General features: G+C 40.8%; 1 protein-coding gene across 1 annotated transcript; it reads left to right on the top strand.

Annotated features, from left to right (window-relative positions):
- Positions 1–31,616: 31,616 nt before the first annotated feature.
- Positions 31,617–32,204, top strand: LOC126417108 (putative gustatory receptor 2a). Its single transcript, XM_050085002.1, has one exon. It carries the CDS (start codon positions 31,617–31,619, stop codon positions 32,202–32,204), a length of 588 nt encoding a protein of 195 aa, XP_049940959.1.
- The last annotated feature ends 39,885 nt before the right edge of the window (positions 32,205–72,089 follow it).

Below are 72,089 nucleotides of genomic sequence, written 5' to 3'. Positions count from 1 at the left end.
CACTTAAATCTATACTCGATGTTAACAAATTTCTCTTCTTCAGAAACGATTTCCTTGCCATTGCCAGTCTACATTTTATATCCTCTCTACTTCGACCATCATCAGTTATTTTACTCCCTAAATAGCAAAACTCCTTTACTACTTTAAGTGTCTCATTTCCTAATCTAATTCCCTCAGCATCACCCGATTTAATTTGACTACATTCCATTATCCTCGTTTTGCTTTTGTTGATGTTCATCTTATATCCTCCTTTCAAGACACTGTCCATTCCGTTCAACTGTTCTTCCAAGTCCTTTGCTGCCTCTGACAGAATTACAATGTCATCGGCGAACCTCAAAGTTTTTACTTCTTCTCCATGAATTTTAATACCTACTACGAACTTTTCTTCTGTTTCCTTTATTGCTTGCTCAATATACAGATTGAATAACATCGGGGAGAGGCTACAACCCTGTCTCACTCCCTTCCCAACCACTGCTTCCCTTTCATGCCCCTCGACTCTTATAACTGCCATCTGATTTCTGTACAAATTGTAAATAGCCTTTCGCTCCCTGTATTTTATACCTGCCACCTTCAGAATTTGAAAGAGAGTATTCCAGTTAACATTGTCACAAGCTTTCTCTAAGTCTACAAATGCTAGAAACGTAGGTTTGCCTTTCCTTAATCTTTCTTCTAAGATAAGTCGTAAGGTTAGTATTGCCTCACGTGTTCCAACATTTCTACGGAATCCAAACTGATCTTCCCCGAGGTCCGCTTCTACCAGTTTTTCCATTCGTCTGTAAAGAATTCGCGTTAGTATTTTGCAGCTGTGACTTATTAAACTGATAGTTCGGTAATTTTCACATCTGTCAACACCTGCTTTCTTTGGGATTGGAATTATTATATTCTTCTTGAAGTCCGAGGGTATTTCGCCTGTCTCATACATCTTGCTCACCAGATGGTAGAGTTCTGTCATGACTGGCTCTCCCAAGGCCATCAATAGTTCTAATGGAATGTTGTCTACTCCCGGGGCCTTGTTTCGACTCAGGTCTTTCAGTGCTCTGTCAAACTCTTCACGCAGTATCGTTTCTCCCATTTCGTCTTCATCTACATCCTCTTCCATTTCCATAATATTGTCCTCAAGTACATCGCCCTTGTATAAACCCTCTACGTACTCCTTCCACCTTTCTGCCTTTCCTTCTTTGCTTAGAACTGGGTTTCCATCTGAGCTCTTGATATTCATACAAGTGGTTCTCTTCTCTCCAAAGGTCTCTTTAATTTTCCTGTAGGTAGTATCTATCTTACCCCTAGTGAGGCAAGCCTCTACATCCTTACATTTGTCCTTTAGCCATCCCTGCTTAGCCATTTTGCACTTCCTGTCGATCTCATTTTTGAGACGTTTGTATTCCTTTTTGCCTGCTTCATTTACTGCATTTTTATATTTTCTCCTTTCATCAATTAAATTCAATATTTCTTCTGTTACCCACGGATTTCTATTAGCCCTCGCCTTTTTACCTACTTGATCGTCTGCTGCCTTCACTACTTCATGTCTCAGAGCTACCCATTCTTCTTCTACTGTATTTCTTTCCCCCATTCCTGTCAATTGTTCCCTTATGCTCTCCCTGAAACTCTCTACAACCTCTGGTTCTTTCAGTTTATCCAGGTCCCATCTCCTTAGATTCCCACCTTTTTGCAGTTTCTTCAGTTTCAATCTGCAGTTCATAACCAATAGATTGTGGTCAGAATCCACATCTGCCCCTGGAAATGTCTTACAATTTAAAACCTGGTTCCTAAATCTCTGTCTTACCGTTATATAATCTATCTGATACCTTTCAGTATCTCCAGGATTCTTCCAGGTATACAACCTTCTTTTATGATTCTTGAACCAAGTGTTAGCTATGATTAAGTTATGCTCTGTGCAAAATTCTACAAGGCGGCTTCCTCTTTCATTTCTTCCCCCCAACCCATATTCACCTACTATGTTTCCTTCTCTCCCTTTTCCTACTGACGAATTCCAGTCACCCATGACTATAAAATTTTCGTCTCCCTTCACTACCTGAATAATTTCTTTTATCTCGTCATACATTTCATCTATTTCTTCATCATCTGCAGAGCTAGTTGGCATATAAACTTGTACTACTGTAGTAGGCATGGGCTTCCTGTCTATCTTGGCCACAATAATGCGTTCACTATGCTGTTTGTAGTAGCTAGCCCGCACTCCTATTTTTTATTCATTATTAAACCTACTCCTGCATTACCCCTATTTGATTTTTATGCGGTGCATTATTTCCAATGCTAGCCTCAGGGCTTTCTACTAGTTTCAGGCCTTGTTGCACAACAGGTCAGCACCCTGGAAATAGTTCTCTGTCAGGAGAGAACTTATTTGGAATCTGTAAGTATTTGCAGGCCCGCTTTCAGGGGGGCTTTTTTGAGAGAATCGTATGTCCTAGGATTGTAAAACGTTTCTCGAAGGAATCTAACATGCCCCGTGCTGGTGGTTGCCCGACAGTTTGTAGCCAGCGTAGCTGGTGTATTTTTTTGAGCTGTTTGGTTTCCAACGTGCACTGTAAATACGTGTCATGATAGGGAATCAGACGGTGACGTCAGAGTACGTACCGGAGGCGTCACTCTGTTGGAGTAGCGATTTTTGCCCGTCTCATGGAAGGAGACTGCGCCGAAATGTAACTATACGATTGGCACGGAGAAATCCTGCTTCGTGTGAATAGGAGTAAGTTTCAGGAGAACATCTGGGAGTTTACCCGGGGACGGCGTGGTGTGAAGATCGGGGAGATCATCTGGGTACTGCATAGAGTGAAAATCGAAGTGCACGCCCAGGGTTGGCGATCGAGACGGATTCCCGCGTTCGAATCCATGCAAGGGTGCACTGATGACAAACTTGTAAATTTAGGAGCGGCGAGCACGGGTTTTACTTAAAATGGGCCCTCGTGTGTGGTATCTATGCAGCTCTGGCCCGCTAGGGATTTTCCTAGGTGCTTTATCACCCTCCGCGGCGCTTTCCTTCGAAATGCAGCAGCAGTTATTCAAATAATGCTTATAGCACAGATTTACAGTTTAGTGGTTCACAGGCACTGTCGCTTGAAATAGTAACAGACAGACAGCGTTTATGTTGATACTCAGAAAGAGAGGTGTCATGTGGAGAATTCCACCCTTTGCTACCAACTTTGCCAACCACCGATGAGTACTTATATGATTGTGGTTTGTAGGTGTTTGAATTGTGTATGTGTTTTTATTCCTGTGTTTGGACGACATACAGCCACCTACGCTTTTTGCAGTGAATCCACCGTCACAATGAATAACCTTTATCATCTAGAATGAACGGCCGTGAGTCGTGCTTCTGTAGCTCAGATGGTAGAGCACTTGCCCGCGAAAGGCAAAGGTCCTGAGTTCGAGTCTCGGTCGGGCACACAGTTTTAATCTGCCAGGAAGTTTCATATCAGCGCACACTCCGCTGAGAGTGAAAATCTCATTCTGGAAACATCTCCCAGGCTGTGGCTAAGCCATGTCTCCGCTATATCCTTTCTTTCAGGAGTGCTAGTTCTGCAAGGTTCGCAGGAGAGCTTCTGGAAAGTTTGGAAGGTAGGAGACGCTATACTGGCAGAAGTAAAGCTGTGAGTACCGGGCGTGAGTCGTGCTTCGGTAGCTCAGATGGTAGAGCACTGGCCCGCGAAAGGCAAAGGTCCCGAGTTCGAGTCTCGGTCGGGCACACAGTTTTAATCTGCCAGGAAGTTTCAACCTTTATCATGTCAGTAGATGATATACGTTGCCCAACTGATAATTTTTGATTTTTTCCTTGAGATACTTGAAGTAGTTTATTATTTTATTACGAGTTTGCTAAATTAGAATTCACTACTTAGGGTTACCTATTATTAATACGCGTTTGGCTAGTCCATAGAGTACAGATTACATTACGATGCAGAAATCAATCACAATTAATTCCCACATTCCCATACAACTGTGGCATTTTGTAACAACCGGGTGTTACAAAATGGCACAGTTGTGTGTGTGTGTGTGTGTGTGTGTGTGTCGAAGTTATAGGTGCCAGCAGCTGCCACTAGCACACCTCTTCGGCAGAGAATGTGACATTGTACTCTGACGGACCACAGGCGCAATGTTTTGCAATAGACTTGACTGCAGCATTCTGGACGTCAGATGGTGCTGAACGCGTCGACATCTGTCACAACAACACTGAAATGTCCACTGACAGCAGTGGCGGTAGAGGGGAAAGACAAACATTCGTGGTAGAAATACAGTATTCTTTTGTAAGTCGTCTCGTGCTGTTGTGCCGCATCATGGAGAACTTCCCTTGGTCCAAACAGCGCAATATTAATTTCGTTTATGGTGAAGAGAGAGGAAATGGGCTCACGGATTCACGCACCAACGGGCAAAGATATCCAAATACGCGTTAGCCACATAATTCTACGTTTGTGGCTATTCATTAGCGTCTGCATGAAACAGGTGGTTTCGAAGGACGTCAAAATGCTGGAGGCCGGTGAGAATCGTACGCACACTACGATCTGAAGACGGTGTACTACAGACACTCCTCGCAGACCCAGCGACAAGCACTAATGCTGTGGCGCAATCATTGCGAAGCAATCACGTATCAGTTTAGAGGATGATGCACAGAGAGGGAAGGCATCCATTCCATTTTCAGAAGGCTGTGCCTCCACGTGTGGAGTTCGGGCAGTGGTTTTTGCAGCATTGCTCAATACAGCTGTATTGTGCTGCGTATGCTTTGTTCACGGACGAGGCGTCCTTCAACAGTGGGGGTGTGTTGAACGCTCACAATTGTCATGTTTGGGCAGAAGAGAATCTCAACATGAGATGTCCTCTTAGAATAATTTATGAATCACTGTGCTGGAGAACCCCTTACGTTATTTGATTTTCAAACAGCTGAGCAGAACTGAACGTACTCAGACATTTCTCTCTTTACTTATTCTGATCATCACTAAACTGACACACAATATTTTTGGCGCAAAGCAGTCTGCCTTTCAAAAATCCCTACAAAAGAATGGCCCTGACTAACAATAACCTACACCTTTCATGAATCACTAACGTCACAAAAATCTTCGTTACTCGAACTACTGCAATACAGCAAACGCCAATATTGCCAGCTAAATAAAAGATTCTAACTACTGAAGGCACTAACTACTGATAGACATAGTTAGCAAATGAAAGATTTTGATAGAGAACAAACAATGTATTTATCTTAATAATATTCAAAACTCATCATATATATATATCAGTTCATGATATACAGTATTACAAATTTACTCTTTCTGATGGACACACGTTTAGATCGTCCGCTCTCTAAATTCTGCCGTCTCTCTCCTCACATCCATCACTGCTGGCGGCTCACTTCCAACTGCACATCGCTACGCGCTGTTCACATCCAACTGCCCACCACTACAATAGCAAATTCCAACAATGCAAACCAGCCACAGACTTCACACACCACAGTCAGTGATTTTCATATAGAGCGCTACGTGGCGTTACCAACATAAAAACGTAAACAGCCTACTTACATAGCCCCCACGCTTCCCACAAAAAATTTTACAAATTGTTTTGGGCAGTGGCCAATAATGATTTGATAAAATTTTTCATAATTACAATAACAAAGATATCAAATGCACACATTTATTGAAGCAATGTTGGTCAAAAGCAAAACTTTTTCTCATAAAGACAGTCCTGATCATTTATCACAATAGTAATTACAGTTTGCTTTTTTTTCTCAAACTCTGAGCAGTAAAACAAAATGCATACGGAAGTAGTGGATTTCCATGCAGTATTGAAGAAGTAGTGTTGTCCTTCCAACGGAAATACAGTGCTGTCTCTTGACATGCAGACAGGTAATGGGCCACATCAGAGCAAACCCACAGCAGAGCCAGTCAAAGGTTTGAAGAATATTGGTAGGTAGCGCTACGCGCTGTTGACATCCAACTACCCAAAACTACAATAGCAAATATTCCAACAATGCAAACCAGCCACAGACTTCACACAGCACAGTCAGTGATTTTCATATAGAGCGCTACGTGGCATTACCAACATAAAAACCTAAACAGAGTACTTACAAACACTACCCATGAACGAGATCATCAAGTTGATTGGCTCCTAAATGCGTCCTCCTCGACTGACTGGCGATAACCATGCAACGTTCGTTCGAGACGTGTTGCCGGAATAAGTGGAGGACGTGCCACTTGCACTCTATCGACGCTCGTATATGGTTTCAGCACGATGCGTCACCCACACATTTCAGGCTAGCTCCCAGAAGAGACAGATCTTTGGAGATCACTATATTGGTCGAGGTGGCGCTGTAACTTGACCGCCTCGGTAGTTGACCTCAATCTTCTGGACTTTTTCTCGTGGGGAGGGGGATAATCTGAAAAAAATAGTATTTGAAACCACAGTGGATACAGTGGAAGACTTCGTTACAAGAATACATGCAGCATGTAAAGATGTTCGCACAATGCCTGGTATCTCTGAATGAGCGTATCAGTTAATGCTACATAGATATCAGGCATGCAGCAATGATGGAGGCAGGAATTTTGAACACTTTCTCTAATTTTAATTTCTTGTGACAGTAGAATAAACAGCAAGGTCCACTCCTTGTAACCTGTTTTATGTTGTCTCCGCCGGCCGCTGGTGGCCGAGCGGTTCTGGCGCTACAGTCTGGAACCGCGCGACCGCTACGGTCGCAGGTTCGAATCCTGCCTCGGGCATGGATGTGTGTGTTGTCCTTAGGTTAGTTAGGTTTAAGTAGTTCTAAGTTCTAGGGGACTTATGACCTCAGCAGTTGAGACCCATAGTGCTAAGAGCCATTTGAACCATTTTTGTTGTCTCCCGCAGTGAATATTCTTACGTTTTCCTCCTCGTTTCTTTCTTTTCGTATTTCCTTTCCTTTAACTTAAATAAAAATGCCAAATTATCAAAAACTCTCTTGTTGTTCATTAAACACAAGTGATGGCTGCAAACTCCTGCAGAGTACACGGCGATAGCTGCTGTGTAGTCTGAAGTTAGCCCCTGCAGTTTCGAAACTGTTGGTATCCTTCTCTCTCATCCAGCAGGCCGATAAACATAGGAGATTTTAGACATTGCCAGAAGAAAAATAAACTTTCTATGGAAACCAGTCATTCGCCACGGCAACAGAGCACCGCATTCACGGGAGATTAGGCCTGTCTACACAGCACTAGCTCTATCTTCACCCTTGGCGGTCATGGCAATCAGTCACGGTAACTGAGTAACAAAGAACACAAGTCCGTTGTGAGACATTCTGCCTGAGTCCGTGAATGTGCGAAGTCACGTTTGCTGCTGAAGGGGTGGCCCAGTTGCAGGGGCTGGCGCCTATAACTTTGACACTCTGTAGCGTCGTTGAATCATGTTTCAGGACACAGCTTCCTATCCTCAGTTTGTTACTTACAAGGGGAGGCCGCCAATTGTGAAATTCAGATTCGATTCAAACTGCGCATAATAAAAGCTCATGGCCAGAGGTGTAATGTGGAAAAGCACCAATATGCACTTCTCAGCCGTTGTCGAGAAAATCGACAGTTAAAAGAAACCGTTGCGGTGAAATACTCTCTACGATTAATAATTTTCTACAGCGTCGTGGTGCAGCGGTAAGCGCTCGGGTTCGTAATCCGAAAGTCACCGGATCGAATCTCGCGCTATGCAACCTTTTTTTTTTTTAGTTTTTGTTTTTTGTAATTCAAATATATATATATGTATAACAACATATATATATATATATATATATATATATATATATATATATATATATATTCCCGGCAATCAGTTGCAACAATTATGCATATAATAAGTTGTTGAAAGTCGTTTGTCGTGGAAAAACTGGCGACTTCGAACATCATTATGTTTTCCGCAAACAAAATTGTATTTCACAAATGTTATTAATTGTCTTCACAATGTTAACCACGTATAGTTAACGGAAGACGTAGAAACGATATTCCGAAACGAATACGTATAGCGTAAGTCAAACGTTCGAATTAGAATAGAGACCCCACGAATACAAATTTGCTGTGGCAGGTATGAAATATAAACTCCGTTACTCGCTCGTTACACTTGAAGGACAGATGTTGAATGGGCCGAAACGAGCCGCCGCATAACAGCGTAGCTGCCTGCTAATTGCGAAAGAAGGTAGATGCGGTCCCTAGCGCAACTTATAACATCGTCGAAAATCAGTGCGGGCGGGAGAGCTTTGGTACACCCTGTTAAACAAACGGAAAAATGGAGGCGGTACAATTGGAGAGCGATCCGCCTTCACCAACATGCATAAGCAATTCATTAATAGTTTATATATATATATATATATATATATATATATATATAAACTAATAATAAAAAAAATTGCATGGCGCGAGATTCGATCCGGCGACCTTCGGATTACGAACCCGAGCGTTTACCACTGCGCCACGACGCTGTAGAAATTAATAAATCGTAGAGAGTATTTCATCGCAACGGTTTCTTTTAACTGTCGATTTTCTCGACAACGGCTGAGAAGTGCATCTTGGTGCTTTTCCACATTACACCTCTGGCCATGAGCTTTTATTATGCGCAGTATGAATCGAATCTGAATTTCACAATTGGCGGCCTCCCCTTGTTAGAACACCCTTTGTGACCCACAGAAATTTGTTCGCATCGTTGTGTAACACCCTGTATATACAGGGTGAGCCACATAACATTTAACACTTCTTTTATTTCGTGAATGGTTCCAGATATTGAAACGAGGTTTTCGGCAAATGATAATACGCTAAGCGGCACGTAATTTTGCTATCTGATAAAGAGTCAATCGCTTGAAAACAACGAGGACAGTGATATAGTTCTTAATAATTTGAGTTTGAAACTCTTCACAAAAAAATTCGAGGAACATTCTAAATTTGAAAGGACAGTTGACTGGAATCGGCTATTGGGCTGTTATTACGTTCAGGTCAGAATTATTTAAAGCCTTTAGACTGTTTACTTATCTACACTGCAGAGCTAGCAGGAACTGCGTCATATGGGCAGGTCATTTCTGCTTCAACAGTCCTTGGATGAAGACATACACCCTAATGACAAGAAGTTAAACATGCAATTTGTATAGGGCGAACGTCAAGGAAATGCTGCAGAAACTGTACAGCAGTATAGGGATGTCTATTCTGATCATAGTTGTGAACTGTACCATGCACTTGCACAAATGATTGGGTCATTAATGTGAACAGGTAACTTCAAAGTCAGAGGATGAGGACGAAGACTGCAATTAACAAAGTAAATTAACAAGCTGTTGTGGCTTCGACACTTATCAATCCGCACTGTGGCTCGAGATACATTGCCGAGGAATGTCGGATCAGGCAGACTAGTGTCATTCCCATCTTTCATTAACATAAATTTCACCCTTATCATCTGTCACTTCGTGAGGCAATCTGAAGACGCAATTTCGAATGTCGTATAGAAATTTGTCGGTTTCTCTGCACCATCTGGCAGACGACACTACGTTTTTCCGACGTGTGCCCTTTATCGACGAGGCATCATTTACGAACCATGATATTGTAAATTTACGTAACATGCGCCAGGTGCAGCGGAAAGTCCACACAGGCTTTGTTAGGTTCAACATCAACGGTCGAGGAGTGTGAATGCGTGGTGCAGCTTCATAGTGAATTCCATTGTAGTATTTTTTTTAAAGTTCTGGACACGGCTGCGTGGTCAGCGACCGTTTAAAAGGTAAAATTAAAGCAATAGCAGCCCTCAGTCGCAAAAAATGAGTCTTTTGACCTAGGTTTCGCCACGTCTGCGAGTGCCTTCATCTGAAGTAAGACGCTAAAACTGGCATGTCATAAAACTAAATATCAAGCGAGAAAGCTTTACTCACAAAATTTTTCAACAGAATACATAGAAGGCAAGCCACTATGGTATGCTCACAACCGTCGAGCTACGGTAGCAGCAGAACTCAACTCGTCCCAGGGATGTTAAACTGAAATACGCAAGCACACATTCTTACGTACATTCTGCCTGTTCTTCTCTTCCCCTGTTGCAATGCAAATATTGAATGAAAAGTTTCCTGACCATTGGGCAGGACGAAAGGCAGCAGTATAACAGCTGGCTACGTCTCCTTTTGATGTATTTCTGTGGGGAGCACTGGAAGATGCAGACTCATGAAGCCTCAGATACGCCAGACGATATTCACTGTCGAATCGCCATGGCATGCAATGGCATATCATCCAGTGTAATTGCATCTGGTCACATATCTCTCAAGTGGCGATTGGATATGTAACATGCAGTCGATGTTAAACACATGCTTAACTAAAATGTAAAGCAATGTTTGGTCAAGAAAAGTGTTTACGGTAAAATATTTAAGGTTGTGGGTGACGTATCGTCAGTTATTCTGAATATTCAGTTTCTAGAAAGTGTATTTCATATAATTACAGTTTTGGACAGTATCTAGAGAAGTTGTTGTGTTGGTCATTATGGTTCGTACTGTTGTTGTTGTTGTGGTCTTCAGTCCTGAGACTGGTTTGATGCAGCTCTCTATGCTACTCTATCCTGTGCAAGCTTCTTCATCTCCCAGTACCTACTGCAACCTACATCCTTCTGAATCTGCTTGGCCTATTCTTCACTTAGTCTACCTCTACGATTTTTACCCTCCACGCTGTCCTAAAAAACTAAATTGGTGATCCCTTGATGCCTCAGAACATGTCCTACCAACCGATTCCTTCTTCTAGTCAAGTTGTGCCACAAACTCCTCCCAAATCCTTTCAATACCTCCTCATTAGTTATGTGATCTACCCATCTAATCTTCAGCATTCTTCTGTAGCACCACATTTCGAAAGCTTCTATTCTCTTCTTGTCTAAACTATTTATCGACCATGTTTCACTTCCATACATGGCTACACTCCATACAAATACTTTCAGAAACGACTTCCTGACACTTAAATCTATGCTCGATGTTAACAAATTTCTCTTCAGAAACGCTTAACTTCCCATTGCCAGTCTACATTTTATATCCACCCGACTTAATTCGACTACATTCCATTATCCCCGTTTTGCTTTTGTTAATGTTCATCTTATATCCTCCCTTCAAGACACTATCCATTCTGTTCAACTGCTATTCCAAGTCCTTTGCTGTCTCTGACAGAATTACAGCCGGCCGCGGTGGTCTAGCGGTTCTAGGCGCGCAGTCCGGAACCGCGCGACTGCTACGGTCGCAGGTTCGAATCCTGCCTCGGGCATGGATGTTTGTGATGTCCTTAGGTTAGTTAGGTCTAATTAGTTCTAAGTTCTAGGCGACTGATGACCACAGAAGTTTAGTCGCATAGTGCTCAGAGCCATTAGAACCATTTTTGAACAGAATTACAATGTCACCGGCGACCCTCAAAGTTTTTATTTCTTCTCCATGGAATTTAATACCTGCTCCGAACTTTTCTTTTGTTTCCTTCACTGCTTGCTCAATATACAGATTGAATAACATCGGGGAGAGGCTACAACCCTGTCTTACTCCCTTCCCAACCACTGCTTCCCTTTCGTGCCCCTCGACTCTTATAACTGCCTTCTGGTTTCTGTACAAATTGTAAACAGCCTTTCGCTCCCTGTATTTTACCCCTGCCACCTTCAGAATTTGAAAGAGAGTATTCCAGTCAACATTGTCAAAAGCTTTCTGTAAGTCTTCAAATGCTAGAAACGTAGGTTTGCCTTTCCTTAATCTAGCTTCTAAGATAAGTCGTAGGGTCAGTATTGTCTCGCGTGTTCCAATATTTCTACGGAATCCACTAGTTTTTCCATTCGTTGGTAAAGAATTCGCGTTAGTATTTTGCAACCGTGGGTTATTAAACTGATAGTTCGGTAATTTTCACATATGTCAACACCTGCTTTCTTTGGGATTGGAATTATTACATTCTTCTTGACATATGAGGGTATTTCGCCTGTCTCATACATGTTGCTCATCAGATGGTAAAGTTTTGTCAGGACTGGCTCTCCTAAAGCTGTCAGTAGTTGTAATGGAATGTTGTCTACACCCGGGGCCTTGTTTCTACTCAGGTCTTTCAGTGCTCTGTCAAACTCTTCACGCAGTATCGAATCTCCCATTTCATCTTCATCTACATCCTCTTCCGTTTCCATAATATTGTCCTCAAGTACAGACCCTCTATATACTCCTTCCACCTTTCTGCTTTCCCTTCTTTGCTTAGAGCTGGGTTTCCATCTGAGTTCTTGATATTCATACAAGTGGTTATCTTTTCTCCAAAGGTCTCTTTAATTTTCCTGTAGGAAGTATCTATCTTACCCCGCGTGAGATAAGTCTCTACATCCTTACATTTGTCCTCTAGCCATCCCTGCTTAGCCATTTTGCACTTCCTGTCGATCTCATTTTTGAGACGTTTGTATTCCTTTTTGCCTGCTTCATTTACTGCATTTTTATATTTTCTCCTTTCATCAATTAAATTCAATGGTTCTTGTGCTACGCAATGATTTCTACTAGCCCTCCTGTTTTTACCTACTTGATCCTCTGCTGCCTTCACTACTTCATCCCTCAGAGCTACCCATTCCTCTTCTACTGTATTTCATTCCCCTATTCCTGTCGATATTTCCTTTATGCTCTCCTTGAAACTCTGTACAACCTCTGGTTTAGTCAGTTTATATAGGTTCCATCTTCTTAAAATCCCACTTTTTTGCAGTTTCTTCAGTTTTAATCTACAGCTCATAGCCAATAGATTGTGGTCAGAGTCCACATCTGCCCCTGGAAACGTCTTACAATTTAAAACCTGGTTCCTAAATCTCTGTCTTACCATTAGATAATCTATCTGAAACTTGTCAGTATCTCCAGTCTTTTTCCATGTATACAACTTTCTTTTATGATTCTTGAACCAAGTGTTAGCCAAGATTAAGTTGTGCTCTTTGCAGAATTCTACCAGACGGCTTCCTCTTTCATTTCATACCCCCAATCCATATTCACGTACTACGTTTCCTTCTCTTTCTTTTCCTACTGTCGAATTCCAGTGAACCATGACTATTAATTTTTCCCCTTACTCACTATCTGAATAATTTCTTTTATCTCATCATGTATTTCTTCAATTTCTTCGTCATCTGCAGAGCTAGTTGGCATATAAACTTGTACTACTGTGGTAGGCGTGGGCTTCGTGTCTATCTTGGCCACAATAATGCTTTCACTATGCTGTTTGTCTTAGCTTACCCGCACTCCTATTTTTCTATTCATTATTAAACGTACTCGTGCATTACCCCTATTTGATTTTGTATTATAACCCTGTATTCGCCTGACCAAAAGTTTTGTTCCTCCTGCCACCGAACTTCACTAATTCCTACTATATCTAACTTTAACCTCTCCATTTCCCTTTTTAAATTTTCTAACCTACTTGCCCGATTAAGGGACCTGACATTCCACGCTCCGATCCGCAGAACGCCACTTTTCCTTCTCCTGTAGTTCGTACTACACTACGGTTTTTGGGTGTTTCGCTGCCTCTTACTTCATGTTCGTGTTGTTCATTGGGTTGTGTTAGTGTTGCCTGCCGCTCATGACTTGTGTTTCTGTTAATCTGTGTATGTCAGTTCATTAGTGTCTCGTATTAGTGAAAAGGCTTGTGCCATATGAAGCTTCGCTCTTATTCGCTCCTGTTTTTTAAGATTAATGTTAAACGTGGGTTGTCGTCTGTTTACCATAGTCTCCATGTGTTTTAAGTGCTGTAAAGAACTATCATGCTTTATTGAGATATTTAGTTGTGAAGCTTCCCGCTATTCCATTGCCTTCAAATACTTATTGCGATAATAACTCTGCGGGTGTCTACGAGATGCTTCGGTATATGCCGTTGATGTCAGTGTACCACCATTTGATTCTGTTAAGTTTAGTACGTCAGATGCGCTAACGTATGTAAAGGTTTCGATGTGTCTCAGGTCAGTTGAAAGACATATCATGTATACTCTTTGTGAAGAGCTTTTTTTAATGTTAATTTTAAAGAATTTGCTGATTGCTTCTAAATACCTCTCACGATTTGTAATGAAAAGGTACCACTGACTGCGAAGTATTCATCATAATATTTTGGGCTTTAATATTGGTCATTGTCACTCAGTTCGTTAGCACCTTGTGTGTATCGTTGTGTTTCAATAATGTATGTACGCCTGAATTTGTTACTTTTCAATTAATATAAAGTGTTACCAGTTGAAAGATCAAAGATTTGTTGTATTACAGTCAAAGCTGATCAAATGTATTTTGAAATAAAAGTGATGTGTTCAGCCAGGACGAATCGATGTCACAGCGATGTATTAAGTTCACATTTGGTTTCCATTAAGAAGTGATGAATTAGAATTTGTCACCCTCCCCCCCCCCCCCCCCCCCCCCCTCTAACACTCCCTGCCGATTCAGGGCTGTTTATCATTATGAAGTATGAACGACCGACGTTTCTGCTTCATCTTTTACAAGCAGGTGCTAAATGGAAAGCTGCCTGACTTAACTCTAGATCTTTCCACAAGAATCTGGAAACGAACACAAAATCTAAACCCTTTTCCTGAGCTCCATCTGAACTTAGTAGCGTAGGCGTGTCTCGCTGAATACAACGTTTGGTTTGTGAGGCGCTCAACTGCCCGGTTATCAGCGCCCCTACAAAGTCCCAATTTTTACACAGTCCAGTAATTTTACACAGTTCAATCTAGCCACTGTCACGAACGATGATGATGATGAAATGATGAGAACAACACAAACACCCAGTCCCCAGGCAGTGTCGCTTATTTTCAACTGGTGTTTCCTTCTTGTATCGACACTGACTGGAGTTCGTTCATGTGAATGCTGTGTGAGCACATCTGCCAGCTGAATATCGTTATTGACGTTTTCCGCCCCGTCGAATCTCCGGATCCATACAGCGCTTTCACAACAGCGGTGTTCAAAACAAGATCTAATGCTAACTTTCGATACCATTTTACTATCTTTCTCTCTGGAAAGATATGTGCACTCATCTGATCAGGAAGGTCAACAGCTTTTTTTACCTCATTATCTTCAGTAACAATTTTTGGTTTTGGATAAACCCCTGTTTTGGTTGTCACGTTTTCCGTTTCACTCGAATTTAGGACCAAAGTATGTCTTCCGTCTCTGCATCTGAGGACCGTAATTCCTTGACTTCTCTCTTTTTCAGTGACTTACTCAGTTTCAATTTGGTCGTTACAGTTCCTTTGGGAATTCCTTTACCATTTAGTCAAATGGTACCATCAATTGCATATGCCTTGTTATGAGTTTGGTTGCCAAATCTACACTGCTATACAAATAAGTATAGCCACTACTGAATAAGTCCATACACAAATTCGTCACAATATTTGTGGATATAGTATTTCCTTTCTCAAGTGCTTTCTCAACGTAAATTCGAAAACTGGTGCAGTATCCATTATCGCAACACTATTTAAACCTTCCGATGTCATACTTCTATTTTGTTTCAAATATTGCTTGAATATAAGTCACCCTTGAAATGGTATAGAAGGCTTGTTGATACTCTGTATCTTGGCAGGATCATAGGGTGCATTGGGGTAATGCCACGGGCGGGGTAAAAATCCGCACCGAGGTTTTGAACTGACTGTCACCGATTTACGAGTGGGCCACGACGTCGCAGATTTGTCTATTTGTAACGTTGTTCCTGAAAGGTCGGCACGGCAAGTCGCTCCGGAGGTGAAAAATAAAGGTAAGTCTGATTTTTACTTCTTAGTGTAACTTTTTGATGTCTTACTTGAATATTGTATAATGTAGGGCTTGAAAAAAAGGATGAACGAAGTACTCATTGACACTACTGCAACTAAATTTCGCTTTCGGGTGGAAATAATTGCTCCAATTGGTCCCCAAAAACAAAAATGGCGCATTTGTCAGGAACTGGCGAAATGGGGCAAATCCTATTCGTTAGCTTTCGTGGGAATGTCTGAATAAACAGTGCATCATGCGACCATCATAAATGTATGGATCAAAGATTCACTAACCCCGTCGAGAATATCAATCCAAACAACAGCTTTATTTTGCCGTTGTTTATTGGTATCCATTGATTCAAACTTTTGGAAACCGCTGTTGTTTGTGTAGCATTAATATTTATCTACACCTGCATCTACATGGTTACACTGCAATTCACACCTAAGTGCCTGGCAGAAGGTTCATCGAACCATTTTCATACTACTCCTTTACCATTCCAGTCTCGAATGGCTCGTGGGAAAAGGGAACACCTAAATCTTTACGTTCGAGCTCTGATTTCTCTTATTTTATTATGATGATCCTTTCTCCCTATTTGTTTCCTGATGTGTTCAAATATCTCATCAGCGACAATAAGTCCATAAAATTCGTCGACTTCATTACATTTTTGACACTTTCATCATACTCACGTTGGCACCATGGGAACCCATAAAATTACAATGCTCTTTTATTACATGACATTTTAATAAAAGACAGACAGACTGAATCTAGCATAGATGTATACTTGCAGTCGAGTCACAATTCACATATCGATATGATGCCGCAATGCCGAAGACTTCCACAACGTCGTTGACTTTGAAAACATTGTGGTAGTACTACCTTAGCCCATAGAGGGCACACTGACTATACATCGTCTGTACAGTTATTTTAAAGCTTTTAATTGATATTTTATACAATTCCATGGTTGTAAAGAGTTATTATACATAACTATTTTTATGTTATTATTGTACTTTGTTTTTTTACGTTTCGACGATTATGTGAACCCATTTTTATACTGATTGGTTGATGTGAGGTGGAGGGAGAAGAGGTAGACGGAGCATCTTCGTACTTAAGCGTATGCTCGTCACTTGCTGGCACCAGTTGACATCACAGCAGCTAAGAAGACTGCTCCACCTACCATCTTCGAAGGATGCCATGGGTATAACACGTCTTATTGTATTTTATCCTTATAAGCATTTTGTCTTATTTTATTGTAAATCTAGTAAGGTTTCTATTACTTTCTAAATTAAATTACAGGTCTGATGATGGTAATGTAATATGACCGGAACCGGTCACCTATGTCCTTATAACATACGTGGTGTGATTAAGACTGAATTTTAAAAACAAAAAATTTTATAAATGAGTGTGTAAGAGAGAAACTAGAAGCGACGATTTCTCTTTGCTTTTTTGTTTGTTTTTTTGTTTGTTCTCCACATAATTAGAACCGCACATCATTCCGTGTTAACCCGCTGTGTATTTTATATCCTTACAGATTGTAAATTGCATTTTATAAGTAATAAAACTTGAACGCGTAACTTTGTGCTTACTTTTGATGCAAGTACAGGTTGCATGCACAAACATAAACGGTTTATGCAACTGCTGTTGTTATTTTGTACTCAATAGAGCGTTCTTCAACACGATCAAAGACAAGCGTTTCCTCTTATTATTGGTAGATGCGAAAGTTGTTTATGAATAAAAGAAACATGTTTTATATAAGTTCGACAAAGTATGGAAGGGATGTTTGATATCTCTTTGTTTTGTATATTCTTTTTTTTAATATTTTTTTTGGTGTGGTGTTTGATATCTCTTTGTTTTCTGTCTGATTGTTTGACTTTTCCTTTTTGTTAGGGAAATCGCGTTTTCTGGAGCTATATGATAAATCTCTACTGTTTTCTTTATTTTTACTATAACATCCGTGTTTCACGTTGCAAATCTACAATGTACTAATAAAACGTGAATTAAACGTTGACAAGTTCAGTTTTGCTATAAATACTTTTAATTTTGAGTAACAGACAGGAAGACAACTATATAGAACAAAACTGTTCCGTAGGTTATGCTGCCCTTTGTATATCCTCTCTCAGTTTCTGGACAGTTTACTGCTTCCAGTTTTTAGAGGAATCTTGCAGTAAACACTTACATAATCGTTATGAGGTAACGCTCAATAGGTATGCAACACCCCTAATGTACAAGTAATGCTGGTACGACCTTAACTGACCAAAACTTCTAGGAGAACTACCGTAGTCTACACTTAGTTACGATAGTCTACGGTAGCCAACGGTAGCTTTATGAACTCCAGTATGGTGGTAATGAATCCTTCACACGTGCTACATTTTATCAATATGTCAGGGAAGAGTTCAAAAACCTCCAAAGAAACTTAAAAAATACTGAAGAATTACCAAAAGACAATAGTATGAAACCGTATAAAAGCATTTGTTGTTGATGCTGTTGTGGTCCTCAGTCTGAGCACTAGTTTGATTCATGCCTCCATGCTAGTCTGTCAAGTGCAAGCCTCCTCATATCTGAATAAAGCAACCTGCAAGTATTTGAACCTGCTTACTGTATTCATTCCTTGGCCACTCTGGACAGTTTTAAGCCCAATATTTCCCGCCTTTACCGAACTAATTATTCCTTGATGCCTCAGAATGTTGCCCTTAAATCTACCGCTTATTTTAGACAAACTGGGATAGAAATTACTTTTTCTCTAATTCGGTTTCATATATGCTCATTAGTTACTCGATCAACTCATCTAATCTTCAGCATTCTTCTATAGCACGACGCTTCAAAATCTCCTGTTCTCTTCCCCACGTTTCTCTTCCGTATAAGGCTATAATACAGACAAACACTCTCTAACACAAAACAACGACGCTTGAAGAAGGAATTATCCGAATGGGACGCAAATCGGTAAATGCGATATACATGTAGAGACAAACAAATGATAACATTTTCAGAAAAAGTGGATGAGTAACTCAAAAGATAAAGTTTCGCAAATTGAACAAGTCAATACGCGTTGGCCCAATTCTGGGCCTTATGCGATCAGTTATTCAGCTGTCCTCCTGAGCCCCATTGTGTCCAATTCTGTCCAATTGGCGCTTTAGATCGTCAAAATCCCGAGCATGTTAGAGGTCCCTGCCCCAAGTGTTCTCAACTGGGTTGTCAAGAAGGAAGACAAGTGGTAGAAACTCTTGCCGTATGCGAACGGACATTTTCTTCCTAAAATGTAAGCCCAGGGTGGCTTGTAATGAAAGGCAACAAAACTGGGCGTAGAACAGCGTTGACGTATCCCCGTGCTGTGAGGACTTACTATGAAGATAAATTATGTATTAATAAGTTTCTCATTTTGATAAATCTTTTTGTGCTATTGACAGTCTGCATTTTATATCCTCACTATATCATACATCGGCGGTTATTTTGCTGACCAATTATTGTCTCATTTATTAATAAAATTTCCTTAGCGTCCCCTGATTTAATTCTACTACATTGCATTACTCTTGTTTTACTTTGATTGAACTTCATCTTACAATCTTTTTCAAGACATTACCCATTCCGTTCAACTGCTCTTCCAAGTCCATAGTCTTCTGCCAGAATTAGAATGGCATCGGCAAACCGTTACGTTTTTATTTCTTCTCTCTGAACTTCAATTCTCTTTCCAAATTTCTCCTTAGTTTCCTTCAGAGCTTGCCCAAAGTACAGACTGAATAACATCGAGAATAGAATTACATCCTATTTCATTCCCTTCTCAGCCTCTGCTTACCTTTCATGTTCTTCAACTGAGGTCTGGAATCTGCACTAGTTGCAAGTACACTTTCACTCCCTATATTTTAACTGCTATCTCCAAAGATTGAATTTGTCAAAAACTTTTTCTAAACCTACAAATGCTATAAACGTAGATTTGCCTCCCTTCAGTCTAAGATAAGACGCAGAGTCACTATTGTCTGACGTGTTCCTACATTTCTATGGAACCCAAACTGATCTCCTCTGAGGTGGGCTTTATCAGTTTTTCCATTCTTTTGCACATAAATCATGTTGGTAGGTAGCAACCACGATTTATTGAACTGAAGGTATGGTAGCGTTCACACTTATTAGCATGTGAGTTCTTTGGAATTGGAATTAGAACATTCTTCTTTAAATCAGTTGGTGTTTCCCCTGTCTCATATATCTCGCACGCGTTGTGGAATAATTTTGTCATGGCTGGCTAACCCAATGATATCAGTAATTCTGTAGGAACGCCGTCTACTCCAGGATCTTTGTTTCCAATTATGTCTTTTGGTGCTCTGTCTAATTCTTCTCGCAGGTTCATATTTCATACCTCATATTCACTTACATCCATTTCTTTTTCTACAATTTCGTCGTTACTTCCCCTTCACTTAGTGATTCAGGTGCCGCTACCTATGGGTTTTATGGAACCTGCAACACCTTCTAAAATCACGTGTGAGATTTTCATACTATCTTACTCGCTACATACAAACTATTACTCCTGCAAATGAACAAGACCTTTAAGTAGGAAATTTAATGTAGTTTAATTTTCTACTGGACAAAGTTTCCGCTAGAAGTCAGAGTTTTCGAATTATTTAAGAAAAACGTGCGAAAGTGACCTTCAAACGTGATTTTCTTGAATAACTCGACAACCGTGGCCTCCAGAGAAAATGTATAGCAGTGCAAAATTTAACTACTTTAAATTTACTACAGAAAGGTTTTGTTTATCTTTTCTATAGCACTGACAGCTCGTGCATAGCGAATGACAGGGTACGAAAATCTCTCGGGTGATATTTGAAGGCGTTGCAGGTTGCATGAAACTCACAGATACGGGCAGCTGAATCACCCTCTACAGACCGTCTATACAGGTTCTCAAAAAAATAAATAAATAAAAAGAAAAGTACCATGGTAGATGATAGTATGGATCAAAGCAAGACAAAAATGTCCAATAAACTTGGGCTCTAAAGCGCATACCTTAAGAGCTATGACCACTTGTTCTTCGTTACTGTGAAACACAACTCTTCTACTGCAAGCTCTTTGCTATGACGAACGACTTACAGAATGCAGTAAATAAATGAAGACACATTCATCCGTTATTGTGCAGGGAGACAGCATGCAGTAAGCACCTGTTACTGTTGACTAGTACACAGTTCTGGATATATGCAGCACATACATTAGTTCTAATGGAGCCATTTTGTGTTTGGATAAGTTTGTGAAATGCTTTTATTTTATAGTTTTATCTTTGCACTTACCAGCATAATGGAAACCTATTATTCCACGTGGAAAATGGCAGACATGGTCTTCTGTTAAGCCTGGCAAATGGAAACAACTTTTGAGCCGTGTCTGCCATTTCGTGTGTGGAGTAAAAGGCTTCCTTTATGCTGGAAGTGCAATGATGAAACTACAATGTAAAAGCATTTCACAGACTTATCAAAACGAACTTGTTCCATTAGTACTAATGAATGCGCTGCACTTATCTGTGAACAAGGTCTACAGTAACAACATTAACAAGTGTAACAGAGGAATGTGTTCCCATTTGTTCTCTGAATTCTGTAGTTCTGTGGGTCGTTATTAATGGCAAGGAGCTTGCAGCAGAAGCAATGTGGAACCCAGTAACGAAGATGAGAAAATGCTCATACCTTCTCGTGAATGTTTGCTGGTCATTTTTGTCTTGTTTTGGTCCTCTCAAAACATCGAACACTTTTTTTAATATCCTGTACAAGGATGTCCTTTCTAAGAGACGTCAGGCGAATTTTCTCTGGAGTTCCGGCAGATATTTGAGTTTCGTATATGTAATGCTTAGCTAGATTCAACCCAGACAAACATTGTATACCACGTTTCGTGCGACTCCCAGTGTCACGGAAAGCGTAGATTTGTTTCCTGTTACAAACAAAATGATCTTTAAAGCGGAGTTTTACGTGCTCTTTCGATACAGCGGCCCGAAACTGGTCTAGTGCAATGTTAGTTTTATCGATATGTAATAACAGAAACAGTAAAACATGGAGAATAACCAGCACTCTTGACAGGGACAACACCACCCTGGCCCAAACTGACTACTGTCGCGCTGCAGTAGCGGTCCTCAGTCGCAACTTGAATGCTGGTTTTTCTTTGTGTTTAATTGTCCCTGTTATTACAGACGGATAAAACTAACACCGCACTATACTAATTTGGGGCCGATGGGTGCGTGAAATTCCGCTTTAACAATCATTTTGCTTGTAACGGGAAATAGTCGGCTCCAGCATTTTGTCCACAGCTTCACACACCCTCACCCTCCACCCACACCCACCTGCACCCACACCCACACCCACCCACCAACACACACACACACACACACACACACACACACACACACACACACACACATACACATACACATATATATCAAGTTGGTTGCGTATATATATATATATATATATATATATATATATATATATATATATATATATATATATATATATACGAGGGGCGTTCAGAAAGTAAGCTCCGATCGGTCGCGAAATGGAAACGACTATGAAAATCCGATAAAGCTTTGCACAGATGTGTTGGGTAGTGTCTCTAGTATAACCCCAGTTAGCATCACGTCGCTCTTCTCATTTCTGAGCTCGCAGTGAGTGCGTAAAGATGTCTAGAAAATAGTGTCTGCCTCCAAGTACGAGGGCCTGGTGAGGAAGATGCTCCTGCATCGTTTTCAAATGGAAATGTTAGATTACCCACAATACAGTCCGCAATTGTCTCCTCCTGAGTTTCATCTCTGGTCACATGAACCGCTGTCTTTGAAGACAACATTTTGACACAGACAACGAGATGTAGGCCAGCGTGGAGAATTGGCGGAAAGCACTGGCGGCTGCCTTCTATGATGAGGCTATTGAAAAGTTGGTACAACGCTATGACAAAAGTCTAAGTCAGAACGGCGACTATGTAGGGAAGTAGCTGGAAGGTGTAGCTAATTGTTACAAGTAAAGCATTTCTGATGTTCACTGTGGTTTCAATTTGGCAATCAATCGGAGCTTACTTTCTGAACAGGCCTCGTATATATATGTATCTATGTATCCATCTATCTCTCTCTCTCTCTCTCTCTCTCTCTCTCTCTCTCTCTCTCTCTCTATATATATATATATATATATATATATATATATATATATAATAAGGTCGGTTGCGTGTTTCTATATCTGAAAGGTAATGTCCATTCAGATTTCGCGCCAATCCCATAAGAATGGCTCTAGTAGCTCCAATATGAGGATGCAAATCAGGTTTGCTATAAATACACGCTGTAACGGCCATGAATGTTGGTTAGCTTTGAGATCGAACAGGGTTATTTGATGTTAGTCATCATATCTTTAAGGCGACAAAGACACCATCATCAACAAGTCGCTGAGTTTGAACGAGGTCGTGTAATAGGGCTACGAGAAGCTGGATGTTCCTTCTGCGATACTACAGAACACTTGAAAGGAATGTAGCAACTGTACATGATAGCTGACAGCGATGGTCATGGGATTGTACGGCTGCAAGAAGACCGTGCTGCGGACCGCCACGTGGCTCATACTGCATCTTCAGCAGCAAGCAATCTGAGCAGCAGTTGGGGCCAGGGTGACCCAACGAACTGTTACAAATCGGTTACTTCAAGGACAGCTACGAGTCACACGCCCTATAGCATTCCACTCAGCCTCCAAATCACCCCTATTTGGGATTTCACTGGTATCATGCGAGAATTAATTGGAGAACAGGGGATAGTGGTCTGTTGTGTTTGCTAATGATAGCTGGTACTGCCTCCGTGCAAATGATGTCCATGTGTTGACTAAGAGGAGGACAGTTGACTGCCTGCAAGCAACCTGTCTGCGTGCTGAACACACTGGACCTACACCTGGAGTTGTGGTCTGGGGAGCGATACTCGTGGACATTCCACGCTCTCTGACTGTAAATCTGTACGTCAGTCTGGTGATTCTACCTGTTGTGCTGCCATTCATTAACAGCATTCTAGTCGTGTTTTCCAAAAGGATACCGCTCTAGCACGCACTGCTGCTGTGACCTTATATGCCCTACACTACAGAGTGTCGACGTTTTACCTTGGCTTGCTCAATCACCAGATCTGTCTCCAATCGAGCACATATGGGGCATCATCGGACGACAACTCCGGCGTCATCCATAACCAGCGTTAACCGCCCCTGTATTGGCTCCATCCCGCAAACTGACGTCCGCCGCCTGTAGAACACAATACATGTACGTTTGCATGCTTGCATTCAACGTTCTAACGGTTACACCAGTTATTAATGTACTAGCATTTCACATTTGCAATGTCTTATCTCACGTTTACATTAACTTGTGATCTTGCAATGTTAATCACTTAAATATGTTACCTAGGCATATCTGTTCTCAAAATTTCATTACTCTACATTAATTACGTTTTGGTGTTGCGATTTTTTCGACAGGCTCAAACAGCTCTATCCTATGCTCAACAGGCGTAGCACACTGAACAGAAGGGTGTCGAGGTCCATGTACATGACACTTATCCGACCCCTGATGACGTACGCAGCTCCTGTCTGGGGATACGCTGCGCCTACACGTCTGCGCCGTCTGCAGCTCATACAAAACAAAGTACTCAAAATCATAAGCAATGCTCCACGATACACACGCATCGCGGACCTTCACCGGGAATACCGACTTGAGACTCTCACGGAGGTAATCCACAAACTCACCACAAGACTATACAGAAACTCCAGACATTCGCAGAACCCGTTTATTCTGAATCTGGGGAACTACGACCACAACCATAGATGGAAACATAAAAGACCAAAAGACATACTTGTAAGGACATAACATCTATGGCCAAGCATACGCAAACATAACGGCACAGGCGAGCCCCTGTTTATCAGACCCATTACTGGATATCCAGCTGGATTGGAGTACACTGCCGAATAACTGGCACCACACAGGGAAGCCGTACCGTACACTGCATGCAAACAAGCTCCACACATCCCCCACACAGTGAGATGATCTATGGCCGATCTCCCACTACTGTATAACGATCTTGATTGTTCCAGGAATGCAGCAGCAGCAACAACTGGGACACATCGCCATCGCTTGTCATGGTAATGATGCATGATACCTATACTAACAAATCCAACCTTGCATGAACTATCGCAGCTAGTAAGCCACTACTGCTCTTACTACCCATCCCACTGTCGCAGAGGTTTTTTTCCCACGGCACGAGCCATGGCACTTTTTTTCCTCTGCTCTTCAAATCGCTACCCTCACTCGCGTTTCGTCCACTATCTATCACCTGATGGACCGTGTTAATGCGTAGCCTTACCCAGACGCACGGACAACGTCACAGCCCAGCATCCTGTGATCCACATACTAGAAAACTAACATGTTTACGGAGGTGACAGTAGAACTTTTGGTTTGGTCACCACGTTGGTGCGGGCGTGGAGGGGCCCCATCTCTCTATAGGGTAAGTCACGTTAAGACGTACAAGCCCTTTTAATTTTGAGAATGGTTCCAGATGTTGAAACGAGGTTTCCCGCTATTGATAGAATGCTAAGGGGAACAATGTGTTTTGTATGGCTAATGCTCTGGAGTATCAACCAAGATTGTGAAACATGTATGGCTGTTTTAATGGCATTGAATACTTTTCGTAACTGCATCCAGTAACTCTTGGAGAGAAAATTCCGGTGATTTAGCGCTCGTTAATACTGACGCTGGAAACCTTTCCCTCCCGCCGGAGATTCGAGTGCTCACTCGGGCATGGGTATGTGTGATGTCCTTAGAATAAGTTAGTTTAAGTAGTGTGTAGGCCTAAGGACCGATGACCTCAGCAGTTTGTTCCCTTAGGAATTCACGCACACATTTGGAAACCTTTCGCAAAAGAATCCGAGAAGTCTGCTAAAATTGGAAAGAAATGAGCCCAGAGTCGGATATAATGGAGAAAACACCGCAAAACAGAGTTATCATGCCAAGCTCCGTCGTTATATTCAGACTGTGGGTCACGGGGTCCCGGGTTCGATCCCCGGCCGGGTTGGGAATTTTCTCTGCCTGGGGACTGGGTGCTTGTGTTGTTCTCATATTTCATCATCATCATCGTTCGTGACAGTGGCTAGATTGAACTGTGTAAAATTACTGGACTGTGTAAAAATTGGGACTTTGTAGGGGCGCTGATAACCGTGCAGTTGAGCGCCTCACAAACCAAACGTTGTATTCAGCGAGGCACGCCTACGCTACTAAGTTCAGATGGAGCTCAGGAAAAGGGTTTAGATTTTGTGTTCGTTTCCAGATTCTTGTGGAAAGATCTAGAGTTAAGTCAGGCAGCTTTCCATTTAACCCCTGTTTGTAAAAGACGAAGCAGAAACGTCGGTCGTTCATACTTCATAATGATAAACAGCCCTGAATCGGCAGGGAGTGTGAGAGATGGGGGGGGGGGGGGAGGGGTGAAAAATTCTAATTCATCACTTCTTAATAGAAACCAAATGTGAACTTAACACATCACTGTGACATCGATTCGTCCTGGCTGATCACATCGGTTTTATTTCAAGATACATTTGATCAGATGTGACTGTAATACAACAAATCTTTGATCTTACATCTGGTAACACTTTATATTAAATGAAAAGTAACAAATTCAGGCGTACATACATTATTAAAACACAACGATACACACAAGGTGCTAACGAGCTGAGTGATAATGACCAATATTAAAGCCCAAAGTATTATGACGAATACTTCGCAGTCAGTGGTACCTTTTCATTACAAATCGTGAAAGGTATTTAGAAGCAATCATCAAATTCTTTAAAATTAACATTCAAAAAAAGGTCTTCACAAAGAGTATAGATGGTATATCTTTCAACTGACCTGAGACACATCGAAACCTTTACATACGTTAGCGCATCTGACGTACTAAACTTCACAGATTCAAATGGTGATACCCTGACATCAACGGCATATACCGAAACATCTCATAGACACCCGCAACGTTACTATCGCAATAAGTATTTGAAGGCAATGGAATAGCGGGAAGCTTCACAACTAAATATCTCAATAAAGCATGATAGTTCTTTACAGCACTTAAAACACATGGAGACATTGGTAAACAGACGACAACCCACAGTTAACATTAATCTTAAAAAAACCGGAGTGAATGAGAGCGAAGCTTCATATGGATCAAGCCTTTTCACTAATACGAGAAACCAATGAACTGACATACACAGATTAACAGAAACACAAGTCATGAGCGGCAGGCAACACTAACACAACCCAATGAACAACACGAACATGAAGTAAGAGGCAGCGAAACACCCAAAAACCGTAGTGTAGTACGAACTACAGGAGAAAGAAAAGTGGCGTTCTACGGATCGGAGCGTGGAATGTCAGGTCCCTTAATCGGGCAGGTAGGTTAGAAAATTTAAAAAGGGAAATGGAGAGGTTAAAGTTAGATATAGTAGGAATTAGTGAAGTTCGGTGGCAGGAAGAACAGGACTTTTGGTCAGGCGAATACAGGGTTATAAATACAAAATCAAATAGGGGTAATGCACGAGTAGGTTTAATAATGAATAGAAAAATAGGAGTGCGGGTAAGCTAAGACAAACAGCATAGTGAAAACATTATTGTGGCCAAGATAGACAAGAAGCCCACGCCTACCACAGTAGTACAAATTTATATGCCAACTAGCTCTGCAGATGACGAAGAAATTGAAGAAATACATGATGAGATAAAATAAATTATTCAGATAGTGAGTAAGAGGAAAAATTAATAGTCATGGTTCACTGGAATCCGACAGTAGGAAAAGGAAGAGAAGGAAACGTAGTACTTGAATATGGATTGGGGGTAAGGAATGAAAGAGGAAGCCGCCTGGTAGAATTTTGCAAAGAGCACAACTTAATCTTAGCTAACACTTGCTTCAAGAATCATAAAAGAAGGTTGTATACATGGAAAAAGACTGGAGATACTGACAAGTTTCAGATAGATTATCTGATGGTAAGACAGAGATTTAGGAACCAGGTTTTAAATTGTAAGACGTTTCCAGGGGCAGATGTGGACTCTGACCACAATCTATTGGCTATGAGCTGTAGATTAAAACTGGAGAAACTGCAAAAAAGTGGGTATTTAAGAAGATGGGACCTAGATAAACTGACTAAACCGGAGGTTGTACAGAGTTTCAAGGAGAGCATAAAGGAAATATCAACAGGAATAGGGGAATGACATACAGTAGAAGAAGAATGGGTAGCTCTGAGGGATGAAGTAGTGAAGGCAGCAGAGGATCAAGTAGGTAAAAAGAGGAGGGCTAGTAGAAATCCTTGCGTAGCAGAAGAACCATTGAATTTAATTGATGAAAGGAGAAAATATAAAAATGCAGTAAATGAAGTAGGCAAAAAGGAATACAAACGTCTCAAAAATGAGATCGACAGGAAGTGCAAAATGGCTAAGCAGGGATGGCTAGAGGACAAATGTAAGGATGTAGAGGCTTATCTTACCAGGGGTAAGATAGATAGTGCCTACAGGAAAATTAAAGAGACCTTTGGAGAAAAGACAACCACTTGTATGAATATCAAGAACTCAGATGGAAACCCAGTTCTAAGCAAAGAAGGGAAAGCAGAAAGGTGGAAGGAGTATATAGAGGGCCTGTATTTGAGGACAATATTATGGAAACGGAAGAGGATGTAGATGAAGATGAAATGCTTTAATAAACTTCTTTAAAACGACAACATTTGTATTTATCATCTGGATACTGCCATTGCTATGCAGTGATGAGACATGGACGACGAAATGCGCAGTTTGGGTCTGGCCATGACTTCTGCTCGGATAGCCGAAGCGGGAAATCCGTAAAGCGAGAGATCCGGGTTCGACTCCCGGTCCAGCACAGAGTTGCACTGTCGTCATTCCATTACGCAGTTGTAGGTGGTTTATATTTCCAACTGCGAACACATTTCATGTCTCTCAAACGAAGAGTCCACTGTCAGTTCCATAGGACTGTTGGCACGCTTAACGTGTTAACTGAATTACGAGTATAAGAACACCGTCCGAACAGGCCTCAAAGGCCCAACGGTATCGACCGGCCACCGTGTCATCCTCAGCCCTTGGGCGTCATCGGATGCGGATATGTAAGGACATGTGATCAGCACACTACTCTCCTGGCCATTGTCAGTTTTCGTGAGTGGTGGCTCCACATTTCAGTCAAGCAGCTCCTCAATTGGCCTCGTAAGAGGCGAAGGCACCCCAGGGGATCCGAGTCTGCCACAAATTTTCATCCTTCCCCATTGATTTAAATCAATGCCTGCTCGAAACGAACGTCTCTAATTCCTTTGTGTCTAAATTATGAGTGCAGGGAAAAGGCAGGGAAATGGACCTATAACGCATTTGCGTTTCAATACAAAGGCTTATTAACATTAACGGAGAAGACTTTAGTGGAGAATTGTTATCGACATAAAAATTTTCTGGGTGTGGTACTGCGTCATAATGTTTAAAAATACTGCTTCTGGAGAAAAACCAACGTTTCGGCCACGGTTGCAGCGGCCTTCTTCTGGGTCTACCGGTGCGTTCTAGCTATGCAGTGTCCCTTATATTTTGTTGTTAGTGTTCACTGCGCATGCCGTTACGTCATAATTTTAAAAAATAGTTCGTTTCATGGGCCACTTAAGGAAGAAGAAGAGAGAAATTTATTTTAATAGATTATTGCGGTGGAGGAAGAGCGAAACCTCTGTTTCCTGTTCACTCTTGTGTTATGTGCCATGATTGGTGGTCACCATCGAATGGCTGCTGTTTACCAATTGCTGGACGTCGGCCGCGCTGCGGCAATTATTCGCCGGCAATGCTCGTGCCTTATGTTGACAGTGCGGTCTGTTAGACTCTGATTGCTGGCAGCCAAGATGGGACAAGCCTGAGTCCATCCTCACTCTTCATGTTATTAGGATGTTTAAGTATTTCGATGGCCTCTCTGATTTTGCGTTTCTTCATAACCGGCTGCTTGGCCAACACACAGGCTTCGCTGAATTTTATTTCCTTTCCGCAGTCTTGCTGATGTTCTGCCACTGCAGATTTGTTGTGTTTCCCTAGACGAATATAGCGCTCGTGTTCCCGAATGCGCTTTGCTATTGGCTTGCCAGTCTCACCGATGTATGCCTCTCCACATTAGCATTCCACCTTGTACACGCCTGCAGCGTGTAATGCACCCACGCTGTCCGTAGTGGAGCCTAGCACTTCCTGGATCCTGCGACCACTACAGAAGACTGGCTGCACCCCAACCCGGTGAAGGTGTTTGCCTATTCGGTCAGTAACATTTTTCACACAAGGTAAGTGCACTGTTGGGTGCAGTTTGTCTATTTCTTGCTTATGATTACTTGTGTTCGTCGACAAGGCTGTGTGGATCGACTTATGGCTGTAACCATTGACTAGAAACGTTGTGCGTAGCCTTTTAAGCTCAGGTGTTATGATTTGAGCATCACTTAGGCGCAGCGCACGGGTTGCCAAAGAACGGATGACTGAGTTCTTCTGCGCTGGGTGGTGGTAGGATTGGGCGTGCTGATACCTGTCTGTACGTGTAGGCTTGCGACATAGTCTGTGCCCCAGTGTGCCCTCCGTTGTCCTGTATACTTCGTCGTCTAGAAATGGTTCAAATGGCTCTGAGGACTATGGGACTTAACTTCTGAGGTCATCAGTCCCCTAGAACTTAGAACTACTTAAACCTAACTAACCTAAGGACATCACACACGTCCATGCCCGAGGCAGGATTCGAACCTGCGATCGTAGCGGTCGCGCGGTTGCAGACTGTAGCGCCTAGAACCGCTCGGTCACACCGGCCGGCTTCTAGAAATGGAATTGCACCATTCTTGTCTACTTCGAGCGTGAACTGTATCTTCCCATATATGTTGTTCAAATATTCCTGAAACTTCCGTAGCTCCGTTTCACCATGAGGCCGTATAGCAAACGTCTTGTCCAAGTATCTGAGCCAGCAACGTGGGCGTAAAGAAGCTGAACCTAAGGCCGTTGCTTCAAAGAATTCCATGATTATGTCGGCTGCCATTGTTGTAATTGTAGAAACAAAGCAGGAACGTACAATAATTTAAAAACTTATGTTTGTCATGTTCATTGTATTATCTAATGACTTTCGTAGTTTACTTGATATTGATTGTAACATAGTTCTACGAACACCGCGCCTCAGGATACACAGATCGAAAGGTTTCTTGCTTAATTAACCTGTCAAGCTAAAGACTCATTACTAGTATTCACGAATTTACGTTTCGATCGTTACCTCATTAACGAAATTGGAATTATGGTGTGCTGCGCCAGCAGGGTCGCAACTCAGTCGTTAGAGCTGTTCGAAAGCACGAGTGTAGCTCGCAGGATAATGTGCAGTGCATACAGTTTTGCTTCTCGGACGAGTGGCTATAGCATCCAAAAGGCAGTTAGGCCCTTATACCTTGTGTTCCAAATCTTTGGTCTTGCTCCCATTATCAGTGATAGCAAAGATTCTTCGTCTTGTCCCTTCGGCACGTCACTAAAGAGACTCTTAGGCTACGTCATACCTGTGATATGGCTTACGTGCATCAGTGCCTCTGGTCTCTACTGTATTTATAAAGAAATGCGTGTAATGGAAATAACTCCAAGGTTTCCTGTGGCGGACCGTGTTACGATTGTGTTCTTTGTTTTACTGATTTTGTTAGAGTCAGGTATATTGTTATGCAGATGTCTATATACTGGGCACCATTTCGTTAGTGGCATCACGAAATTGCTGGAAAAGGTAGATGCACTGTTCACCATGCGAGATCGTACATACGTAACGAAAATATATCGCAAAACGCGCTTTACAGCAGTTTCACTTCTGAGTGCTGTCCTCATCATGGTTGTAATGCCAGTTAGCTCACTAGCAGCCTATAACTTCGCAGACTATCCAACGGTGTCCATCATGCTATGTCTACAAGCATTTGTCACGATATCGAGGGTTCAGTTTTTCGCCACTGTGCTGTTACTTCGACACAGGATGGGCATCGTGCGTGGGCACGTGCTGAGGAGCACCTGGCCACCGACGGGCAGTGAGGACGCTCTGGAGGAGTTGGCGACGCGCGCTGGACAGCCCGGGGTGGCGGGGGCGGTGGGGGCGGAGGTGCGTCGACTTCAGCGCGCCAGGTTGACCATCCACCGTTGCGCCCGCCTCTGCAGTCTCCACTTCGGACCCGCACTGCTGCTGGCGGTCTTGGGAGATTTCGTCGTGATGACCTGCTGCGCATACTGGCTTGTATGCGTGACAACTGAAGCACATTACCCGCTAGCAAACAAGAGCACGCTAGTACTCGTGAACGCTTTCAGCCTTACTAACGCCCTGTGTCGCCAGTTGGCGGTCTGCTGGGCCTGTTCCTCGGCGGCCGAGCGCGCCGACAGAACTGGTCTGTTGCTGTCCAGGCTGGAGCCGCTGCTACGTTCCGGGCCGGCAGCGGACGTTCTGCGACTTCCGGTGGACAGACTATGTGTTTCCGCCATGGGATTTTTTAACATCGACCTTCAAATCTTCGTAACTACTGTTAGTGCTGCAGTCGCCTATCTCGTGATTCTTATACAAATTCCTACCTAAAGTACTACATATTGTCTTTAACTAGGGAGCCCATCTACCTTGATGTGCCATGTATGGAAACTATCTTTGCTACAAACACAGTCTTGCAAATATAAAACTTGTGCCGTGTGCCTATATCCTTCTAATGAGTACGTGGTAAATACAAACTATTCTTCAATCAACCGGATCTTTTTGTACAGGAGAGTGTTATATCTTGAGGATAATGTGTCTAGGGACACATCACGTTTCCTGGTCTGTGTTTCAATCTAGTGACCGAATTTAAAATGAAGGAACGCGCACCAGAGATCGCCATTACCATTTACGGCATTTTCTATTGTTTTTATTATTGTGAGACATGAAGCCATTTAAAAAAAAATCCTGTTTGGAGAACTACAATACTGGCCATTAAAATTGCTACACCACGAAGATGACGTGCTACAGATGCGAAATTTAATCGACAGGAACAAGATGCTGTGACATGCAAACGATTAGCTTTTCACAGCATTCACACAAGGTTGGCGCCGGTGGCGACACCTACAACGTGCTGGCATGAGGAAAGTTTCCAACCGATTTCTCATACCCAAACAGCAGTTGATAGGCGTTTCCTGGTGAAACGTTGTTGTGATGCCTCGTGTAAGGAGGAGAAATGCGTACCATCACGTTTCCGACTTTGATAAAGGCCCGATTGTAGCCTATAGCGATTGCGGTTTATCGTATCGCGACATTGCTGCCGCGTTGGTCGAGATCCAATGACTGTTAGCAGAATATGGAATCGGTGGGTTCAGGAGGGTAATACGGAACTCCGTGTTGGATCCCAACGGCCTCGTATCACTAGCAGTCGACATGACAAGCATCTTATCCTCTTGGCTGTAACGGATCGTGCAGCCACGTCTCGATCCCTGAGTCAACGGATGGGGACGTTTGCAAGACAACAACCATCTGCAGGAACAGTTCGGCTACGTTTGCAGCAGCATGGACTATCAGCTCGGAGACCATGGCTGCGGTTACCCTTGACGCTGCATCACAGTCAGGAGCACATGCGATGGTGTACTCAACGACGAACCTGGGTGAAAGAATGTCAAAACGTCATTTTTTCGGATGAATCCAGGTTCTGTTTACAGCATCATGATGGTCGCATCCTTGTTTGGTGACATTGCGGTGAACGCATATTGGAAGCGTGTATTCGTCATCGCCATACTGGCGTATCACCCGGCGTGATGGTATGGGGTGCCATTGGTTACACGTCTCGATCACCTCTTGTTCGCATTGACGGCACTTTGAACAGTGGACGTTACATTTCAGATGTGTGACGACCTGTGACTCTACCCTTCATTCGATCCCTGCGAAACCCTACATTTCAGCAGGATAATGCACGACCGCATGTTGCAGGTCCTGTAAGGGCCTTTCTGGATACAGAAAATGTTCAGCTGCTGCCCTAGCCAGCACATTCTCCAGATCTCTCACCAACTGAAAACGTCTGGTCAATGGTGACCGAGCACTACTCTTGATGAACTGTGGTATCGTGTTGAAGCTGCATGGGCAGCTGTACCTGTTTGACTCAATGCCCAGGCGTATCAAGGACGTTATTCCGGCCAGAGGTGATTGTTCTGGGTACTGATTTCTCAGGTTATATGCACCCAAATTGCGTGAAAATGGAATCACATGTCAGTTCTAGTATAATATATTTGTCCAATGAATACCCGTTTATCATCTGCATTTCTTCTTGGTGTAGCAATTTTAATGGCCAGTAGTGTATTTAATCTCAATGACGCGTTTCACCATTTTGGGGACATCATCAGACTGTGTAAAAGTAACTGCATGTATAACCCATCCGTCGTAAAGCCATATGAAATGGAAAATGGACGGAGTAGTAACTGGATATGGAATCCATCCGTCATAAAAACATATAAAATGCAAGCTGGACCTTAAGCACACCTGAGGACTTCGCCATAGCAGGGCAAAATAGGGCCATGCTTACAAAATGAACGTGGTATGTGCTGCACGCGGGTCATACCGCGTTTGTTTTGTAAGCATGGTCCTATTTTGTGTTGTTACGGTGGAGTCAGCTAGTGTACCCAGGGACCAACTTGCATTTTATGTGTTTTTACAACTGATGGATTACTTATCCAGGTACTATTGCGTCCATTTTTAATTTTATATGTCTTTGCGATGGATGGGTTACATATGCAGCAACTTTCACACAATCTGATGATGCCCCAAATAGTGGAACGTGTCGTTGATATTAAACAATTTCTTGGATGTGATGTCCGCCAGTTATTCAAAACACCGTTTTTCTCAGTACCCAAACGTGTTTCGGCACCACTGTGCCATCATCAGTGGGTTTTCGTTTCTATTTATTCTTTACATTTGGTGTGCATGAACACACTGTGTTCTGGTGTAGTGAAAAGTGTTTTACTACGTTATTTGTGGAAGCACTTGTTGTAGTTTCATACGCATCACAACATCTCAGCATGATGCGGCGAATGGAAGTGCTTGCCACACGGAAACATGACAAGCTACATGTAGTAATTAACGCAAATGTGATCCAGAAAATTCATGCACACCAAATGTAAAGAACAAAATAAAAAGAAAACCCACTGATGATGGCACAGTGGTGCCGAAACATATTTGGGTACTGAGAAAAACGGTGTTTTGCATAACAGGCGGACCTAACATCCAAAAAATTTTAACTGCAAACACGCCCAGTACAAGAGGCTGCAAATCAAAAAGATGAATATTAAATAATTTCGCAGCCACGACTGTTTCCATTCTGGAACATTTATAACTATTTTAGTTCTACACGTTTATGTGCTGTAAAGTATATTAAAGCTATTTGGAAAATGTTGTTATTCTTCAATTACAAGATATTGTAGTCAGTAAAACTCTGTTTGTTTTCAGAACTACGCGCACAGTTAAGCCATACTTCGTCAGGAGTCCACAGTCTTGTACCTTAACACATTACTTTCCAGTGTTGCCTACACGCAAAACAAAGTTTTCAGTGAGTTCAGATGTTTTTAATGGTGACTGAGGACAGTGCACTGAACAACATTAAGTCAGTATTTATTTCATTTTCATATTAATAATTAAAGCTATTAAGCTTATTAAGCTGTTTAGTCTCGTTCAAACGGCTCTGAGCACTATGGGACTTAACATCTAAGGTCATCAGTCCCCTAGAACTTAGAACTACTTAAACATAACCAACCTAAGGACATCACACACATCCATGCCCGAGGCAGGATTCGAACCTGCGACCGTAGGGATCGTGCGGTTTCAGAATGAAGCGCCTAGAACCGATCAGCTACATCGGCCGGCGCTGATTAGTACCTCAAGTTCGTGTGGTAAGAGCAAAACGATAATGTTTATTTTCCTCTCGGCAGCAGGTCGGGCGTTGAAGTGTGGAAACTTGGATGAAAAACAGTTAGTCTATACTGATAGACGTACTCCACTTGGCGTTGCAGTTACGACTGTGCAGAAAATATCGGGTAGTGAATTTCGTGACGTGTTTGTGAGAAGACGGTTCGATGTGGAGAAGAAACAGCTGATGTGTATACAAATTAAGGTAGCACATTAAAAAATATATGCTATTATACCCGTTATACCCGAACTTGTGAATGCTTTTTAAGACATGCAAGATGGGTTTTGTATAAGAAGTTCATTTTGACTGCATTTTGTGAATTTAAGTTTTGTGTTGCATGTGCGCAGCAATGGGATGAAATGGGTTAAAACAGAAGAAAGTCTTCTACAGTGAAACATGTGATATTTGCAGATGAACTAAGATTCTTTAATGGCTTATAATTTTCCTTGTCTTGAAAACGGAAACTGCTGTTAATCTCAAATAGCTCCTATTTCAAAATGTATTTAACTTGCAATTCCTTACTGATAATACTTCTACTTAATTTGATTTCACTTACTAATTATTGGTCTGTAGCAGAGTAATGAAGTAAAAGACATGCTATTAAATACAGAACTGACAAGATTTTCCGTCGACAACACTTTTAAATTTCAACGAATATTTGCTCCTAGGTACATGACCATGTGTAGTGAACCTTTCTTTCACATTTGGAAAAACTTTACTTTTCTGGAGAATTTCTTGCAATTTCATAAAAAAACTAAAGCACGCAAAAAATGAATGTTATCATTAAAAATGGAACAAGAAAATAAGTTAACCTCTCTTGAAAGGGAGGGCTAGAGGCGAAAGTTTGCAAAGTATTCCAAGGGACAACACTCTTCCTTATTATACGAAGTTTTCAGTGAGATATGCTGTATGTCTAAAGAGCTAAATATTTTATAGTAAAATCTTGTGTTTATTTTCTTTCTGCCTATAGCGTGGATAATAAGCGGAGGTCTAATTTGTTTTCCTTTGAATCACGTGACGTCAGTACGAGAATGGACCCTCAGACAAACCACCCATACGAAATAAAGTTACTGGTCTGTCCTATAAGACCTGCAGCGTCTGTTAATATTTTAATTTCGTCTATCATCAGTAGCTGCTAAAATTTGCTTTCACTGTGTAGCACATGAGGCAAGGCATATCAGGTTTGATGTCTATGGGAAAGTTATAATAATAGGTTACCCATGAGATTCATCGCATCAGGAGAAAAAGTCACTAATGTTCTTGCGACACTGAAGACATCATCATATATAAAACACACGTGAAGTTATTTTCTCTGTTCAGCTCTGCTAGAGAAAAATAATAATTTAAATAAAAAAGAATTTTTAATATACCAAGCTTCTAATTCAGACTAAAAAGTATAAAATAATTTCTCCTAGCCCATAAAAATAGTTTTGAAAATTTGTGATTGTTAATTTTTAATAGCCATGAATTATTTGTGAAATTTAAAACGAAAAATGTGGGGGCGTGCTGTAGATGATAATTGGAAGGTGAACTACTAATGCATCAATTAGTAAGTTGGGTAACAGTAAGCAGGTGAATTACTCATACATCAGTTATGCATTTTATACTTTCCACGTTTTTCTTTTTAAACCTTACAAGTGTTTTTATAGCTATTAAAAATTCACGATCATAAATTTTCAGGACTGTCTGCTTGAGATTAGGAATCTGTACTGGGCTAGGAGAAATTATTTTATACTTTATAGTCCGATTTAAAAACTTGGTGGATTAAAATTTAATTTTTATTTACATAATTATTTTCGGCTTTTTAGTCGTATACGTGTGAAAATTTTTAATCGATCCAAAATATTTTAATGAAATTACATTAGAGAAATTTGGTAAATTTCAGTTTCTGTTCACCTCACTCAATCAGTATATTACTTCGTCTTACGTAAATCTCGCGGAAATACCGTGAAAGTAAAAATTAGAAAGATTCGAGCTCGCACAGTGGCTAACTTACAATCGTTGTTCCCACGAACCATTCGCTACTGGAACAAGAAAACGGGGAAATGACAATAGTACACAAAGCACCGTCTGCCATACACCAGATGAGCCTTTCTATAAATTCAAGTGTGTGGCTCATTTCGAAGCTAATTTAAAATCCGTTGCAAAATTTGCATCGAACAGACAGACAGACAATAAAGTGACTTAATAAAGACATTATAACTGGGGAAATGGTTGAAGTATTCGCCAAACACTATCATACATGACCCACACATACCTGGGTGACAAGTAAATGAGAACCTTACGATACATTGACATTCCTACACAAAAAGTGGTTACCGGAAATGAGAATTGAGATGTTAGTGACATTATAGATATATGAAACAGGAGAAAACACACAACTATGAAGCTTGTGCCACCTGAAACTTCCGAACTGTTATGTGCTGTCGCACGTTTTAACATAACATACCACTTTACTGTCGGAGAGTCTACACGATCGACTCTTTGTATGTCCTTCTGTACTACCATATAAAGACAAGTCGTCATTTAACGTTGTTACCAAAAATCCCGACAAGTACTTGAACTATTAATTTCAAATTCTCACACGATACTTTATTAAACGTTCGGAGAAGCGAGCTACATATAGTTCTAATATATGGTAAATAATTATATATACACTAGGTAAAGCAACAGTTTTATTATTATAGTTTTATTATTATAGTTCTTGATCAATTTACTTCAAATTTTTAAAAGATAATCTAATAAGCATTCAGTCGGGCATTTGCGTTTGGATTTTCCGTTGCCCATATTTGACAATTCTGTGTATTGACATTTCCTGTAAGATGGAAGTGGGCTTCGTCTGTCCACAAGATCTTCCATGGCCAATCATATATATAAAATTTGTGGTACCAATCACAACGGTCTTCCAGTTTACTTCAGATTTTTACATGATACTCTAATACATGTTCAGACAGACATACCGTACATATCTTTAATATAAGGGGCGTTTAAAAAGAAACGAGCCGGAGGCATAATTACAGAAACCAGTACCTGTATGTTAGAAGTATTGACCTTAGCTGTTTGAGACACTTGTCCCACTGTGTCACAAGGCGGTGAATGGCTGTCTCAAAAATTCCCGGATCTGTGATGTTAGCCAGTTCCGCACGTACAGCAGGACGTCGCCGTCCACACGAGTGCGGGAAAGGTTATGCTGACGTCCTTCTTTGACCAAGATGTCCTCTTCTGGTTCACTTCTTGCGGCACGGGACAACAGTGAATGCCCAGCGTTACTTGAAATCCCTGACCTCCCTTCGCCAAGTGATCAAATCAAAACGACTAGGCAATCTCACCCGCGGGGTCATTCTGCTCCACGACAATGCAAAGCCTCATACGACCAACACAGTAGCGGCACTCCTGCAGAAATTCAAATGGGAGGTTCTCGGCCACCCTCCATACATTTCGGACCCTCTCCCTGTGATTACGCCATTTTTGGTCCCCATAAAAAGGCTCTGAGGGGCAAACGATTCACCTTGGACGACGACGTCCAGCTGTACGTGCGGAACTGGTTAACATCGCAGCCCCGGGAATTTTATGAGACAGCCATTCACTACTTTGTCTCACAGTGGGACAAGTGTCCCAGCAGCCAGGGTCAGTACTTCTAACATACAGGTACTGGTTTCTGTAATTATGCCTCCGTCTCGATTCTTTTTGAACGCCCGTTATATGTATGGTTTTACAAATATATTCATAATTTATACTACTGTATGAAAACAAGTCTTTGGTTTAAGTTGTTAGTAAAAATCTCGAAAAGTACACGCCTGATGTACATCAAATTTTTGTACAATGATCTAATAATAATTTGGATATACACAGGCTACATGTTTTTTAATTTATGAACATACATGTCACATATAAAGGGGAAAGGTTGTTACCAAAAATTTCGGATAGTTCTTGGCCGATTTGCTACAAATCGTTACACGTTATCGTTATGAGTAATCGGATGGACAGCGGCTGTACATTTTTTAATATACACAATAAATAAATATATATGTAACATACAAAGGAGCAAAGTTATTAAAAATCTCGAAAAGTCAGTGACCAACTTAATTCAAATTTTTGGACGATACTCTAATGAACTGTCAGACAGACATATGCTATATGTTTTTTAATATATGAATATATATGTAATATACATAAATAAGAAGCATTGCCAAAACCTCGAAAAGTTCTTGAATTAGTTACTTCAAATTTTACACAAACATTCAGACGGAGATGGACTATGTATTTTTCTAACAACAGTGCACAGGTTTCCTGTTGAAAACGACTGTGAGAAAGGAAATGTTTTGCTGTGCTCTGCTGTGAAACTGTGGGGATTTGTATTCTTTCTTGCAATCAGACAAATTGTTTCTCCCATAGGTATTCTTTCTCATTACATACAGGATGAATACAATTAAAGTTAAACTTTCAAACCACTGTAGAAAGTAAAACCACTGGTCAGAATGACGTCAAATTGCAAAAGTATATTATCGGAGAAAGGCGGAAAACGTACGGCAGAAGAAAAATAAATGGTTACAAAATGTAGCAATAGATGGCGCTGCAAGCATCATAATTTAATAGTGGTTAACTACAACTGACAAATGAGTCATACAACAACGCCTAAGATGTACGTTTGACGTTAAACAAACTGTACTGTTCAGTGTCCATGTGTATACAGGTGTGATATTGTTAGTTAGGTAAGCCCATCCACCACGGTAAGTTCATATCTCATCGGATGGGAGAAATCGGTTTTTAATTGTCCTGAGATCAAAAACCGTATACAAAGCATCAATCACATTGGTTTTTAACTGTCCTGATTCCATACACCGCATAAAAATCACCAGTAACATTGGTTTTTTATTGTCCTGAGGCCAAAAACCGCATAAAAGAATCAATCACATCGGTTTTTAATTATCCTGAGGCCAAAAACCGCATAAAAAGCATCCATCAAAATCAAATCGGATTATTAATTTCCGTGTGACTGGCGCAAAACATGTTCAATATGCTGTCCATCGTGTTCTGCAACAAGTTGAAATCGAGAAACAGCATGTTCCACAACTGATCGAGTGTTTCCTGAGTCACGTTCAGAATGTGTTGCGCAATGTGTGCCTTCAATGCAGCTAAGTTTCCAATCGGAACACTTAACACATCTTCCAGATAGCCCCACAGTCAGAAGTCACACGGATTATGATCAGTTGATCACGACTGCCACGCTGTAGGGAAATGGTGGCTGATAATTCTAGCATTTCCGAAATGGCGTTTCAGCAGCTGCTTAAATGGATTTGCAATGTGCGAAGATGGGCCATCTACCATAAAAATGATCCCATCCACTCATCCACGTTGTTGGAGAGCTGGAATGACGTGGTTGCACAAGAGACACTCATAGCGCTTACCAAAGATGTTGCAGGTAACAGGAACAGAAGCACCTGTCTTTTCTAAAAAATATGGACCTATGATAAATGATGCCGTAAAACCACACCACACAGTGGCCTTTTCAAGATGAAGTGGTACTGGTTGACTTGCGTGTGGATTTGCGTTGGACTGCGTGTGGATATTCGACAATTCTGAGTATTGACATATCCTGTCAGATGGAAGTGGGCTTCGTCTGTCCACAAAATCTTCCACTACCAGTCATTGTCCACTTCCACATGAGCAAGAAATTTTAAAGCAAATATCTCTCTTACTGGCAATTCAACAGGAAGCTACTCGTGTACATGGTTAATTTTGAATGGATGGCAAAAAGAAGGATGTTTCGTAGGATTTTACTCACCGAGCTGACGGGTATGTCCAACGTTCGGGCAATTCTCTGTGCACTACTCCTCTGCAGACCACCCCTAGTCTCCTGCACTGATGTGGGCACTGCTTCCACTGACGTCGAATCTATTCGTTTCCTCCCTTTTCCAGGTTACTCATCAAAAGAGCCCGTCTTTTCGAATTTTCAAATTATTTTCTTCAGACTCACGGCAGTCATCGTACCAATGCCATTTTTCAAACCCTTCAGTGTCCGGAACTTCTGCTGAGCGACGTGTGCACAGTCATCATTCCTGTAATACAGCCTTGCAAGCAGAGCGCGATCGCGCATTGAGTCAGTTATGGCAAGGAGGAAAAGCAGTGTACCTGGCGTGTTTATACGAACTTCAGTGGGTTGTGCGCATGACAAGTGTTTTCATTTGCGTATTGTGACACATAAAGCGCCATCTATTGAGCATTTTTCACACTATTTTTAACCTTCTTCCATACGTTTCCCCCCCTTCTTATTTGCGTATTCTGACACATAAAGCACATCTATTGAGCAATTTTCACACTATTTTTATCCTTCTTCCATACCTTTTCCCCCTTTCTCCGATGATATTTCATTGCAATTTGATGTCATTCTGACCAGTGGTGTTATTTCTACAGAGCTTTGAAAGTTTAATTACAATCACCCTGTATATTTGTTACATATATGTAGCGACATCCAACAGCCCACTTCACTCCTGTTCGAAATCGTGTCCATTGAAGAGACGCGATTCTGTCCGACGAAATATCAGACAAGCTGATGGTGGGGCAAGAAGGGGATACGAATTTTGAATTGGTGGGAGCGGGCTTACGCTTTACATCAAAGGGAAGCCTCCTGAAATCTTTGGTCGGAACCGGGAGATTAGCCACGTTGATGCACTTCTGGGAAAACATCATTCGATTAGAGCGCTGTCAACATGTTGCGTGTGTGTGTGAAGTGTGTATATACTGTATGAGTGTGTATGTGTTGCTGCACAGAACGATGTACTGGTTGTCGCTATGTATGTGTTACATTACACTGTGTTTTGTTTTCTTTCTCGCAATCGGTTTTTACAGTAAACAGAAGAGTTGTGTTTATGGCTAATCTGCTTACCATTAGAAAACTTTTACAGAACATGAATTTACAACACCAATAAACGAGATTCACGGTCAGAGAGAGGAGATAAGTAGAAAGGGAGGTGGGATGTGGACAGAGGTGGTAGGAGGAGATTGGGAAAGACAGAGATAGGAGAATTTAGACACAGAAGAGGTGGAAGGTGTTGACAGATAGAGATAGGTGGGAGAAGGAGAAGATGGACTTGCAGACTCTGCAAGAGAGGCGCTCTGCATCGCGGTGTAGCTTGCTCGCCAGGTTTCGAGAGGGTGCGTTTCTGGATGAGGTATCGAATATATTGCTTCCCCCTACTTAAACCTCACGAGGAGATCGCAAATGTAAAATTATAGAGATTCGAGCACGTACGGAGGCTTTCCGGCCGTCGTTCTTCCCGCGAACCATACGCGACTGGAACAGGAAAGGGAGGTAATGACAGTGGCACGTAAAGTGCCCTCCGCCACACACCGTTGGGTGGCTTGCGGAGTATAAATGTAGATGTAGAACTGGTGAGGAAGAGTGGACAGAGAGAGAGGGGGGGGGAGAAGCAGCTTAGGACGTATAATAAATTTCCATACATATTTAGCAATTGCAAAACATTTCCGGTTCATTAGTAATCTATAAACCAAGGCTAACAACGAAGCCAAAATATATAAAAGTTCATAACCCTTCAAACACTTCAATATAAAACATCGTTGCCCAGCTTTTATTAGTCAGAATATTTTACATTTCCTTTCTAATATTACTTATGAATGATATGACTTCCGTCACAACAGATGTAAAGAGAAGTAAAAGGTTGACTCACTGAAATGTAACATCATATCCTTCTGCATCACGACACACACGTATAAATCTGTATAATTTAAACTAGGTACTCAGTGCAATGCAGCATAAAACATGCTTTCAATAAAATTTGGTCTATATAAATACAGTACATTACACAGTAAAACACCGCAAAGCAACTGGTTTTTTATGATCGGGGGTAAAATAATAAGCCTGAAAACATAGTTTCCACTGGTCCTTTGCACTGAGTCAAATTAAGAAAGTCGAGATTACAAACATGTTAAACCCTGCTGCTGCAGAAGACAATTCCAGTACGTTACCGTTCCAGATTTCTTCCTGAGCAAACACTCGGAAGTTTAAACACCACTGAAATGGATAAGTTGGGGATCATACAGCCTACCAGATGCACATTAAAAATTTCTTCAGAGCTTTACCTAGGTGTGAGCAGATATAAATCTCTCTTCCTCAGAAGAAATACTAACACGTAAAAACAGGATATATTACCAATAGTTCATGGAAGTCATACGTTCAGTAAAAAGAAACATAACAAATTACGTACAGTAGCAATTAGAAATAAACTTACTTGTCACATATTGCGTGAAATGACAAATGAGGTCATAGGACGTAGTCAACAATAAAATGGTCCATATAAACGCTACGTCATAGCCATATGACTTTGTAAACAGTAAAAATGACCCATGTGAAATCTGTGGTAACCGCGTATCACACACGTAGACAAACAGCAGGACAGAATGGATAAGCCAGCAGGGGACTTTTGCCCAGATGACACTCACATAGGTCCTGATGCCAACCAGACATATTTCTTGTTAAGAAGGCGGCTGTAAAGTATCGTTTTCAGCTAACAACAGTCTTGGAAAAAAATGTAATGCACACCTGAAAGCGTAACGACGAATAACTTTCTTATTCTGTGTCTATAAAAGAAGATGTAATGATTATCCCTATTTCTGCACGGGACACACAGAAAAACCAACCAAATTTAGATTCAAAGAACATTTATTGGGTAAGAGAGAAAGTAACGTTAATGACTCAACAGTTATTCTGCATAGGGATGAGAAGGGTTTTGGATTGGACTTTCTGAAGGAATTTCATATTTTTAGCACAATTTCAATTATAGGGACTTAAAACCAGAAACATTTCCGATAGCTTTCGGCTTGTTCTTAAGCTTACATAGCAGCTATATCGGGGTTCAGCGCTGTTTCGAGATCTACTTTTCTCAAACATGCAATCTGTTACTATCCTAATTTAATGTGCCGTACTGTTGTTCACCATTGGCAAAGGTTTATATGCTTTTTTTATAACGTTTGTTATGTTACTGTTCCTGAAATGTTATTTTAATGTAATTTGATTAATATGTCAGGTGTCTTTTCTGGTTGGCGTCGCTTGTATGTGAGCGCCACCTGGGCGTAAGTTACCTGCTGGCTTGTCCCTAATGAGCTGTTTGTTGTCTGTTTGTTTGTATGCCACACGTCTACCTTAGATTTTGCGTGAATCAGTTTTACTGTTGACTAAGCCATATGGCTATGCCGTGGAGTTTATGTGGATCGTTTTATTGTTGACTAAGCCCTATGATTTCTTGTCATTTCACGCAATATTTGACATGTAAGAATATTTTATATTGCCACTGTATGTAATTTTTTATGTTTCCTTTTGCTACACTTGTATGTGTCATGTACTGGTTGTAATGTATCATTTTTTAGGTGTTATTACTTCTTCCAGGAAGAAGGTTTGTTTCTGCCGAAACTTAGGTAAAGGTTTGAATGAATTTTGACGTGCTACTGGTTGGCTACATGATTCCCATTGTACCTGTAATTCTGTAGTTGCTGACTGCTGCCACGTTCAAGATTTTAAACCATTGTCATGCTTTTGCATTGGTTGGGTCGTCACAAACAGCTTAATGAGCAGTTCACCCATCTCTGTTCACCTTCCATTAGAGGGTTCGCAATTCAGCTTTTAGTAACTGCTAGCAGCCTTCTGCCTCTGATGACCGACCGGAGCCGATACTCCTCCGTTACCGACTGGACACGCTAAATGTATCTTCGTCTATACACTGACAAGATTTGAGTCACACGTGTGCCTCCTGTCTCTGCTTGGGGTGAAGTTAATGTCTACACACACCCCCACCCGGCATTCCACTGAAAACTGAACGTCGTCAGTGTGCCGCCATCTGGTTGAAATTTAGTTCTTCTGTTTGCGGAAGTACTACCGAATCCTCAATGTCTTTCACTAATGGGCTATCGACTCCCTAATCTTGTTGCCCTACGAACAGCCGATGTCACTGAAGGCTTGTCCGGGAAATGGGGAAAATTATCATCATTAGAAGAACAATAACGACACAAATATTGGCTGGAACTTTTCCTACAGGCAGTCTATTACTTGGTAAACTGAATCACTTATTGTTGTTGTCTCTTTGAAACTGTAAATTTTAAAAGACATACGGAAATATGTGACATTGCATCTATGACAATAGCACAATTCTGACTGAGAAGAAAAAAAAATTAATTACTTTCCCTACAAATCATAAAGAAATCAGTTCTCAGTTATCTGACTGCAAGATTTAAAATCTTCTCCAACAACTCTCAGAAAGTGTTCTGCAATGCTCCTGTACGCAACGGACAATATATATATATTAAATGATCAGGAGGGGTTCTGTCAACTAACCTTAAACGAATTAAAAAGTGAAAACTACCCACAAAGACTTTAATTTACTACATTCGTAAAATAGATTACTTAAACTTTGACAAACTTTACATAGACTTTAATTATTCCACAACGTCTATACTCAATAAACACGTCTCTGACCCCACCAAAATAACGAATGTTATTCTCAATGTAGGCATGTACAAATTTGACAAAATCCCACGAATACGCAAGCAAGCAATAACTGCATGCAGCAAAAAGGCAAATTAGCAAAAAATCTTCAATTAATACCAAAGTCTCCTGTGGCGCTACTAGCACGATCACGACAGGCTGCGACCTCTCATGTTGCACGGTTATTCTCCACTGTAGGCAGCGTCCGACCACTTCCGAATCCTCTCAACAACTGTTCGCCCGCTACTAATCGAGATAATAATATCTCGGACACACAGTTCGTGTATGCACAACACAGCAGAATCAATTCTCAACTTTGCAAAGAAGTATTAACATCCAACTCTCACAATCCCCACCCTCACTTTTAACAATTATGTCCCCACCAAAATGTTTTAATGTGTCACTCCTTTTCATATTCAGACAAAGATACTGTACAGAATCAGAAGTAATAGTATAAGGCACAAGTATACTTTGTTGTGTACCGAAGAAATCATGAAGATTATAAAACCATTGATGATGTATCCCTTTGAGAAAATGGGTTCTCTAATTGATTAAGAAGATCACAAGTCTCATATATGATACAATAACAGAAAAGAATTATAGTGAATAACTGAATAATAGTAAGTTATATACAGTTGAATGTAAAAGTCGACGTTATGTCAATAGGCACATAAGTTAATTGTTCACTAAATGACTAAAAATAACTATGACCACAGATAATTATATAAGTGTGACAAGTTTCTTGAAGTACAGTTGAAAATATGAAGTCTTGGCCAACCACATATTGGCAAACTTGTTCTATATAAATTTATGCTCCAATGGTACAGGACACAGCGTACCACAAAGTACATGTTTTGATCCAGAACATGCAAACTGTGTGACATGTATCATGATCAGATATTATACAGATTTTTCAAAGACACTGATGATGACATATTTAAAAGTGTTGCAATTAATCATAGATCCCAGAGTTGATATATAAATAGTAATTACATGTGATATCAATTATTACACAATGGAAAAGAAATATTGCTGGAAAATACATTCACATACACAGTAAAATTACAGGTAAATAATCAAAATATGAAGTTCATATAATCCAATTTCTGTGGTAGATACTTAAGAAAAAATATCTGTAAGCAGACATGCAATTCCTTCTTATACAGTATAAGTGATGAGCTCCAGTCCATGTAAGTTAGTAAAGAATGCATATTCAAGTTAGTTCTCATAACTTATTACACATTCAACCATTGACTAATGGGTCTGTGACTATCACAAATACTTACTTGTTATTACAACATAATTATTTAATTTTTAAAAACATAAAATGTTTACAAGATGTTAAGTGTCAATTTGTCTGTGTGTGGAGTCAGAATTGTATGGAGTCAGAATCGAATAGAGTCATAATATTATGAAAGAGAATCGCATGGTCATACATAGTTAATCACAACAGCAAAATAAATACAACATGCAAAAGCTATGTCTTGTAAAGCAACATAACTTACCCTAAAATGCAGCACAAAAAGATTTATCCTCAAACTGTTCAGTAATAGCTAAAAGAAATGGTTTATTAACTGAATATGGAATAAATAGCTTCTCTTGAGCTTCAGTATTGCTTAATGACAAGAGAAAATATCATTATCTTACAGTCATTAATTTAATGTGATAGAATTGGCACTGAATCACTGCTGTAACAGAGCCATAAGAGAAAGTCTGAGATAAAACTGTTTCAATAGAAAGACACTAAAGTATTGAAATAACTTATTTTACTGCAATATTTACAACATACGTGAAAATGTAGCAGATCAACTTTCATCAAAGTGTAAAAATACTACAGGTTGAAGAGAAAAAGTTTTCAAAATGCATAACATATTTATATACAAGTTGCGGATCAATGTTTTTACACGACTGGGTACTCCTGGATTGTCTAGTTCCACCAAACAGGCAACTTCGAGTTGTTAGAATATAAACTGTCCACTTCGCACATTATACTCCAATCTGAATATATTGTTTAGCTCATACAAATGCGTAGTGTTCTGTGTTCTTTTCATTACTTCTGCAACAGGGAAAAATTCAATTATGATCATGTCATACACCAAAAATGAAGTATAGTAAGTGTAAACAGTAATAAATACAAAACAAAATTATTTGTTGAGAAAACTTCAATTTACAATTTCACAAAGCTAGAAAATTCATTTCATACGTAGCTCACATTATCTAGCAGTAGAGAAAATTTTTTTGCAAGACTGTCCATGCTTATTACTCGACAGATATATCTACATATGCACTCTTATCTCCAAATAAGTGAAAAGAAAATATGTCATCTGCAAGGTCTGGTGTTTCATAGTAGTAACAGTTTCGCGTTTTCTGGAGTTTTCAATATACTCGTATATAGCGGGTATGATTGTATCTCAAACCGTAAATCGTATTCTTTCCATAACCGATAGCTCTTAAAGTCATAATACATCTCTCTAGTAGCAACAAAACTTCAATAGTACTGCCCTCTCAGAAATCCTTTCATGACAAAATAAATCTCTTTTGAAGATATCACTGTGACTCTGCCCTCGAATAATGTGTGCACAAACAGAACCTCCATGTACCTAGTACCGCTGTGGATTGCTTCGTTTAAATAGAGTAGATTTCTGACGTTTTCTTGTTCCACAAATAGCTGCAAAAAGTTCTTCCTCACTAAATCGTTTATATTGTCTCATCTTTCTACCTCAGAACAACGTATTTCATTAAACTTAAGCATGATAACCTAGGAATCATAATCCACTTCACATAACATACCATAATTGCGTCATAATATACAACAGTGGCACCATAATAAAACGTAATAACATCATAAGCCTTACATGGCAATCCTAAAGCTAATTTCCTCATCATATTCCGTAACTATATCGCACAGTATTCCCTAGATTCATCAAGTGTATGCATAGAACTCTTAAGTTATCACTCTACAAAATACTTCCTAAGCAGCAGAACAAGCATCAGTCACAAATGTTCCTAGTTAAACTACCGCCCATCAGAAATACCTTTCTCAATTCAGAACCACTCATACACAGTCTCTCATTCAAAATAAAGTGAGCAGTTCAACCTCTAGAATTCATGACATACTTCACAAAATATGTACCTACAGAAAAAGTCGTCTCATAAACTTTTTCTCAAAAATAACACAGTGCTCTGTCTGGTAAACGTAAAGAAGTATGTAAATCACAAATTACACAAGAAACTTCGTTGTATATGCAAACTATCTTCCTGAAAAGGAGAATGATTATCTTAGAACCTCGAAACCAAGTCTACTCTGTTATACCAAGCTCTCAAAAGAAAAGTTCCAAACTCATAAAATAGGATAACAGTATTACATTTCAGTCAGATACTTCACCAGTAAACTCAGAATAATATCAGATGAATACATGTTGTTCACAGATGGCTTACCGTTCCCATATTGTCAAATATAGACGCGAAAAAATTGTCTACTTTCACTGTATTATCACCTTGTCAGACAATGCTTGGCAAATTCAAAGTATTTTTCGTCAGACAACACAAATTGCAGATCATCATTATTCATTAAAATTATCTCTTAAGTAAATTGAAGCAGCGCTAAATCTGAAGCAAAAAAATGCACTGCAACAGCTGGGGCACCTATGAGACCTCTTTATTTATGTGTGCATATGGTTTCAAGTTCCACAGTATTTGCATATGCGATTTGCCTTATGCAAAAAGCACCTTCATACACCAAGAAAAACTTGCTACTTAAAGACTAAACGATGCGATTTGAGCAACATTTTCCGATCTACTGCGGCTTTCTTGATGTTTTCCAATACTAATCATTTCACAATGTCTTAAACGCCATTGTGTAGGGAAGCCAGCTAACTATATTATAAAACCTGGTGTTGGTTTATTATGTAATGCAAGGAGTGGAGGCAAAGTTGTAAAACCATTCGATGGTTCGTTAGTTATATTTTGAAAATCAAATAGGTGTAAATCCCAACGTCTATGTTGACGAAAGAAATACAATCTGCAAAGTTTACCTAATTCTTCCATAATGCGTTGTGAAGGATTACGAGATGGTATAAAACATGATATAAATATTGGTTTAATTCTTCTACATCTCAAAGTTTTTAGCAATGTATTAGGACGAAATTGTGGGCCATGATCAGAAATTACTTTGTCAACATGCTCTACTTGTCAGAAAATTCTTTACGAATGCTACAGAAAAATATTTTGCAGTAGCTTTCCGTGAAAGTGTGAATGACACAAATTTAGAGGTAAGCTCAACAGCTACAAAAACAAATGAGTGAACATGTTAAGATCTCGTGACAGAACCAAAAATGTCAACAGCAGCTAATTCTTTTAGTTTCGCAGGACTGATCGGAAACAGTGGTATTCTGTGCGTAACGGTAGGTCGTTTTACCTTTACGCACAGTTTACATTTCGCCAAGATAGTACGAATTGGCTTTTCCATATTGTTGAAGTAACACGTATCCAGTAATTACTGAAAACATTTCTTAGCATTAAAGTGTGCGTAACTGAGATGTGTGTACCAAATCATTTTGTTGGCAAGTTCGTCGGCGATGCACTGTCAGAACATCTACGTCTGAATAAAATCTTGTTACGTACAAGGTAGAGCTGTCTTATCGCAGTATTTGATTTTTTTGGAATTTCTCGTTTATGTATTTTTGCATCATGATAATGTTATGTTTCACTCGACCTCGAGTTGCATCAGACCAGTAAGCGGACAAAAATGCGTGATAAAAATCACTCTTCGTGTGACATTCACGTGCAATCGATCTCATTGTTGTCTTAGGTTCTCCTTCGAGATAACTGTAAATGAATTCAAGTTTGTGACCAGTTGGCCGTGTTGGTGGTGAAGAATAGTCAAATTGTTGTAACCACTCTCTAGGGTGAATTTCGTTGATACCTTTGAGAAAAATCTTAAATTTCCTTATTGTGAGAAAATATTTGTAATCAAAACCATCGTTCTTATGAATTGATGAATTTTCTCTCATACCGTAACTCGCAGTCCAAACATTGTGTAGTGCAAACACATCACGTTCAAGAGAGAAGTGATTAACACTGCCAAAATTAGTGCGCTCATTGTGATTTCCAACGTGATGGTTATTGAACCTACTGGTATCGTTTTCACGACAGATCTTTTCTTCGATATTGGCAAGCTGTTCCTGTATTTTCACGTCATGTTTATTCTGTTGATTAATCGTCGTCTGCCCTTCTTTAAGACGTTACAGAGACTGAAATTCATCGGTATAAGCGAACGGAACCGGCTGAATATCATCTAACCTTTTATCAATCATTGTTCGTTTGCGTCACTCTCTTGGATAATTCTTGGACACGTTTTGCAACAGTCATCAACTGATTTTGCGTCTTTGAAATTTCGTTGTTAGTCTGTAACTGTAATGACTCGAACTTTTGCGGTAAACCTCTATTTGCAATTCTAGTTATGACATCTGTTGTCTCAGCTCAACAATATCAACAGACTATACCCGATCAAGTCTCAACTCAAGATTATTAATGTCAGACTTGAGTTACTCGCGTACCTGAGTTTTCAATCTTTCTGAGGTTTCCTCGAATTTACGACTTAAATTATAGTTACTCTCATCGCGAAACAATTTGAAGTCCTCTTCCTGTTTGATACTAGATTCTTTGATCTTGCCACAAAGATCGTCGTTAAATATTTTTATCTCATTATTAAATTTCCTATTTACATTATGGCATTTTCTAAACCATTCATTGCTTAATTTTCCCATCTCATCAAGCTAAGCTACTATTAATTGCGTAATATTATTGTCGAAAGAGGTGAAGACAAAATTATTTTTCTCTTTAGAAGTAGAAGTAATACCTGAATCTCTCATAACAAAATCGGATTGTGTTATGGTATTTTGATCGGCTGAATTGCGTGTAGTTCCCTGCAGTTCGTCACGCAAGACTAGGAAATAATAGCCTGCACCCTGATTATTCACAGTATTGTTCGAAAGTTCTCTGAATTCATTATGCCGAGAAGAATTTTCTACACAATGTCTCAAGTTTTCCGACACTTCATTTGAAGCTAATTCTACCGTCTTGTCCATTTCAGCCTGTGTTCTAGTTTTCATTGTCGTTGTAGCAATAAAGAAAATAATAGAAAATGCAAAACAACTATCTTACACAGAGGTGTTACCTTCACTGTTACAAAACTAATACTGAACTAGAAAACTGCTGAAAAAGAAGTTTTGAATTAATGCGAAGCAACGCGCAAGCAACAATGCTATGCTACAACTGCCAACCAAGTACTACTGCATAAAACTTTGCAAATGCAGTAGCACGACGGAGCATCTGTAACTGCGACATCGTCCAACGAAACGAAATCCTGCCATACAGACCGACAGGTGAAACTGATTAGTAATTACTTTTAAACTCATGTATATTTGTAATTATTGTTTGTTCTTCTGAAAGACGAACGGAAATATGTGCCGTTGAATCCCTGACAGTAATAGAATTCTGCCTGAGAACAAAAAGAAACAGGAATTAATCACTCTTCCTTCAAATTATAAAGAAATCAGTTGTCAAGTATCTGACTGGGAGTTTTAAAACTTTCTCTAACAACTCCTTCCTAACAACTGTTCTGCAATACTCCTGTACGCAACGGACAACTTACCTCGTCTTACCGCTGCAACTGCTTAATCAGCAACACGCTAAAAATATTTCAAAAGGAATATTGTGATCCATGCAGACTGCAACGCATGGTCATAATAACTGTAATAACTACTGCATTTTTTATATAGAAATTGAATTATAAGGAGGGGTTTGGTCAATTGGCCTTCACCGATGTAAAAAAATTGAAGCTGTCAACAACGACTTTAATTTGTCACATTCGCAAAATAGATTACTTAAATGTTGACAAACTATAGACAGCCTTTAATTATTCCACAATGTCTACATTCAATAAACACATCTCTGGCCATCAGAAAGATACGAATATTATTCCCAATGTCCGAATACACAAATCTGAGAAAATCTCTTCAGTGTGCAATGAAGCAACAACTATGTGTTACAAAATGGCATATTACCAAAAATGCTACTAGCACCATTAGTAGCACGGTAGGCTGTGACGTCTCATGTCACTCGGCTTCTCTCTACCGCAGACTGCGTCCGACCACTTTCGACTCAACAACTGTTCGCTCGCTACCACTCCGATAATATCTGATACCACAGACATACATAACGAGACTGACAAAGACGTAGCTTTTATTAAAGCCTGGCTTTTGGTGAGGTAAGATGGCGGCGTCAGGAAGTTTGTTTCCGGTAGTAATGCAATTTTCTGAAAGGAAATGGTGTTGTAAGCTATACGAGGTGGTTTAAAGAATTTTTGCAGTTGCGCAAATATTTGCTTGCTAGTTGAGTTTAATACATTCTATGTAGAATCGTGTTATGAGAAGAGAATCAGGTTACATATATCAACGTGTAAAGCAGACTGTAGTTTTCGGAAGACTACTCAAATGAATAAAGACACTTGTTATCAGCGACAAATAGCAGGTTCTACTTAAAAAGAGCACTTTCATAACGAGCATACTGTTCGAAGCAAAGCTGAAGTTGATCAGAAGTAGTTAAAAACACATCATTAAACTACGCCTGTTAATTCCAGCTTATTAAACATACTTAAACCGATAAAATACTGATGTATTTCGGATAAGACAAACTGTAATGGCTTAAATACAGTACAAAAGTAAAAACACGTAAGATGTTTCTAGTTGTGCGTGTATTGAGACATGTTACTTTCCTAGCATCTTTCGTCTGCCCTACGAAAAATTACAGCTAAACACAACGCTTGTATTCATAATTATGTCAAAATTCTAAAGGTAACATACTAGTATTAGTTTATTCTCAATTATTACGCATGTTTTATCAGTAAATAAAGAGCTGTGTACACGTCCTTTGCGCTCGCTGCCATATTGCTATCCTAAACTGCAGGCTTCAGTGACACCAATGATACTGTATACGGCATTGCCAGTCTGGTAATGTATGTCTGTAGTGTACAGACATCACAACAGTATCATTGGTGCCACTATCATCTTGTATATTCTTATGCCTCTCAGCGGTACTGAGGACTTAGGTGTCATATGCGTTCCTTGAAACACAGTTCAGGCTTTCGCCTCTGGCAATCCCTCAAATAGAAGTTTAATATATTTTCTAATTCCATTTTTAAATGAAAGCGTTCTCTTCTTGTTTGCTAATTTTTTTCCGAACTTAAAAGACTATTCTGGAAAAATAAGATTTTCCCAAATGTCAAGAAGTGTTGAAGGTGAAAACAGTGAAAAAATATTCTTTTGAAATTTAAAAATGTTGGAATTGAGAAAATCTTGTCAACATACTGTTTAATAGCCTATGTGTAGCATTATTCCTCTACCATATATCTGTAATTAGTAAATGAAGTCAAACCGAGAAGTTACTCGTTGAAAACATTCTGAAGTGGAAGCTATTGGCAACTAAGGCATATTTCCATTTTTGAGATGGCGAAAATCATTAACGCATTAAAGAAACAGAGTTCATTTGTAAATATTTACTTATTTAGCCTACCTGATTAGAACCATCAGGCCCTGTTTTATATTGGAACAGGATTTCACACAAACAGTACGTTTTTCACATCACAGTTACCCAAGAAATTACAATTTTAATATGGCAAATAGTATTAGTATGATCTGAATGTACATAGTGACAATGTGTTTAAATAATACTATGAACATATAAAGTTAGTACTGGCAGTACTTATACTACTGCTGCTGTTGCCACTAATAGTAATAGTAGTAGTAATAATAATAATAATAGACTTCTGGGTAAAGGAAATTTATGGAGATAACACCAACTAAAAATAATGGGAAACGAGGTGAATCTGAATGGTGGATAATGGTAACCTTTTTTTTCCTTCGTTAGATATTTCTTTAACCGTCTTCTAAAGCTGGAGATGTTATTCAGTTCTGTGACAGGTTATTCCAGAATTGGGTTTTTGATGCTGAGAAGGATCACAGATATAACGAACGCAATCATTCATAACCAGTTCCAGGCACCACGAGCTTTCCTGTGGAAGGCCTTGTAGCATAACAACACTGTAATTATAATTGGAAGTGTAAGTGTTTGTAAAGGTTACTTTTCAGGTCATAGGGCGTGGAGAGATGCTTACACCTTCTTGCATACTACAGTTACATGCTGAGTTCAATTTAGATTTTTAACTGTTATTACTCCTAGACTCTTTGCTGAAGGAAAGATATTTGTACCATTTAGGGTTAAAGATGGTCGGAATTCCAGAAAATTCGTGCTAATGAGCCTATAATGACCAACTAGCACAGCTTAGGTATCGGATGGGTTGGTTTTAAATTTAGGTACAACTGGAGGTCAGCAGCCCACATGGGTTATTTGCAGTAGGATAAAACTGATGACACGTCATTTACGTACAATGAAAATAGTATAGGACCTAATATCGAACCCTGGAGCGTGCCTCCTTCTACCTGCCTCCATTGTGAGTTCAGTGTGCTGCACATGACGGTTTGCTGGCGAGACGTGAGGTATGAGTGAAACCATTGCACTGCTCCGTCTGGAAAATAAAATGTCAAAGACAGTGTTCCAAGGCTCTATTGGTATAATAAGCAATGATAGTCGCCTCTTGTGCATTTTTGGCAAGCTTCAGGTCATCTGCTGCCTTTAATAAAACAGAAGTGGTGTTGCGATGTTTACTATAAACCTGACTGATATTCGTCTAGTAGGTTATTTCTGTATAGGTGATTTGTTAACTCTCCATCGACTACATACTCGAAGGCTTTGGGCCATGGACTATCACGTGTTCCACAGAAAAAACATCCTCCATTTCAAGGTAAAAGATGGTGCACAACTAACGAAGGATGGCTTAAACCGACTACACGCTATCATGCTATGCAACTGGTTTTCTCACCATCAAGCTCTGTTACTAAATAATTAGCAATATGTCCAAAATAACTTTAATATATTATGCATCACTTACATGTGTAAAATTAAAAATAGTTGCAAATGGTACTCTAAACACAACTTCAAGTTGATAACAACTAAAACAGGAGAGAAGACGTAGACTGTTGCCCTCCATGAATTTAAATCAGTTGTCTTATAAAAAGTAGTAATGTAATTGCATGTGCAATGCAATTACTCTTGTTTCATTTAAATGAGAAGAAAAATATTTACAGACGATCGTACAGGAAAGACATTAACACTGTAAATGATACAGTGCACAAAAAAAGAAAAAAGTACCGCCTTTAAGTGATTATTGCCATCCTTAATACAGGAAAGACTGAGTTTGATAAAAAGACACAAATATTATTACTTTTCTCATAAATACAGTCTTTTTGATTCATTTAACTAATCTCCCAGTCTAAGATTATTTTTGCATCTTCGCAAAAATGATGGTTTCCCCTGCCCTTGTTAGTAATAATTAATTCAAGTAATAAGTTGTTGAAATTTCATTCCTTTAGTTCCATTAAATAAGTAATGTTTTTTACAGATAAACAGTTTTGAAGTACTCTTTTCTTATTAACAGGTATTATCGTACTGCACTCACTATTAGTTCTCTTGATGTATTCAAAATCGCTCTGTTTTCTTATGTCTTGCGTAGCCATTGAGAGACGCCCTTCTGTTCCCTTCCACTCTTAACTAGGTTGGCGATTCTACTGTGCCTAAATTATTTGTTGGTGTATTGAAACGTCCCAGCTAACTGCACAGTGAGCTTGTAAGATCGGAAAATTAATGCATGCAAAGCGATTATGCTTATGTAAATAAGTCTTTATCTTACTTATTAGTCAACTGTTGTCACAAGGACTATCTTCTCACATTTACAGCCTGAATTGCAAATGAAGTATGGTGCATTGTAGTTTAAAGATGTGTCGTCAAGAAAGCAATTAGAGCTAGTATGATTCATTTATTATCGATGAATTAAAAAATACAATTGTTTTAAAATAAATTAGCTTGAACTTCATTTGAAGGCAGACATATCAATATTATGGATTTTGTAGCTTCTGGTTTTCGTATGAGCATATTCAAAACGCATCTTAAAGCTCTCAAAACAAAAATATGCAAATTTATTTTGCAGATACGTAAAAAAAAACAACGAGATGTACCTGCACTGTATAACGGATCAAGCAGAGCAATGTAGTAGGCTGTTGTCCAAATTATAAATTTCTCAAACCACATGTGATTAGAACGAGTCGTTTTGTACTGACTCGTTTAATGAAAGCATAAATTTTTTTTCAATTATTTATTTTTGTAGATAATGTAATTCACAATGACTTCTAGGGAGATCAGATAAACATAAAGATTTCCATAGCTATGAGAATGTTCTATGACTATCTAAAACTATTGCAAATACATTCTTTTACTTCTAAAAACTGAGAAGAAGAAAATACATAGAGGGGAAATCGAAACTTACAATGTAGATCTTCTTGTGTCTGTATCACTCATTAAAAAAAATGTGTATCTGCAGCTTCTTTCACTATTATAACAAATTTTACTTCGTCTGATTGAAAGATAAGTTAGGAAAGAGATACAATGGAGAGCGATAGAGAGAGTGAGAGGGGTTAGGAGAAGAGCTGAAAGACAAAGGGTAAATCACGAATGTTATATTTGCATGACTAATGTGACTTTTAATTGTATCTTCATGTATCCTGCACAGAGGCAACTCTCATCGTCGCTTTCCCTTGGAATATTAATACAGAGATATAACGCTGTTAATGTTGACGTTGAAACTTTTTGCGAAAGTATCCTAGATATGTGTTGAATTCGAATGCAAGACGCCTGGTATCGAGTACTGCGATATAAACACCGCCAGCTGACTCTGTCGTTACATGCAGCGGGAAGATGGGTCAGCGCTAGTAAAGTAAAGGGTTTGGTCCTACTTTATACAACTTGGATACAGAGTCAGTTACAAGTGTTGTAAACAGAAGTAAGAGCTTACTATTAGTGTACCAGAAGGGCCTTAGGGAATCTATTTTAAGCTTACTTCCAGCGAATCAGACTGCTCCTATGAAGAATAATTCACATGTGTGTACATACTCATGTTTAAGTGAATAGCTTTTGTGGAAACAAGTAAAAAAAACCTGTGTAAGTGTGGACCAGATATGGCCTAAATTCAAAGAAACAGTATCTTAGGCAGTTGAAAAATTTTATACCGTATAGATAGGCTATATTGATCCCCCACGGTACAAAAAATAGGTCAGAATATAGTTGCAGAAGCAACGAAAGAAGCGTGCCACATTTAAAAGAACACAATATCTCTAAGGTTCACAATGTTTTACTTAATCTCGGACTTCGGTGCGAGATGCTTTTAATAGCTTCCGCAACGAAACACTCTCTCGAATTGTGAGTAAAAATCCAAAGAGATTATAGTGGTATGTGAATTACACCATCGGTTGGACACAAGCAGTGCCTTCACTGCACGATACCAATGGTAACATTACAGATGACAGCGACACTAAAGCGGATCTATTAAACACAGTTTTCCGAATTTCTGTCACCAAAGAAGAACGAAGTAAATTTTACAGAATTTGAGTAAAGAAAAACTGCCAACTTGAGTACGTTAGAAGTAGATATCCTCGATGTAGCGAAGTAATTTAAAGCACTTAAAGACAAGTCTTCCAATTACGTTGCTTCCACACTATGCCCCTAAATAGCCCATACTTAGCAGTCATATGCAACCGTTCGCTCGACGAAAGATACGCACCAAAAGACTGGAATATCGCACAGATCACACCAGTACTCAAGAAAGGAAGGAAGAGTAATCCACTGACTTAGAGACCCGTATTATTGACGTTGATCTGCAGTTGGATTTTGGAACATATACTGTTTTGGACCTTTATGAATTACCTCGAACGTAACGGTCTGTTGACATATGTCACGGATTCAGAAAAATGTTTCTTCTTAACACAACTACTTCTTTATTCGTTCGAAATAATAAGTGGTACAGTCAGGGGATCTCAGTTAGGTTGTATATTTCTAGATTTCTCGAAAGTTTTTGACACCGTTTCTCACAAGAGATTTCTAATCAAGTTGCGTCCCTATAGAGAATCGCTTTAGTTATGCGACTCGATTCGTGATTTTCTTTCAGAAAGGTCACAGAACGCAACAATTGACGGAAATAATTGAGTAAAACAGATTTGATATCCGGCGTCGCCCGAGGAAGTGTTATAGGCCCTCTGGTCTTCCTAATCTACGAGTATATAAATGATTTAGGAGGCTATCTGAGCAGCCCTCTTAGAGAGTTTGCAGATAATGCTGTCATTTACCGTCTACTAAAGTCATCAGGAGATCAAAACCAGTTGCAAATGGTTTAGACATGATACGTGTATGGTGCGAATAGTGGAAAATGACTCTATATCACGAAAAGTATGAGGTCATCCACATAAGGAGGAAAAGTAATCCGTTAGATTTTGGTTACATGATAAGTCACACAAATTTGAAGGCCGTCACTTCAACGAAATACCAAGGAATTATAATTACGAACAACTTGAACTGGAGTGATCACATAGATGATGTAGTAGGGAAGGCAGACCAAGGAGTGGGTTTTATAGGAAGAACACTTACAAGATGAAACAGTTCTACTAAAGAGACTGCCTACACTACGCTTGTTCGTCCTCTGCTAGAGTACAGCTGTGCTCTATGGGATCCTTATCAGATAGGATCGACGGAGGACGTCGAAGAAGTCCAAACAAGGACAGCTTGTTTTGTATTATCTTGAAACAGGGAAGAAAGTGTCATGGATATGACAAGCGAGCTGCGTTGATTAAAACAAAGACGTTTTGCCTTGCGGCGAAATCTTTTCACGGAATTTCAGTCACCGACGTCCTCCTCTGAATGGGAAAATGCTTTATTGTCACCATCCTACAAGGAGAGAAATGATCATCGTAATAAAATAAGAGAAATCAGAGCTCGTGCAGAAAGATGTAACTGTATATTTTTTTCTGGCGCGCTGTCAGAGAGTAGAGAAATACTCTGGTGGTTTGAAGAACCCTTTGCAGACTCTTATGTATGAATTTCAGAGTAGCGATGTAGATGTAGACGAACAAATAAACTGTTGAAGGTACTAACACAACGACGGAATTTGACATGATAACCTTACTTCAATTCAGTGCTTGATATTGTCATTTATGATGTCCTCAGTTCTTGTTACCCTTGGTAAATGCCGTGGTCGTCTGTTTCACTCAGCCGCTCTTCAGAGTATTTATTTTTCACTGCTCATAATATTTTTCCAACTGAGAAGAGAGAAGATATAATCCTCGAGGGCCTCGAATCCTGGCTGAATTTTTCTTATTTAAGGCTTCCTCTCTGTCGGACAGTCGATAGGAGTCGGAGATAACTTTGCAGAATGTTCGGCAAAAGTTTGTGAACGCAAACTTATCGACAGTTCTGTGCGCCTGGCCTTAAGAGCTTTTTGCGCCAGACTCTTCGAGCGAAGCAGCTGTAACCACTTTAACAGAATTTCGTGACACAACCCTGCAGTGCTTCAGAGGTCTTAAGTTCTTAAGGGTAGCACTGTGAGGTTCGGCACGAACAATAAATTATTTCATGCAGCTCCCTACGAATGATGATGATGATGACAATGATGATGATCATGATGAGGTTTTATGGGTGCACGACAGCAAGGTCTTTAGCGGTCGTACGAAAATGCAATAAGGCTAGTGTGGAGGGAGACCTGAAAAAGTATTAAAATGAAAGGTGCGAACGAAAACATAAAGACAGTCCTGGAAACTTGCACACACGCTTTCAAACACATAACAAGAAAAATACGTTGTCAGATTCTACCCAAGGTAAAAACAGCACTGGGAAGAACTAAAAGAAGGTAGCAGATAACTGCCGCTGGCTGATCGCTGGAATAAAAGTGGATGAGTCAACCACTCTGTAACACACTAAAATATTCAGCCTGAAGGCTTGGGCCAGAGTCCAGACACAAAATTTTAAAATTCTGAAATATTAGTCACAGCTACGAATAATTTTGACATCAGCAGCGTTAGCCATTAAGAGAACACCTATTTGTGAAATGCGAAAATTTGTGCCGGACCGGGACTCGAACCCAATTTCCCGCTGGTCACGAGCGGTCGCCTTAACCATCTTTGCTATCTGTGCACGCTTCCAGTACCTGTCCAGGCTTCCATACGCCGTAGTGTCTACGGCACCTCATGCACGCAGCTTTACACGGCTTCCCGCAAACTTATTGTTTGCATCGGTTCTGGAAGGGTGCATAGATGGCCAAGATGGTTAAGGCGACCACTGACGATAAGCGGGAAATTCGGATTTGAGTCCTGGTCCAGCGCAATAGCAATTGGGTCACCAATAGGAATTCTTTAAAGGCCCAATGCAGCTGATGTCAAAATCATTCACAATTGCGACAAATATTTCGGAATTTAACTGCGGCTGCAGATCGTCAACAATGTCAACAATGCAGATATTGCGCATGGCGAGGACAGCATTTTATAGGCCTGTTCCACTATGACGTCGCCAGATGTGAAACGGTGGCCCACCAGCCACGGCACAGATGGGTATGGGGCTGGTTCGATAGGCCCCAGTGGCTGGCTAAGTCCTGCATGGTGCATACGTCCAGCATTTTTAAATAAGACGTTCGTACAGACATGGATGCACGTCTGAAGGAACAGACATTGTAAAAATAAAAATTTTGAAAGCTTGCCCACGCTCGTCTCGTCAGCGGATATAATAGAGGCCAGACAACATCTAAATTTGCTTGTGTCCGCTTGTCACATATAAAATGTGCTCACTTGAAATTTGGCGTACACTGACTTGCGCGCCATAGGCATCACAGAGAGGGCGGCCCTCTCGCCAGGGAACAGTGCTCACTGCAGAGGCGGGTCAGGACCACCTGATCTCGCCAGCATGCCCGAAATGAAGATTGCCATAGCCGACCAACCGCAGCTTATTATCCGTCAAAGAAATGACATCTTGCAGCGGAATGGCACATTCTGTAACATTGTGTGCCCTTCAGGCTTCCTTGGAAACTTTGGCAGCCTGTTCATTTTCCTTAAATTCCTGGGTACCCTGGTACCAGCAGAGTGACACCTTGTTCCCCCGAAGCTGTAGGAAGTTTAGAGGTCTGCATTATCTCCGATTTTTACCGGCGAGTCCCGCTCGCCCCTCTGGCTCTCGGGAGTATGCGGCCGATCGTCCTCCTCCACCGGCTGTGGGCAGCCGATCGCCAAACGCTCGGCCGGTCGCCAGTAACCGGTGGACTCATTGCCAGCGAGCAGCGCTTCGTCACACTCCTTGAGATCAGAGGCCACCGCTTCACATTAACCACTCACTTATTTCTTTTACAAATGTCTTTCGTTGTTTACTATCAGTTCTATGACCTAAATAATACACTTGTATATGTTACATTTGATGTTTGTTAATATGTTGCACACTACTGGAGTTTCGCCTTTGAGGTTATCATGTATTCCAGTAATTGTAACGTTAAAAACTGAAATGTCTGTATTTAGTATTTTGTTCCGTTCGGTAGACAAACAGGAACACAGTAGTCTAACCATGGACTATGTGTAGCCTATCTCCAAACTCGGCCACGTATACGTTGTACTAATATTGAATGCAGGATCGGGAAGAAATGACGGAGTTAAAAGTAATACTCACGAAATTTTGTTGCACAAACGTTAATTTCTGAACAAATTATGACCTGTAAATAACATTCCAAGTGAATGATGACTATACAATTCGTTTTTCGTCATTGGCGCTCCCTGATGCACAGGCGTCATTTGTGTTCCTGGAGCTATTACTACAGCTGGTGGTTTGAACTTCTTCCTGTGAAGTCAATGAAAGTGGAATCATACATTTATAGAGTTTGAGGAATGTTTCCTTCCTTGTGATTTCGTGGTATGTTGTGAATACTTACGTAATTGTGATGGATCAATAAGAGATCATCCACCTTGTCTGATACCAGGCACGATCTTTTGCTGGACAGCAGGTGACCGGCCTGGCTAAAATTTCTCTCGCTGGCAGCACTAGTGGTAGGAATACAGAGACCTCTTCTAGCTACTACCGACAGCCGTGGAAATAACCCCGAATGCGTTTTCCACCACTGCAAAATTTGTCCTTCGGCACAGCTACAGTCGGATTTGGAGAGCGAAAGGTACCTGTCGAGTTCATTGATAGTAACTGTGTGTGTCCATCTTCGTCGTCTTCATCCGAACTCCAGTCCATCCTAGACTTTTTCATGGGAAGAACTTGGTCACTGTTTGCTTGAATGGACTCTAAACATGAATGAAAACATCCCTAAGATATTCCTGTCACCTTCAAATATGCATACACTATAGTTAGAATTACTGGTTACTAAACGACTATATTTACGGTGACATTTTATATATATCGCACAAATACATCAAAACGCATTGTGGAATGTTTAAGCTGCGAAAACTTTCCCAAATATCACATTGTAGACGAAATAAATGTTGATATAACGAAAGATGGCAGATTAGACAAACAAACATTCGTTTACTAATTGGTTTCAGTGAACCTTACCATTTACGGGCAGTTCCGAGTACAATCGTCGAACTTCAGCATACGCGGCTTGTTTTGTCTGCTGTGAGGTTCTTCAAATGACGCCGTGATGGCCATAGAACCGTGGCAACGTAATGGATAGCCTTAATTTTGCACTTCTCTGTGATGAAGTATGCTGCTCTCCTTTTTATTTTCGCCATGAGCTGGAAAGGAAAACCAATATACATAGTTGCACCCTGATAATTCAACAGTTGCATAAAGGATCGTAACCTATAGAAAGTGTTCTTACCTCGTTGTCACTGTACATTGGTTCACAATGATGTATCAGACTCTTGTACCACGGCAGCACACGTTCCAGCGTTGTTATCTTTGCAGTTTCCAAATCCAAACTCGCTTCTTTAAATGGGATTAGAAAAGCGACAACGTCTCGTACGCACCCTTCTTGGAAGGTTTCTAAGAGTGTCGATTGCCCCCGGGATTCTAGTAGATCTCGAATATCGTCGATTTGACTTATGACGGAATTGAGCATTAACAGTATACTGTTCCACCGAATACAGCTTCTTGCTTCACAGAGTGCCACAGACGCCCCGAGTGATCCGATCTCTTCAAGTAGCCTACTATAGCTCTTGCTGATAGTAGACACCACAGGATTTCAGGGGCTTCGTCTTCTAAAAAGTCTCTTGAAATGTGTGACGAAGCGCAGTCATCAAGCAGTGATCAAAGCAAGGCAAACGGTCGTAAGATCAAGTGCCTTCTTCATATTAGCTCCTTGGTCAGTGACAGAGTAACATTTCGTAAGATCATTCTTGTTAATTCCTAACTCAAGCATCCGCTCTTCGATTTCGTGCCGTATGTTCTCTCCTGTCTTAGCTACATCCGGAAACTCGGTTGTTATCAAAACAAGCGTTTCTAGCTGCCACTCATCATTCACATAATGCGACGTCACAGTCAAAAAATTTCTCTTCTATAGTTATCAGACCACAGATCAGCGTCTAAAGTGCACATTTTGTTCTTTAAGGCACATATTAGATTGGGCACCATTGTCACCCGTATTTTGTCTGCCTTTTCTTTAATATGCCGCGATACGGTGGTAGGGTGCGGAAGAACATCTTCTATACTGACTTTGCCGTAAGTGGCGCCAACATTGATGAGCTCCTGCGAATAATTCTTGAAGCCAATCTTACTGCAAGTATTTAACGGCAGCAAATCTATTCCACTCATATAGACCAACCTATCAACAACAACTTTCTTTATGCTACTTGGTACTGCAAGTGGCCGGTGGACTTCTGCTCTGCATTTACTTTTGCAGTGCCGAATCATACCTGTTGTGCTTGACTGGTACGAAAGTGTGGTATCACATGTGGTACATTGCACGAAACCAGCAGAAGTCTGCGTGACAGGATCCACTACAAGTGCAAACGATTTCCAAGCTTCACTTTTCGCCTCCTCTTCCGACATGTCTTTCTTCTTCAGGACTAATGAGTCGCTCCTAATTCTCTCCATAATACTCCTCTTCGTTTCATGAATGGAACGTTTACGACCTATACTTGGTTTATCCAAACGTTGTCTGCGCTGCTCAAAGCCAGGTCGTCAACTGCGTTTACACACGGTTTCTAATGCGATTCGGCACTGTAGAGCGCGTGGCGGCTGTACTGTCGCGGCCGAGATTGGGAGTACGCTCGAGCGCCCGGCAGTGCTCGACAGTCCAACCGATAACCGAGAGGTGGAGAACAACGGGCCACACGGTGCATTAGACGGCCACAGCCGTATCGCAGCGAGGGCCTTTCCCTGCCGTCGAGCAGCGGCAAGAAATGGGAAATGCTAGAGCGGTTGTTTTCATCGCAATGCAGAGCTCTAAAGTTTAGTTGTTCACATGTGAGCTGGATCAGTTTTCCCGCTTGGTACAAGATCTACTGAAGAAGCTGGAGCAGACATTATTTGCTCTGAAGACACCTCTTGTGCTCCAGTGTCTACATGACTTGATGAAACTCTGCAGAAAATCTAGGTACAGGGAAGGCGAATACTGAAGAAACAGAAGGGGAATACGACTAAAAAGCCAAGGGAATCCCCTTGTGAGCCATCTCTGTACACCATGACGTCTATCTAAAATGATTAAAAAAACGGCCATTGAAACGTAAAACTGGAAGTGCAATATTTTCTAAAATTCATCAAATCTAAAATAATGTCGTGCCTCTGTAGGAGTCAAGGCGGAGATCCGCTTCGACGGTGGTGTAAAATGTTAAAAACCATCCAAACCCATCTCTACGAGGTGCGGCTAGAAAAAAACCGGACTGATGCTGGAAAAAAACATTTATTTACAATTATTTACAATTTCATGTTATCTCCTTCAATGTACTCTCCTCCTCGGTCTCTACACCGCTCCATACGAATTTTCCACTGCAGATCATTTTCGGTAAGTCCATACATTACTTCCGTCGCTTTTTCTTTTACTGCTTCAACAGTCTCAAATCTAGTTCCTTTCAAAGCTGACTTGACTTTAGGGAAAAGAAAAAAGTCACAGGGGGCCAAATCAGGTGAGTAGGGTGGATGATCTAAGATGGGAATGTTGTGTTTTGCCAAAAACGTCTTCACTGGCAACGCACTGTGAGCTGGGGCATTGTCTTGGTGAAGGATCCATGACTTTTTTCTCCACAAATCGTTCCGTTTTCTCCGTACTCGCTCACGTAGGGTAGCCAGGACGCTAATGTAGTAATGCTGATTCACTGTTTGTCCCTCTGGTACCCAATCAATGTGCACAATCCCTTTGATGTCAAAAAAACAATCATCACTGCCTTGAATTTCGATTTTGACATTCGTGCTTTTTTTTGTCGTGTAGAACCAGGAGTTTTCCAATGCATCGATTGGCGTTTAGTTTCGGTATCGTAAGTAAAAAACCACGATTCATCGCAAGTAATAACATTTTGTAAGAAGGTGGGATCACTTTCAATGTTTTCCAGGATGTCAGAACAAATCATTCTTCGGCTTTCCTTCTGTTCAATTGTGAGACACTTTGGAACCATTTTTGAACACACTTTGTTCATGTTGAAACTTTCATGAAGAGTCTGCCTAACACTTTCCTTGTCAACTCCTGTTAACTCAGACACTGCTCTGATTGTTAAACGGCGATCTTGTCGAACAAGTTTACCGATTTTTTCAATGTTTGCATCAGTTTTTGCTGACAATGGTCTGCCAGTGCGAGTGTCATCACTGGTGTCTTCGCGGCCATCTTTAAATCGTTTAAACCACTCAAACACTTGTGTTCGCGATAAACAATCATCGCCGTACACTTGTTGTAACATTACAAACGTTTCACTTGCAGATTTTCCTAGTTTGAAACAAAATTTGATGTTAACACGCTGTTCTTTCTGTACACTCAACATTTTCCGACGCACAGACAAAACGTCAACTACTTAAAACAGACGCCACGGGCAGACTGAGTGCAGGAGGCAGATGAAACTCGAGCGGTAGGCGGAGCGAGAGTCACGTGACAGGCCACGCGACTTTCAGCCTTATTGCATTCATTTTATTGTTTCACCAGTATTAGTCCGGTTTTTTTCTAGCCACACCTCGTAAAAGGCAATCCTCCGTGCACTTTGCATAGGCTCCAGATGGTCGGTGGTAGGTATGAAAGAGCCTTTCCTCTGATGGCCGAGCAACGGTACAGTATGCAGCTGTGTAGGGTGTTGGCAGTGTTTTACAGGCCTGTCGCACCATGAGGAGTCGCCGCTTGATGTGAAGCAGGAGCTCACCAGCCTCAACACGGACACTAGATATGGGGCTCGCTCGAAAGGCCCCAGTCGCCAGCCTAAGTCCCTCATGGTGCACCACGTCCTACGGCTCTAAATATAATGTTCTTGCAGACTCATAAACCGTGCATCCATAATCAAGCCGAGATCGTAGGAAGGCACTGTGAAACTGGACCAGACAAGTCCGGTCCGCTCTCCATGAATTATGGCTGGACATTTTGAAATACTGAATGCTTTCAGGGACCGACTTTTCAGGTCCATGGGGTGCGGAAATCACGTAAGTTAGGAGTCAAATGTGAGGCCCAGAAACATCAAGTGTCTTTAAAGTTAAGAACAGTGTCCGTCATCCTTAATTCAGTGAAATTTAAAACGGACCGAGAACGGTTGAAAAGTATGTACACAGACTTTCTAGTTGAGAATTTACAACCGATCTTTCCCGCCCAATCATCCAACCGTCGCAGAGTCAGTTGCAGTTGAGTTGTTGATCCAAGGTTTGAAGAGGGACAAAAGACAAAGAAGTTGTCGATAAACAAGGAACACTGACAGGACATTTAACAACGGATGTGATACTGTTAATAGCTACGGCAAAGACAGTTACACTTACAACTCTACCACGATGCACACTTTTTTTCTGCTCAAAGCGGTGAGTGAGGACGTTATCGACTCTTTATTTCAAATAGCGGTGTGAGAGAAAAGACAGTATCATGGTGGGAAGACATACCCGAAAATCCCAGTCACGGAACTTCCTGAGGAGAATAGGCCGTCATGTACTATCGCAGGCCTTCTTGATGACAAAAAATAGAACCATGAGATGATGCTGAGAATTCTTTCGGGTTGTATGGCCGACAGACGGCAAGACACAGCACAACCAGGAGTATCTCGGAAGATGTCCAACGCAGCCGTGGACGAAACATCAGTGATAGAGGAGTTCCATGGACCGCGGCCATACAACCCGGAAGAATTCTCAGCAGCTGAAACATCCGGTCGTGAAAGCCTTCGTTGTATGACCGTGAGATGATGCCGGCGCAGAAAGCCTGTTGCGTAGCCGGATCTAGAAGGACCACGTTATCAATGGTGGAGCAATACCTGCACCCTACACGGAAAATGACTTAGGAGCTATCCGGAACCTGAGATCCAGACAAGTCTGCGGCTGACCAGTGGCTCCAAGGCCTTTCCCACGAAACTAATGAGGGCAAAAATACAAGAACTATTCGGGTTCATACGCGGTCCTCTTCCAGGTTTTAAAACTGCCTCTCACTACGACGCCTAAAAGAGGATAAAAAGGACGAGGTGGATTACTCTGCTTGGCCCTTTGAGTTCCCGTAATATATAATAATTGACCATATCGTGTCCAGGTGACGAGGTTCAGCTAATACAGAATCCAGTTCCCACATGGAGAAGAGACAGCTGTATTATTCATCAGTGGAGTAAGTGAAGTTCCAGCTGCCGCTTCTAGCAGCGCCTCTGTAGCGATTGAAAGCTGAATCAGATTGCATGTAAGATCAACGGATGTGCCGCGTAACACTTAAAGGCTATCTGCTGATAATCGTATAGACATTTGGATGAAAAGTGCGCACTTTTAGCAGTTAGCTTGAATCCACATACAGTAAGTAGTGATAATAACAGCCACGATTCTTCATAATATACTGTTGAGCCAAAACTTTTACCGACCGAGGTGGCGCACTGGTTAGCACACTGGACTCGCATTCGGGAGGACGACGGTTCAGTCCCTCATCCGGCCATCCTGATTTACACTACTGGCCATTAAAATTGCTACACCAAGAAGAAATGCAGATGATAAACGGGTATTCATTGAACAAATATATTATACTAGAAATGACATGTGATTACATTTTCACGCAATTTGGGTGCATAGATCCTGAGAAATCAGTACCCAGAACAACCACCTCTGGCCGTAATAACGGCCTTGATAAGCCTGGGCATTGAATCAAACAGAGCTTGGATGGCGTGTACAGGTACAGCTGCCCATGCAGCTTGTGACGAGCCAGTTGCTCGGCCACCATTGACCAGACGTTTTCAATTGGATATAGATCTGGAGAATGTACTAGCCAGGGCAGCAGTCGAACATTTTCTGTATTCAGAAAGGCCCGTACAGGCCCTGCAACATGCGGTAATGCATTATCCTGCTGAAATGTAAAGTTTCGCAGGGATCGAATGAAGGGGAGAGCCACGCGTCGTAATACATCTGAAATGTAACGTCCACTGTTCAAAGTGCTGCCAATGCGAACAAGAGGTGACCGAGACGTGTAACCAATGGCACCCCATACCATCACGCCTGGTGATACGCCAGTATGGCGATGACGAATACACTCTTCCAATGTGCGTTCACCGCGATGTTGCCAAACACGGATGCGACCATCATGATGCTGTAAACAGAACCTGGATTCATCCGAAAAAACGATGTTTTGCCATTCTTGCACCCAGGTTCATCGTTGAGTACACTATCGCAGGCGCTCCTGTCTGTGATGCAGCGTCAAGGGTAACCGCAGCCATGGTCTCCGAGCTGATAGTCCATGCTGCTGCAAATGTCGTCGAACTGTTCGCGCAGATGGTTGGTGTCTTGCAAACGGCCTCATCTGTTGACTCAGAAATCGAGACGTGTCTGTACGATCCGTTACAATCATGCGGATTAGATGCCTGTAATCTCGACTGCTAGTGATACGAGGCCGTTGGGATCCAGCACGGCGTTCCTTATTACCCCCCTGAACCCACCAATTCCATATTTTGCTAACAGTCATTGGATGTCGACCAACTCGAGCAGAGATGTCGCGATTCGATAAACCGCAATCGCGATAGGCTACAATCCGACCTTTATCAAAGGCGGAAACGTGACGGTACGCATTTCTCTTCCTTACACGAGGCATCACAACAACGTTTCACCAGGAAACGCCGGTCAACTGCTGTTTGGGTATGAGAAATCGGTTGGAAACTTTCCTCATGTCAGCACGTTGTAGGTGTCGCCACCGGCACCAACCTTGTGTGAATGCTCTGAAAAGCTAATCATTTGCACATCACAGCATCTTCTTCCTATCGGTTAAATTTCGCGTCTGTAGCACGTCATCTTCGTGGTGTAGCAATTTTAATGTCCAGTAGTGTAGTTTTTCCGTGATTTCCCTAATTCGCCTCGGGCAAATGCCGTGATGGTTCTTTTGAAAGGGCACTGCCTACATACTTCCCCATCCTTCCCTAATCAATTGAGATCGATGACATCGTAGTTTGGCCTATTCACCCAAATCTACCCCAAAACCTTAGGACCACCTGCTTAACAGCGTTTTCATCCACCACCGGAGTGCAGCAATACAGCAACGATTCTGTGTGACATTTATTTTTATTTATTTATTTATTCTTTATAATTATAATCTGTTATCTGAAAAGCTAAAGTAGGCTATAGAAATCATATTTCCTTGGCTAGTAATAAATTTGTATATTAACTATTTATTTCTGATACTTAGTTTGTTTTAAATACTGCAGCTATTTCTGTTGCTACAGAAGTTCAAAAAAAGGAACACTTATCCAGTTACCCAATTGCTAATACTACTTTTAGACCTACAGCATCTGTTCTCTTTTGATCACCTGTTTTGGTGCGTTCAACTTGTAAGTGTTTGTTTCCGCTTCTGGATCCACCCTCATATTACACCAGTCGACAGCCATTGTCTGCGGGGATTCCTCGGGCGCGGGCAGCACGACAGTAGCGTTTCCACTATAGCAAGCAATTCCACCCATCAGCGTTACATCTTAAAGTCTACAATTCCATGATCACTTACACCAGCGCAGTGGAGATTCCCGGGGAACTATTTCATTCGGTGATCGACAACCTCAGTTATTTTCTCTCCACCTGCTGAATATTTTGTCTAGCCTAGTGGCAACATGCTGACTTATGGCTGAATGCCTCGTAAAGTCTTCCTTGGCCTTCCTGGATACTGCGGCTGTAGTATCGTCCAAGATGCACCACATTGACTCGCTCCTTAGTGATACTATAGAATTCAGCACCTTTAATAACTGACGTCTATCTTCATAGAGTGCGCAGTCCCACAATATGTGTTTCGGTACTCCCACACTGCCGCAGACGCAGCTAACATTCGTCTGTCTTTTGATTTTGTACGGATAGTAGCATGGCCCATGGCCAGTCAGGTAATGTACCAGTCCACTCAATGGGTTAAGGAATCTCTCCCTGATGTTAGGCAGAAATTGGAATGTTCTTCTGCTGGTGCCTGAAGTGTCCCATGCATTTTGCCACAGTTGTAATATGCGATCTTTTATTACCTTTTTCGAATTAGCCTAAGTTGTAAGCACCCTTCGTACTTCCATTTGATTGGCTTTCTTTCTGTGTGACATGGATTCGACAATTGCTTGGTAGGATTCTGGAGGATGTTGCACCAAATATCTACTCACAGGTCAAGAAATTCCCATTTATTATAGGATTGCAGGCCTGGGGCTCGCGCAGATAGCGTCTCATTGTGTTCAATTCAGGAGAATTTGGTTGGCCATATGTTGTCATATTATAGTAAAATCCTCTTATCGGAGATCAATCCCACATTAAGTACCTGCATACCACGTACCATATGCTAAAAAAGAATAATAAAAGCAAGGATATAATCTTACGTCAAAATAATATAGCACAAATTTATAAGGTGCCACCTCTTTAATAAAAACCTTTTTAATGAAAAAGCTCTGTAGCCAATGTAATACACCGTAACGAATTCCCATTATGTCGGAGTAGTGAAAATATCACATGGAAGAGTTAATAACTAGCATTATCAAGAAGTGTTTCATTAAAAATGTTT

This window comes from Schistocerca serialis, chromosome 8, assembly GCF_023864345.2.
Source record: "Schistocerca serialis cubense isolate TAMUIC-IGC-003099 chromosome 8, iqSchSeri2.2, whole genome shotgun sequence".
Classification (NCBI taxonomy): Eukaryota; Metazoa; Arthropoda; class Insecta; order Orthoptera; family Acrididae; genus Schistocerca; species Schistocerca serialis.
This window is presented reverse-complemented; position numbering and strand designations above follow the sequence as displayed.

Excerpts from the sequence above, each read along its gene's own strand:
- LOC126417108 (XM_050085002.1), top strand. The coding sequence starts at position 31,617 with ATGGGCATCGTGCGTGGGCACGTGCTGAGGAGCACCTGGCCACCGACG.